Source organism: Salvia hispanica, chromosome 6, assembly GCF_029641045.1.
Source record: "Salvia hispanica isolate PSC_SH4W2 chromosome 6, Shi_PSC_v1, whole genome shotgun sequence".
In the NCBI taxonomy this organism is placed as follows: domain Eukaryota; kingdom Viridiplantae; phylum Streptophyta; class Magnoliopsida; order Lamiales; family Lamiaceae; genus Salvia; species Salvia hispanica.
Window position 1 is genome coordinate 9890837 of NC_142697.1, and position 72089 is coordinate 9962925.

Below are 72089 nucleotides of genomic sequence, written 5' to 3' on the forward strand. Positions count from 1 at the left end.
GTGCTTATTGACCAGGTAAAACTTTAAATACCCTTAGTAATGATGTAAATATTGTGAATATTTAGTAATTTTCGGATCTTAAATATTAATTTGGAGTCAACGTAATATGATTTGTGCTTATTGACCAGGTAAAACATTAAATACCCTTAGTAATGATGTAAATATTGTGAATATTAAGTAATTTTCGGATCTTAAATATTAAATAGCGTCTGAATACCCTCGTACTGACCACGAGGATACCACTTGGGCGAAACTCTGAATTATATTTAAGAGCCATTTATTTTCTTTATTTCTATTTTTAGCTAGTTGAGAGGGAGGTATAGAGAGAAATTTGAATTTTGGGGCGTGTTGCAGCTTTGCAGGCGAGTGCAAAGACTAGGAGGGCGCGTGGAGCAGGGACGTGACAGGAGACGTCCAATCAACTACCCACCCCTCTATAAAACACCCCACCGCCTACTCCCCTTCACTTTACAAACCCTTACCTGCATTCTCTCACCCACAACTACCACCCACTACGAAAACCACCGTGAATCACTACCGGAAAAAGAGAACTGCCACCGACACAGACCATGGCGGAAAGAAAGGCAACCAACAACCCAGCATCTACCACCGGCGAAGACCCGCCAGAAGTCCGAGCGGCAGTCGAATCGCAGCCGCCAAGTCCACAACGATCACAGCCAACGCCGACGACACAAATTCCGGCAATGGTTCCTTTAGACGTACTGGCAGCGTATCTAAAGCAACAAGACCCCAACAAAGATTAGACAGTGACCCTGGCCGGATTTAGCCTGACCGGAGGAATGTCGGCGACACCAAACCCTACCCCAATAGCAACCACAATAACCCCACCCACCACCACCCCAAAAACCTCACATCCGACATCCGAAAAGACCTCCCCAAAAGTAACTGCACAAACAGAACCGCTCGACGTTAGCCCTCTTTCCGCCTATCAAGATCCCAACTGGGGAGAAACAGAGGAAAAGGAGAGTGGAGGGGGAGCAAGCGAGGGCGAGAAGGGTGAAGCAGAGAAGATAATGGCCACTGAAGCCATAACCGATGAAGCAGAGAGGGAGGAGATAGACCTGAACGAAATGGCCAGGAAGCAAGGGTTAATGACGGATGATGAGTTCCAAGCGGTTTTGGGCAAGGGAGATAGGATCGTGGTAAACCCTGAAGGGGTGGCTGAGGTACTGGACCTCGCATCCCAGGCAGTAGGAAAGGGGGAAAAAACCATGGAAGCAGATGAGTCGGAGAGGGTAGTCCAACAATCCGTGGAGGAGACGACAGAAGAACAACCGGAAAAAGCTGAACAAGTTGAGGAGGAGAGGCCAGAGCCAGACACACATCAAGAGGAAACCTCAGTGGTAACTAAACCCAAGCCAGTAAAGAGGAGGCTAGTGTTGAAAAACGACCCCAAGGCAGAAAGGAAGAAACCCCAACGAGTGTCACAGAGATGCTTAGGAAAGTGGAAGTCCAACAAGGCAGGAGCAAACACAGCAGCAGATGCAGTGGAGGTTTCGAGCGAAGACGAGAAGACTACTCCTACAAAACCTGGGGAGGAGCCCTCGAAAACTAGCCAGAAGGACAACCAAATGGCAACAGGGACTGTATCATCAACGCCGACTGACCAGGAGGAGAAGACTGACAAGGTGGCTGAGGGTCTGGACCTCGCATCACAGTCAGTAGGTCGGGAGGAGGCGACAAGAAGTGATACTAGTACCCGTGCGGTGACCGAGCCTACCACCCAGGAAGACGTTTCAACACAAGCAGATGAAGAAGCAGAGGCAATGGAAATTGAGGAAGCCATGTACATCCAAGAGAGGAAGAGAAAAGGGAAGGCCCCTGCCAAGAAGAAACAAGCCGTAAAGAAACAGCGAACTGCCAATGCTAGTATAGTGATCAGAGAGAGGGAGATTAAGCGACAGCGACTACACTTCCAGCGAGGAATCTGACCCAGAGAGTGATATCTCTCTAGAAGGGGAAGAATACCATGAGCAGCAGCTCCCCGACAACCGCCACGAACTAGTCCACCCTCCGGTAGAGAGGATCGTGTACCGACGGTGGAGGGTAGAGCTCATTGATGAGCTTATGGAGGACATGAAGCACTACGACACCAAAATGCTTCAAGACGCATTTGACGACAAGGAAGACAGTAGCAAGCAGGTCAAATGCGGAAAGGTACTCCACATACCCTCTTTGGATGAGTTATCTGCTCGTGATTCCTTCCTGGCCAGTATGGAAGCATTGGGCTTTGAATGGCTGTTAGAAAATAGAGACCCGGAGATATCTGTGAGATTAGCAAAGGAGTTCTTCACCACGTTTAGGTTCCAAGTCACCACGGACCTAGACGAGGTGTCAATTTCCTTCAGAATATTCGGTGGAGAACTGTCCATGAGTCTTATAGAGTGGACTGTTCGACTGGGTATGTGTAGCCTGGAGGAGGCTATAGGACCAGAATGGAGAAGCCGTGAGAGGGGGGTACCGAGGAGACACATAGACTTTGAGCCCCAGGAAGCCTGGGAGGAGTTAACCCACCCCGATGCTGGTCAGTTCGCCTCCACTACATCCAGATCCACCCACTTCAACAATTCCATGCTGAGATTGGTGCAACTCTACTTGGGCTATAACCTACTGGGACAGAGTAATTCAGCTGCCAGGACGTCCATGACTGAATTATACATGGTATGGTGCGCTAATCGCGGTAGGAGGCTGCATTTGGGATTTTGAACAGCCTACCAATGCCACATGATAGCCACCCACCCAGCTAGGAACTTGTCCCTCTGCCACATATTAGGAGCTTTCCTGCGCAACAACATCATCATCAAAGAGGCAGAAGACCTATCTTCGATGTACATGGTCGACGCTCCTGGCCTGTTCGATATACCCTTCTTCGTCCGCACCAACTTGGTATACTACAGAGAAGGAGTGCCCCAATTCTACCCGATGGGAGAAGCTCCTGGTGGAAGGGCACAACAAGGGCAGGAGGGGCAAGCTGGGCAGATCGACCAAGCGCAACGGCTGAGGCAAGAAAATCTGCAGAGGGCAGTAACTGAGCTGGCAGAGGAGAATAGACAATCACGGGAAGAGATGGCGAAGCTGACAACACTAATGGAGAGCATCCTAAGGGTATTGGCAAAAGGAAAGGCAAGCACTGGAGCTGGACCAAGTGGACATAGAGGACAAGAAGAAGAAACCACCGGACATGAGGAAAAAGAAGGTGATGAACAAGAGGAAGAAAATGACAACCAACCGGAACCCACTGAAGATGAACCAAAGGACCCACCTGCACAGACCCCTGCGCCAAGGAGGAGCAGGAGGAACGTCTGATCGACCCCCCCAACTGACCAGTTAGTTTTCTTACTTTTATTAAATAGGTAGAATTATGTGTATTAATTGTGAGCAAACCCCATTCATAACACTTAGCCTATTTTATAGTCTAAGTGTGAGAAGTAAAGGGTTTGCTACTTCGGTGCATGTGTTTTTATTATGTTTTTTGTGTTTTGTCATAAGCATGTTAACTCACACTTAGCCTACTGCGTAGTCTAAGTGTGAGAAGTTTTTAGATATAATATGTGTTTGTTATAAATGTGTGTCTGTCATACTAGCCATTCCCAATTTTCACTTCACAGCCCGTATCTGGGGCAGACACTTATGAAGTGAAAGGGGGGAGCAAATGGCCAGTACGACATGTATATATGTGTTATTTTAGTCAGTGCATGTTTGTTTTTTTATAGGGTTTGTTTAGGTCTAGGAATTATGTGTTATGTTTTTTTAATGAATGGGCTTAAAACTCAACTGCCTCGAACTGACGGTGAGGGGAATTGAGGGAGATAAGGCATGCCGGAAAACAGAAACCACCCCCTCCAGTAACCCCTAGTCAGTATAGATGATGCAAGTATGAAGGAAAAACCCATCCCTTAGGTCAGACACGAAAGCCCTCTTAAAAGGTGAGTTAGAAGCCCCAAAGTGGAACTGCTTTCCACTAAACACTGAAAAAAAATAGAAGAGTGGCTACCACATGATGTCTAGGGTAAAGTGACCGCGTGTAGCAACCCCTGAAGGCGGTAGAAAACCCCCCCTCGTAAATAAAAAAAAAAAAAAAAAAAAAAAAAAAAAAAACCCTACCCTTAGAACCCCATTTCCTAACCTGATCTACACCCCGAAATAACCCATCAGCCACTGGAACTGTGTGCGTGCAAGGCATAAGGCAAGGAGGCAACTGCCCAGGAGGACATACAAAAGGAACCATCTGAAGAAAAGAAAAACAAAGAAAGAGGGAGAAAATCGATCTGAAAAAAAATTCCAGATCCAAAAAAAACAGAAGAAGGTATAAGGGTGGCAAAGCCACAGAAAAAAAAATTGAAGAAAATGGTCGCAGATACTTGACCACAAAAAGAGAAAGGAGTAAGAAGGAATAAGGGTGGCGAAGCCACAAGGACGCTACTGACCAGTTGGAAGCCAATGTCAGAAATTGTCTAGCCGAAGAAGAAGCCCTAACCAGAAGCCCAAATGCACACAGTTCACCCTCATCAAAATAAATAGTTAGTTTTTGAACTTTAGAGCATTCGGGAAAACTACCCCAAACATTACAAACCAATAGCCCCGTTACAAGCCTATAAGACCTACAGGAGCTGCACGTGAAATCTGAGTCCGAAACATCTGTGGTTTAGCATTGAGAGAAAACGGTCCTAACATCCCCTGTGAGGAATGAGTGACTGAGTGAACCAGTGTTTGGCCTAGGATTGGGTGATCCTGACAAGCAGATATACTGACTGGGGAAGAAAAGGGGGGGCGGCGGAAGTTCAAGGCTGCCTAAGGCCGGATTGCACCTGATCTCGAGGGAAAGGGTGGTTGAAAATATAGCCTATTCTATGTGTTTAAGTTAACTATATGTTTTATGTGTTTATGTCGTTGTTGTTTGTATTCTTTTCCTTTGCGTCAGAGTCTTGAGTCTAGTTAGGTAGAGTCGGTCAGGGGGAGTAACCAGGCTCGAATTCGACTTATTTCTTTTTGTTTGTCTTCACGCTTGAGGACAAGCATGTGGTAAGTGTGAGCAGTTTGATAAGTCGTATTCTAAGCCTTGGTTACTGGTCAGTATGTCGTGAAATGCATGTATTATCTGCAAAACAGTTGCTCAAGTGTGCAGGATTAAAGGATCCAAGTCAGTAGGAGACGATTCAGGTGACGCAAGTGAAAAGGGCGCTAGAAGGGTGCAATACTGACCAGGATGCATGCCAGAGAAAAGGCTCGAGATGGAGAAGAAGGATAGCTGGGATGATCATTAACAAGGGCAGAAAAGTCAAAACGTGAAAGAAGTCTACCCTAAAAGCAAGGGCAAGCCTCCCTATAAAAGAAGCCACTTGGAGAGAGAGAAAGGAGTTCGCCTTTAGAGTTGGTTCCTTAGAGTTCGGTTAGGAGCTCTAAGTTCACGGTAAAAAAACACACTTAGTAGAATTCTCTCGAGAAGATCAGTCCTTCAGCATTGTCCAACCTCTCGTTCCTCGCCACAGCCATGGTCACTAGACGTCCAAGAGTCTGCCGGAGAAGTCATCGATCCACCGTTCCAGCCAGTTGCCGTAGTAGTATAGCAGTATCATCGCCCGAAGTGGCAAAACAATCGTTATTTTGCTTTCTAGTTTAATCTTTACCTGTTTTCGTTGTTGGTTTTGTTCCAAACACTCATCGCTGTTGCCTTTTGAAGTACTTTGTGAAGTTCCAACGTTTAAATTATGAAGTTTCTATTTCGTATGTCGCTTTGGTTCGAGTTCGCTTCATTCTGCCTAGGAAAGTTAGATCTAGTTGTTGCTTTTAATTTCTAAGTGTTTTCTTATCTGGAGTTTTCGATCTGAATTTTATAGTTATGTTTTAGTCTAATCTTCGTGCTTGAGTCTTCGTTTTGCATTATAATCACCGCCTTGCATGTTAGTCAGTAGAAGTAAAATTGCAGTTTCACCGTTTATTTTAAGTTTGAGCATTTTAATCAATGGATCTTGAGTTTGAGGATATGAATCTGAGTTTAGTTATGGTATTTGTGTTCATCTGAATTTTTGTCAATGCTTGGTGAAGAAGAAAATGTCAAAATCAACTTTAGTTTGGACCACTTTACTTTTAAGTTACTTTTGCTTTTGTTCCCTATCTTTCAGTTGTACTGTCCAGACATGTCAGAGAGCCACCCAGCCACCAGATATGCCTTGTAGTCCAAATTTCCTCTTTTAGTAACTGTCTACTTTTCATATGCCTCTGAGACACCTTGTCCCCTATTTCCACGAACACCACCACATGCCTGTTATTTTCACACCCACTAGTCAGTAGAGTACCACCTTCATTTCTTGCCTAGGTAAAATCTCAACCCAAGCGTGGTAGTGAAAGTGCCTGTTTTCCTTTCCACTCTTTCGGGTGTTTTGTGGTTTATCGTATGTAATTTTGGAGTGTATCCAACTGATCAGGAAGAGATTCCCGACCCAGCTGAGTCGTTGGTACGATAACCGGGACCTGGCTTCAAACAAGTTTCCTCAACCCACTTCTACTGGCTAGTATAATGGAGGTAAGGGTCGAATCCCACGAGGATGGACACGTTTTGATAACTGTGGTGACTTTCCTGGGTGTTTTGGTTAGCTACCACGCTTGGGTTGAGATTTTACCTAGACAGGAAATAAAGGTGGTACTCTACTGACTAGTAGGCGGGAAAATAACAGACATGTGGGAGTGTTCGTGAAAATAGGGGACAAGGTGTATCAGAGACATATGGAAAGTGGAAAGTTACTAAAAGAGGAAAATTAGACTACAAGGTATATCTGTTGGCTGGGGCTCTTTGACAGGTCTGGATAGTACATCTGAAAAGTAGGGAACAAAAGCAAAAGTAACTTAAAAGTAAAGTGGTCCAAACTAAAGTTGATTTTGACATTTTCTTCCTCACCAAGTATTGACAAAAATCATATGAACACAGACACCATAACTAAAACTTCAGATTCATAAATTCAAACTCAAGATCCATCGATTAAAATGCTTAAACTTAAATTAAACGGTAAAACTATAACTTTACTTCTACTGACTGACATGCAAGGTGGTAATCACGGCGCAGAAAAGAAACTCATGCACAAAAACTTGACTAAACATAGCTACAACTTTTGAATCAACAACTCCCGAAAAGAAAACACTTAGAAATTGAAAGCAATAACTAAATCTAACTTTCCTAGGCAGAATGAAGCAAACTCGAACCAAAGTGACATGCGAAATAGAAACTTCATAACGTAAATGTTGGAAAATAAAAAAGTACTTCAAAAGAGCAACATCGATGAGTGTTTGCAAGTAACTAACGATGAAAACAAGTGAACTTTAAACTAAGAAAGCGATTAAGATTGTTTGTGCCACTCCGGGCGATGATACTACTACACTGCTACGATAACTGGCTGGAACGGCGGACTGATGACTTCTCCGGCAAACTCTTGGACGTCAAGTGACCATGGCTGTGGCGAGGAACGAGAGGTAGGATAATGCTGAAGGACTGATCTTCTAGAGAGAATTCTACTAAGTGTGTTGAGAACGGAGAACTTCGAACCGAACTCTAAGGAACCAACTCTAAAGGGGCGTTGATCGAACTTTTCTTTCTCTCCAAGTGGCTTCTTTTATAGGGAGGCTTGCCCTTGCTTTTAGGGTAGACTTCTCCCGCGTTTTGACCTTTTTGCCCTTGTCAATGATCATCCCAGCTATCCTCCTTCTCCATCTCGAGCCTTTTCTCTGGCATGCATCCTGGTCAGTATCGCACCCTTCTGGCGCCCTTTTCACTTGCGTCACCTGAATCGTCTCCTACTGACTTGGATCATTTAATCCTGCACACTTGAGCAACTGTTTTGCAGATAATACATGCATTTCACGACATATGGACCAGTAACCAAGGCTTAGAATACGACTTATCAAACTGCTCACACTTACCACATGCTTTTCCTCAAGCGTGAAGACAAACAAAAAGAAATAAGTCGAATTCGAGCCTGGTTACTCCCCCTGACCGACTCTACCTAGCTAGACTCAAGACTCTGACGCAAAAGAAAGAAAACAAACGAAGACACAAACACATAACACATATAGTTAACTTAAACACATAGAACAGGCTATATTTTCAACCACCCTTCCCCTCGAGTTTGAGTTCAATCCGGCTGTAAGCAGCCTCGAACTTCTGCCGCCCCCCTTTTCTTCTCCAGTCAGTATATCTGCTTGTCAGGATCACCCAATCCTAGGCCAAACACTCGGTTCACTCAGTCACTCATTCCTCACAGGGGATGTTATGAATGTTTTCTCTCAACGCTAAACCACAGATGTTTCGGACTCAGATCTCACATGCAGCTCCTGAAGGTCTTTAAGGCTTGTAATGGGGCTAGTGGTTTGTAGTGTTTGGGGTAGTTGTCCCTAAGGCTCTAGGGTTCAAAAACTAACTACTTATTTGATGAGGGAGAACTGTGTGCATTCGGGCTTCTGGCTAGGGCTTCTTCTTCGGCTGGACAATTTCTGACATTGGCTTCCAACTGGTCAGTAGCTTCCTTGTGGCTTTGCCACCCTTATTCCTTCTTCCTTCTTCCTCCTTTCTTTTTTTTGGTCAACTATCTGCGACCATTTTCTTCAATTTTCCTTTCTGTGGCTTTGCCACCCTTATTCCTTCTTCTATTTTCTTTTTTGGATCTGGAAATTTCAGATCGATTTTCTCCTACTTTCTTTGTTTTTCTTTTCTTCAGCTGGTTCCTTTTGTATGTCCTCCTGGGCAGTTGCTTCCTTGCCTCATGCCGTGCACGCACACAGTTCCAATGGCTGATGGGTTATTTCGGGGTATAGGTTAGGCTAGAAAATGGGGTTCTAAGGGTAGATTTTTCTTTCCTGTTTTATCTCTCTTCTTTTTTTTTCTTTTTTTTTTTATTTCTTTCAAGGGGGGTTCCTACTGCCTTCAGGGTTTGCTATACGTGGTCACCTTGCCCTAGACATCATGTGGTAGCCTCTCTTCTTTTTTTTTCAGTATTTAGTGGAAAGTAGTTCCACTTTGGGGTTTCTAACTCACCTTTTAAGAGGGCTTTCGTGTCTAACCTAAGGAATGGGTTTTTCCTTCATACTTGCATCATCTATACTGACTAGGGGTTACTGGAGGGGGTGGTTTCTGTTTTTCGGCATGCCTTATCTCCCTCAATTCCCCTCACCGTCAGTTCGAGGCAGTTGAGTTTTAAGCCCATTCATAAAACATAACACATAATTCCTAGACCTAAACAAATCCTAAAAAAAAACTAACATGCACTGACTCAAATAACACATATATACATGTCATACTGGCCATTTGCTCCCCCCTCTCACTTCACAAGTGTCTGCCCCAGATACGGGCTGTGAAGTGAAAATTGGGAATGGCTAGTATGACAGACACACACTTATAACAAACACATATTATATCTAAAAACTTCCCAAACTTAGACTATGCAATAGTCTAAGTGGGAGAGTTTCAGATATATACCTAGATTTATAAACAAAGCAGAGCAAAATATTTACAAACATGAAATATAAACATATAAACTCCTCACACTTAGACTACGCAGTAGGCTAAGTGTGAGGTAACATGCCCACGACAAAACACAAAGAAAAACATAATAAACATACATGCACCAAAGGAGCAAACCCTTTACCCCTCACACTTAGACTATTAAATAGTCTAAGAGTTATGAATGGGGTTTACTCACAATTAAAACACATAATTCTAACTATTTAATAAAAGTATGAAAACACAAACAAAAGAAAAACTTAAATACTAAAAAGAAAACTAACTGGTCAGTTGGGGGTGGTTCGGTCAGATGTTCCTCCTGCTCCTTCTTGGGGCAGGGTTCTGGGGCAGAGCTGCACCAATCGCAGCATGGAATTGTTGAAGTGGGTGGATCTGGATTTTGTGGAGGCGAACTGGCCAGCATTGGGGTGGGTTAGCTCCTCCCAGGCTTCCTGGGGCTCAAATTCTATATGTCGCCTCGGTACCCCCCTCTCACGGCTTCTCCAGTCCTGACCTATAGCCTCCTCTAGGCTACACATACCCAATCGCACAGTCCACTCTATCAGACTCACCGACAGTTCTCCACCGAATATCCTAAAGGAAATTGACACCTCGTCTAGGTCCGTAGTGAGTTGGAACCTAAACTTGGTGAAGAACTCCTTTGCTAATCTCACAGATATCTCTGGGTCCCTATTCTCTAACAGCCATTCAAAACCCAATGCTTCCATACTGGCCAGGAAGGAATCACGAACAGACAACTCATCCAAAGAGGGTATATGGAGTACCTTTCCGCATTTGACTTGCTTGCTACTGTCATCCTTGTCGTCAAATGCATCTTGAAGCTTTTTGGTGTCGTAGTGCTTCATGTCCTCCAAAAGCTTATCAGTGAGCGTTACCCTCCACCGCCGGTACACGATCCTCTCTACCGGAGGATGGACTAGTTCAAGGTGGTTGTCGGGGAGCTGTTGCTCATGATAGTCTTCTCCTTCCAGAGAGATATCACTCTCTGAGTCAGAATCCTCGCTGGAAGTGTAGTCGGTGTGGCTTGATCTCTCTTTCTCTTCCGCCTCTCTGATCACTATGCTTGCATTGGCAGTGCGCTGTTTCTTCATGACTTGTTTCTTCTTGACAGGGGCTTTCCCCTTCCTCTTCCTTTCTTGAATGTACTTGGTTTCTTCGATATCCATTGCCTCTGTGTCTCCGTTGGCTTGTGTTGAAACGTCCTCCTGGGTGGTAGGCTTGGTCACCACGCGGGTACTAGTATCACTTCTTGCTGCCTCCTCCCGACCTACTGACTCTGATGCAAGGTCCAGACCCTCAGCCACCTTGTCCGTATTCTCATTCTGGTCAGTCGGCGTTCTTGATACTGTCCCTGTTGCCATTTGGGTGTCCTCCTGGCTAGCATTCGAGGGCTCCTCCCCAGGTTTTGTAGGAGTAGTCCTCTCGTCATCACTCGAAACCTCCACTGCATCTGCTGCTGTGTTTGCTCCTTCCTTGTTGGACGTCCACTTCCCTAAGCATTGCTGTGACACTCTTTGGGGTTTCTTCCTTTCTGCCTTGGGGTCGATTTTCAACACTAGCCTCCTCTTTACTGGTTTCGGTTTAGTTACCACTGAGGCTTCCTCTTGATGTGTTTCTGGCTCTTGCCTCTCCTCCTCAAGTTGTTCGGCTGTCTTCTCCTCTACTGATTGGTGGACTACCCCTTCCGACCTTTCTGTTTCCTTTGTTACTTCCCCCTTCCCTACTGCCTGGGATGCGAGGTCCAGTACCTCAGCCACCCCTTCAGGGTTTATCACGATCCTATCCCCCTTGCCCAAAACCGCTTGGAATTCATCTTCCGTCATTAACCCTTGCTTCTTGTCCATTGCGTTCAGATCTATCCCCTCCCTCTCTGCTTCATCGATTTTGGCCTCAGTGGCCATTATCTCCTCTGCTTCACCTTTCTCGCTCTCGCTTGCTCTCCCTCCACTCTCCTTGTCTTCTGTTTCTCCCCAGTTGGGATCTTGATAGGCGGAAAGAGGGCTGACGTCCAGCGGCTCTGTTTGTTGGTTTATGGGAGAAGGGTGGGAGGGTTCTGATTGTGCGGCAATTGTTGGGGAAATATTTTTCAGATGTTGGAATTGAGGTTTTTGGGGTGGTGGTGGGTGGGTTTTCTGTGGTTGCAGTTGGGGTAGGGTTTGATGTTGCCGACATTCCTCCGGTTAGGCTAAATCCGGCTAGGGTTGTGGTCCAGTGTCTGTTGGGGTCTTGTTGCCATAGAAACGCCGCCAGTGCGTCTAAAGGAACCATCGCCGGAATTTGTATCGTCGGCGGTGGTTGTGATCGTTGTGGGCTTGGCGGCCGCGACTCGGCTGCTGGCTGGAGTTCTGACGAGGCTTCGCCGGTGGTAGATGCCGGGTTGTTGGTTGCCTTTCTCTTTGCCATGACTGTACCGGTGGTGGTTTGCAGTGGTTTCTGTAGTGGGTGGTGGTTTTCGGAGTGGGGTGGTGGTTGTGGGTGAGAGAATGCAGGTAAGGGTTTGTAAAGTGAAGGGGAGTAGGCGGTGGGGTGTTTTATAATTGGGTGGGTAGTTGAGGGTTTTGACCGGTTGTAGGCGGTCGCTCGGTTGAGACGCTTCGTGTGGAAGGCGGTTGCGAGTGCTGGCAGCTGATTGGACGTTGCTTGTCACATCCTTGCTTCACGCGCCTCCCAGCCTCTGCACTCGCCTGCAAAGCTGCAACACCCCAAAATTCAAACTTTACTCATCTCCCTTTTCTTAATTAGCTATAAATAGAAATAAAGCAAATAAATGGCTCTTTAATATAATTCAGAGTTTCACCCAAGTGGTATTCTCGTGGTCAGTACGAACTCCGAATTAATATTTAAGATCCAAAAAAATCTTTTTGTTGTTTTTCTTTCTTGACTTAAATTAAATTACCAAATATTTACAATATTTACATTATTACTAAGGGTATTTGAAGTTTTACTCGGTCAGTAAGTACAATACATATGACGTTGACCAGGTGGAACTTCAATTCCCTTTCCTACTGGTCATTTAGACGCTCTTAAAGTGTAGTGGAATTTCTTCCACTACACACACCTTTTCATTTTCCCTATACATTTTCAATTTATGTCCATTAACGACAAAAGGTTCAGAGTTAGGGATACTCCCTGAAATCTCGACCGCTCCATTAGCACGTAGTGCAGTGATAATGTAAGGTCCTGCCTATTTGGACTTGAGCTTCCCAGGCATTAGCTTCAATCTTGACTGGAAGAGTAGTACTTTCTGACCAACTTGGAGATCCTTGGTTCTCAAATTTTTGTCGTGCCACATCTTTGTTTTCTCTTTATACCACATGGCTGATTCGAACGACTCCAATCTGAGTTCTTCCAGCTTTTGTAGTTGTAGCTTCCTTTCTTCTTCAAAGGCCTTAGCATCCACATTAACATGTTGTACTGCCCAGTATGCTCGGTGTTCAATTCCCACTGGCAAGTGACACATCTTCCCAAAGATGATGCGATAGGGGGACATCTCTATAGGAGTTTTGTAGGCTGTCCGATATGCCCACCGAGCATCTTCCAACCTCATGCTCCAATCTTTTCTGGAGGGGTTGACTGTCTTCTCTAAAATGCTCTTTATTTCCCTGTTTGAGATCTCTGCTTGCCCGTTGGCTTGAGGGTGGTAAGGACTGGATAGGCGGTGATGAACTCCGTACTTCTTCATCAATGCTTCGACCGTTCGGTTGCAGAAGTGAGTCCCTTGATCAGAGATGATTGCCCTCGGTATCCCAAATCGACTGAATATACGACTCTTGAGGAACTTGGTGACTTCCTTAGTTTCACAAGTGCTTGTGGCCTTGGCTTCTATCCATTTTGATACGTAGTCAACTGCCACCAGGATGTAGGAGTTCCCACAAATATGGGTCGTCCCAGAAATAATACTTTGCTTCGCTCTTGATCTTCATCCTATGAGCCTTTGTCACGTTTGGCACCATTGGCAGTTCTCCTGTTACTAAGTAGTTTGCCAAGTCCGCATACCAGGGTTCCTGCCCTACCTTCTCCTTGCCCTTGGTTGTTGCGTCCTGACCAGTAAGTCTCATCACTTCTTCCCAATCGATCTTTCTTGCGGAGAAAATCACTTCACATAAATGCTCTTCCGGGAATCGATCCCTTACATCTTTACTGTTCCCTTCTTGTATTATTCTGCTCAAGTGGTCCGCTACCTTGTTCTCAACTCCCTTTTTGTCTTCTACCTCCCAGTCGAATTCTTGTAAAAGTAGCACCCATCTGATCAGTCGGGGCTTTGACTCCTTCTTCGCAATGAGATACTTGATCGCCGCATGATCAGTATAGACGATGACTCTGGATCCCAGTAGGTACTGCCTGAACTTCTCGAATGAATAGACAACCGCCAACATCTCCTTCTCGGTGGTGTCATAATTCCTTTGGGCTTGATTCAAGGTTTTTGATGCATAGAATATCACGTACCCATTCCCATCGATCTTCTAACCCAATACGGCCCCCACTGCATAGTCACTAGCATCGCACATCACCTCGAAGGGGTGATCCCAGTCAGGAGCCTGAATGATCGGTGCAGAAATCAATTTTTCCTCCTGGGCAGTAGCTTCCTTGCCTCATGCCGTGCACGCACACAGTTCCAATGGATGATGGGTTATTTCAGGGTATAGGTTAGGCTAGAAAATGGGGTTCTAAGGGTAGGTTTTTCTTTCCTGTTTTATCTCTCTTCTTTTTTTTTCTTTATTTTTTTTTTTATTTCTTTCAAGGGGAGTTCCTACTGCCTTCAGGGTTTGCTATACGCGGTCACCTTGCCTTAGACATCATGTGGTAGGCTCACTTTTTTTTTTTCCAGTATTTAGTGGAAAGTAGTTCCACTTTGAGGTTTCTAACTCACCTTTTAAGAGGGCTTTCGTGTCTAACCTAAGGAATGGGTTTTTCCTTCATACTTGCATCATCTATACTGACTAGGGGTTACTGGAGGGGGTGGTTTCTGTTTTTCGGCATGCCTTATCTCCCTCAATTTCCCTCACCGTCAGTTCGAGGCAGTTGAGTTTTAAGCCCATTCATAAAACATAACACATAATTCCTAGACCTAAACAAACCCTAAAAAAAACTAACATGCACTGACTCAAATAACACATATATACATGTCATACTGGCCATTGTTCCCCCCTCTCACTTCACAAGTGTCTGCCCCAGATACGGGCTGTGAAGTGAAAATTGGGAATGGCTAGTATGACAGACACACACTTATAACAAACACATATTATATCTAAAAACTTCTTGCATAGTCTAAGTGGGAGAGTTTCAGATATATACCTAGATTTATAAACAAAGCAGAGCAAAATATTTACAAACATGAAATATAAACATATAAACTCCTCACACTTAGACTACGCAGTAGGCTAAGTGTGAGGTAACATGCCCACGACAAAACACAAAGAAAAGCATAATAAACATACATGCACCAAAGGAGCAAACCCTTTACTTCTCACACTTAGACTATTAAATAGGCTAAGTGTTATGAATGGGGTTTACTCACAATTAAAACACATAATTCAAACTATTTACTAAAAGTACAAAAACACAAAAAAAAGAAAAACTTAAATATTAAAAAGAAAACTAACTGGTCAGTTGGGGGTCGTTCGGTCAGATGTTTCTCCTGCTCCTTCTTGGGGCAGGGTTCTGTGCAGGTGGGTCCGTTGGTTCTTCTTCAGTAGGTCCGGGTTGGTTGTCATCATCCTCCTGTTGTCCATCGCCGTCTTCTTCCTCAGGTCCGGTGGGTTCTTCTTCCTGTCCTCCATGTGCGCTCGTTTCAGCTCCACTGCTTGCTTTCCCTCTTGCCAACTCCCTTAGGACGCTCTCCATTAGGGCTGTCAGTTTCGCCATCTCTACCCGCGATTGTCTATTCTCCTCAGCCAGCTCAGTCACTGCCCGCTCCAGATTTTCTTGCCTCAGCCTCTGCGCTTGGTCGATCTGGGCAACTTGCACCTCCTGGCCTTGTTATGCCCTTCCTCCACGGGCTTCTCCCATTGGGTAGAACTGTGGTACACCTTCTCTGTAGTATACCAAGTTAGTGCGAACGAAGAAGGGTATATCAAATAGGCCAGGAGCGTCGACCATGTACATTGGAGACAGGTCCTCTGCCTCTGTTATGATGATGTTGTTGCGCACGAAGGCTCCTAGTATGTGGCAGAGCGACAAGTTTCTGGCTGGGTAGGTGGCTATCAGGTGGCATTGGTAGGCTGTCCAAAACCCTAGGTGCAGTTTCCTTCCATGCTTAGCACACCATACCAAGTACAATTCGGTCATGGACGTTCTTGCAGCGGAGTTACTCTGCCCCAGTAGGTTATAGCCTAAGTAGAGCTGCACCAATCGCAGCATGGAATTGTTGAAGTGGGTGGATCTGGATTTTGTGGAGGCGAACTGGCCAGCATTGGGGTGGGTTAGCTCCTCCCAGGCTTCCTGGGGCTCAAATTCTATATGTCGCCTCGGTACCCCCCTCTCACGGCTTCTCCAGTCCTGACCTATAGCCTCCTCTAGGCTACACATACCCAATCGCACAGTCCACTCTATCAGACTCATCGACAGTTCTCCACCGAATATCCTAAAGGAAATTGACACCTCGTCTAGGTCCGTAGCGAGTTGGAACCTAAACGTGGTGAAGAACTCCTTTGCTAATCTCACAGATATCTCTGGGTCCCTACTCTCTACCAGCCATTCAAAACCCAATGCTTCCATACTGGCCAGGAAGGAATCACGAACAGACAATTCATCCAAAGAGGGTATATGGAGTACATTTCCGCATTTGACTTGCTTGCTACTGTCATCCTTGTCGTCAAATGCATCTTGAAGCTTTTTGGTGTCGTAGTGCTTCATGTCGTCCAAAAGCTTATCAGTGAGCGTAACCCTCCACCGCCGGTACACAATCCTCTCTACCGGAGGATGGACTAGTTCAAGGTGGTTGTCGGGGAGCTGTTGCTCATGATAGTCTTCTCCTTCCAGAGAGATATCACTCTCTGAGTCAGAATCCTCGCTGGAAGTGTAGTCGATGTGGCTTGATCTATCTTTCTCTTCCGGCTCTCTAATCACTATGCTTGCATTGGCAGTGCGCTGTTTCTTCATGACTTGTTTCTTCTTGACAGGGGCTTTCCCCTTCCTCTTCCTTTCTTGAATGTACGTGGTTTCTTCGATATCCATTGCCTCTGTGTCTCCGTCGGCTTGTGTTGAAACATCCTCCTGGGTGGTAGGCTTGGTCACCACGCGGGTACTAGTATCACTTCTTGTTGCCTCCTCCCGACCTACTGACTCTGATGCAAGGTCCAGACCCTCAGCCACCTTATCAGTATTCTCATTCTGGTCAGTCGCGTTGTTGATACTGTCCCTGTTGCCATTAGGGTGTCCTCCTGGCTAGCATTCGAGGGCTCCTCCCCAGGTTTTGTAGGAGTAGTCCTCTCGTCATCACTCGAAACCTCCACTGCATCTGCTGCTGTGTTTACTCCTTCCTTGTTGGACGTCCACTTCCCTAAGCATCGCTGTGACACTCTTTGGGGTTTCTGCCTTTCTGCCTTGGGGTCGATTTTCAACACTAGCCTCCTCTTTACTGGTTTCAGTTTAGTTACCACTGAGGCTTCCTCTTGATGTGTTTCTGGCTCTTGCTTCTCCTCCTCAAGTTGTTCGGCTGTTTTCTCCTCTACTGATTGGTGGACTACCCCTTCCGACCTTTCTGTTTCCTTTGTTACTTCCCCCTTCCCTACTGCCTGGGATGCGAGGTCCAGTACCTCAGCCACCCCTTCAGGGTTTATCACGATCCTATCCCCCTTGCCCAAAACCGCTTGGAATTCATCTTCCGTCATTAACCCTTGCTTCTTGTCCATTGCGTTCAGATCTATCCCCTCCCTCTCTGCTTCATCGATTTTGGCCTCAGTGGCCATTAACTCCTCTGCTTCACCTTTCTCGCTCTCGCTTGCTCTCCCTCCACTCTCATTGTCTTCTGTTTCTCCCCAGTTGGGATCTTGATAGGCGGAAAGAGGGCTGACGTCCAGCGGCTCTGTTTGTTGGTTTATGGGAGAAGGGTGGGAGGGTTCTGATTGTGCGGCAATTGTTGGGGAAATATTTTTCGGACGTTGGAATTGAGGTTTTTGGGGTGGTGGTGGGTGGGTTTTCTGTGGTTGCAGTTGGGGTAGGGTTTGATGTCGCCGGCATTCCTCCGGTTAGGCTAAATCCGGCTAGGGTTGTGGTCCAGTCTCTGTTGGGGTCTTGTTGCCTTAGAAACGCCGCCAGTGCGTCTAAAGGAACCATCGCCGGAATTTGTATCGTCGGCGGTGGTTGTGATCGTTGTGGGCTTGGCGGCCGCGACTCGGCTGCTGGCTGGAGTTCTGACGAGGCTTCGCCGGTGGTAGATGCCGGGTTGTTGGTTGCCTTTCTCTTTGCCATGACTGTACCGGTGGTGTTTTGCGGTGGTTTCTGTAGTGGGTGGTGGTTTTCGGAGTGGGGTGGTGGTTGTGGGTGAGAGAATGCAGGTAAGGGTTTGTAAAGTGAAGGGGAGTAGGCGGTGGGGTGTTTTATAGATGGGTGGGTAGTTGAGGGTTTTGACCGGTTGTAGGTGGTCGCTCGGTTGAGACGCTTCGTGTGGAAGGCGGTTGCAAGTGCTGGCAGCTGATTGGACGTTGCTTGTCACGTCCTTGCTTCACGCGCCTCCCAGCCTCTGCACTCGCCTGCAAAGCTGCAACACCTCAAAATTCAAACTTTACTCATCTCCCTTTTCTTAATTAGCTATAAATAGAAATAAAGCAAATAAATGGCTCTTTAATATAATTCATAGATTCACCCAAGTGGTATTCTCGTGGTCAGTACGAACTCCGAATTAATATTTAAGATCCGAAAAAATCTTTTTGTTGTTTTTCTTTCTTGACTTAAATTAAATTACCAAATATTTACAATATTTACATTATTACTAAGGGTATTTGAAGTTTTACTCGGTCAGTAAGTACAATACATATGACGTTGACCAGGTGGAACTTCAATTCCCTTTCCTACTGGTCATTTAGACGCTCTTAAAGTGTAGTGGAATTTCTTCCACTACACACACCTTTTCATTTTCCCTATACATTTTCAATATATGTCCACTAACGACAAAAGGTTCAGAGTTAGGGATACTCCCTGAAATCTCGACCGCTCCATTAGCACGTAGTGCAGTGATAATGTAAGGTCCTGTCTATTTCGACTTGAGCTTCCCAGGCATTAGCTTCAATCTTGACTGGAAGAGTAGTACGTTCTGACCAACTTGGAGATCCTTGGTTCTCAGATTTTTGTCGTGCCACATCTTTGTTTTCTCTTTGTACCACATGGCTGAGTCGAACGACTCCAATCTGAGTTTTTCCAGCTCTTGTAGTTGTAGCTTAATTTCCTTTTCAAAGGCCTTAGCATCCACATTAACATGTTGTACTGCCCAGTATGCTCGGTGTTCAATTCCCACTGGCAAGTGACACATCTTCCCAAAGATGATGCGATAGGGGGACATCTCTATAGGAGTTTTGTAGGCTGTCCGATATGCCCACAGAGCATCTTCCAACCTCGTGCTCCAATCTTTTCTGGAGGGGTTGACTGTCTTCTCTAAAATGCTCTTTATTTCCCTGTTTGAGATCTCTGCTTGCCCGTTGGCTTGAGGGTGGTAAGGACTGGATAGGCGGTGATGAACTCCGTACTTCTTCATCAATGCTTCGACCGTTCGGTTGCAGAAGTGAGTCCCTTGATCGGAGATGATTACCCTCGGTATCCCAAATCGACTGAATATATGACTCTTAAGGAACTTGGTGACTTCCTTAGATTCACAAGTGCTTGTGGCCTTGGCTTCTATCCATTTTGATACGTAGTCAACTGCCACCAGGATGTAGGAGTTCCCATAAGATGAGGGAAAAGGACCCATGAAGTCCATACCCCAGATGTCGAACACCTCACAAACTATTACTGGAACTTGCTGCATTTCATCCCTCGCGGAGATCCCACCGGTCAGTTGGCAACGGTCACAGCCTTTGCAGAACTCGTATGCATCTCTATTCAGGTTTGGCCAGTAGAATCCGCTATCTTACACCTTTCTGGCAGTCTTCCTAGGCCTGAAATGTCCTCCACATGTGAAGGAGTGGCAGTGCGTCAGTACATCCCATTGCCTCCAGTCAGGAACACATCTTCTAATGACCTGGTCTGCTCCTGCCTTCCACAAATATGGGTCGTCCCAGAAATAATACTTTGCTTCGCTCTTGATCTTCATCCTATGAGCCTTTGTCACGTTTGGCACCATTGGCAGTTCTCCTGTTACTAAGTAGTTTGCCAAGTCCGCATACCAGGGTTCCTGCCCTACCTTCTCCTTGCCCTTGGTTGTTGCGTCCTGACCAGTAAGTCTCATCACTTCTTCCCAATCGATCTTTCTTGCGGAGAAAATCACTTCACATAAATGCTCTTCCGGGAATCGATCCCTTACATCTTCACTGTTCCCTTCTTGTATTATTCTACTCAAGTGGTCCGCTACCTTGTTCTCAACTCCCTTTTTGTCTTCTACCTCCCAGTCGAATTCTTGTAAAAGTAGCACCCATCTGATCAGTCGGGGCTTTGACTCCTTCTTCGCAATGAGATACTTGATCGCCGCATGATCAGTATAGACGATGACTCTGGATCCCAGTAGGTACTGCCTGAACTTCTCGAATGAATAGACAATCGCCAACATCTCCTTCTCGGTGGTGTCATAATTCCGTTGGGCTTGATTCAAGGTTTTTGATGCATAGAATATCACATACCTTTTCCCATCGATCTTCTGACCCAATACGGCCCACACTGCATAGTCATTAGCATCGCACATCACCTCGAAGGGGTGATCCTAGTCAGGAGCCTGAATGATCGGTGCAGAAATCAATTTTTCCTTGAGGAGGTTGAAAGCAGCCTTGCAATGCTCATCGAAGACGAACTCCACCTCGTTCTGGAGAAGCCTGGTAAGAGGTTGGGCAATCTTGGCGAAATCATTGATAAATCTTCGATAAAATCCAGCATGGCCAAGGAAACCTCTTATTCCTTTTTGATCAGTAGGGAATGGTAGTTTGGATATGACATCCACTTTAGCTTGATCCACCTGGATCCCCTTTTCTGACACCACCTGTGCTAAAACAATTCCTTCTGTAACCATAAAGTGGCATTTCTCAAAATTTAAGACCAGACTCTTTGCTTGACACCTTTCTAGCACCACATCCAAATGTTGCAAGCACGAGTCGAAAGAGTTTCCATAGACAGTGAAATCATCCATAAAGATCTCTATACAATCTTCAATCAAATCCGAGAATATGCTCATCATGCATCGTTGGAAAGTACCGGGGGCATTGCATAGACCAAATGGCATACGCCTATACGCATAGGTTCCAAACGGGCAAGTGAACGTGGTCTTATCCTGGTCCTCCGGGTCCACATAGATTTGAAAGTAACCACTGTACCCATCCAAAAAGCAGAAGTACTTCCTCCCAGCCAGTCGCTCCAGCATTTGATCGATGAATGGCAGGGGAAAATGGTCCTTCCTGGTTGCATTGTTCAACTTCCGGTAATCTATGCACATTCTCCACCCGGTAACTAGTCTGGTGGGCACTAGCTCATTTCTCTCATTCTTAATCACCTGGATCCCTGACTTCTTGGGGACCATATGGATTGGGCTAACCCATTCACTGTCTGGCACCGAGTATATAATGCCCAATGAGAGCAACTTCAAAATTTCCTTCAGTATCTCTTCTCGCATGTTTGGGTTCACCTTTCTTTGAGAATATCTATGCGCCTTGGCTCCATCCTCTAGCCTAATGTGGTGCATGCAGACGTCCGGGCTTATACCTACCAGGTCCGTAAGGCTCCATCCAATAGCCTTCTTGTGTTTGCCCAGCACAGTGAGTAGTCTTGACTCTTGCTCTTCAGTCAGCCCGCTGTTGATGATTACAGGGAATGAGTCTTCCTCCCCTAGGTAAGCATACTTAAGGTTCGCTGGCAACTTTTTCAACTCCATTTGCAGGGGTAGTGTTTCTGTAGGTAGAGGGTTCTTCTTTGAATCCTCCTCTTGTTCTTGTTCAGCATCTGATTTTTCCTCCATACTGGCCGGTACCACGGCCCCTACGGATCCTGCTAGTTCTGACTTTGGACAGAATTCTGTAATTGCTTCTTCGATCACTTCGTCAGTTAACCCCCGGCTACTGATCAGATCAAACCATGCAGCTGCTTCCACATCAACCTGGGCATACACATCCAAGGCTTGGTGATTTTCCTGCAATAATTCGGTCTCAAGAAATTTTTGGACTATGGGGTCAATTACATCAACATAACATAGATTTTCAGAATCTATTGGTTTTTTCATGGCTTCATTGATGTCAAAGACAAATTTCTCACCATTAAAGTCAATGCATATTGTCCCCTCGGCCATATCCACAATTGTTTTAGCCGTTCTTAAAAATGGTCTTCCTAACAATATCCCGCTAGACTCCCTAGCTTCTGGTTCACTCATTTTAATGACATAAAAATCAGCGGGATAAGTAAAGTTCTGTATCCTGACCAATACATTTTCTAACACGCCCTCAGGATTGATACATGACCTATCAGCCAGTTGGATCCCTAGCATTCGACAATTTTACCCCTTTTAACCAATTATAAATGGATAACGGCATAACATTGATAGATGCTCCTAGATCACACATTGCATGCTCGATTTTCACATCTCCAATTGTTATGGGTAGAGTAAACATACCTGGGTCGACTCTCTTGGGTGATAGCTTCTCCTGTACAATGGCTGACGCTATTCCCTCCACCATGATCTTTCCATCCTCCTGGGCCATCCTGACTATGAACTCCTTTATAAACTTCCCCAGAGGGGGCAGTCTCACGGCTTGGAGGAATGGTATGGTGACATCCAGCTTCCCAAAGATCGACATAAAATCCACCGGGTTTTCTTTCTTCCTCTTCGTCACTAACCGATATGGAAATGATTTTTCTCCCTTAGCCTCTCCAGTCAGTTCTTGTGGAATTCCCTTTGGCTCCTCCTAGGCTTGAGGTTCCGATGTAGGCATCACTCCTCCCGGCTGCTCATTTCCAGGTTGTGTTTCTCCCTCCTTTCCTTCCACGGTAGGCTCCTTGTTTAGAAAAAACGGATCCTCCATCTGAGGCAGAGGCCTCTTGAGCTCTTCCGCTGAGATGGTGTCACTCAGCACCCTTTCTCTATTAGATTCCCCAACAGGGTTCTTGAGCTGAGGTCCATCATAGGTTGTTCCGGACCGCAGTGTAATCTTGCTCACATTTGCCTTTTCCGGTACATGGACTGTAGATGGGAGTTTTCCTGAGTTCCCTTTCATTTCGCCCACCGAGTTAGCGAGCTAGGCCAACTGCCTGTTCATCATATCCATGTTTGCGTTATGCTCCTTCTGGGCACTTTGCATTCCTTGCATTGTTTCATTACTAGACTGCAAGTCATTTTTAATGCTTTGCTGCGAGGCAAGCATCTCCCCCATCATGTCCTCCATAGACCTCCTCGACCTGTTCGGCTGATGGAATTGGTTTGAGCTCTGGTGCTGATTATACTGAGGTGGTGGGTTTGATTGGTAGCCTGAGAAATTTTGTTGGTTTTGGTTCGGTGGGTACTGGTTATACTGGGCAGGAGGGTTATACTGGTCGTGGTTGTGCTGGTACTGACTTTGGTTTTGGTGGTGGGTGTTATGTTGAGGCCCTTTGCTTCCCCTGATGTGGATCCATGTATTTTATGATCCATTTCCCAAGGATTACCCATTTAATGATGCCTGATCTAACTATTTTTGTGAGAATGATTTTCAATTTATTAACACAAGACACAAGATAATAAAGATCCAACCAACAAAAATTGAATCTAAACAAGAATGGATGGAAGATTAGGAATGGAAAGCATGTGTATAAAGATGAGATAAGAGAGCTACAACCATAGGACCTTAATCAAAAAGATGGAGACAACCCTAGGCACCTTTCATTAGCTCTATCACCCCTTGGCTCCACTACTCAATGGATACACTCCATTGATGCATATCTCTACTTGAATCAATCAAAGATGGAAACAAGCAACCTTCAAGGAAGGAATTGGATACAATTCTCAAAGAGGAAACTCTCTAGGGTAGAAACTTTAATTTGGCAAAAACCTAAAGAAAAGAAATGACATCAAGAGGTATTTATACCACCCGGTCGGGCGTTTTTGACATGCCAAAATGCCCAGCCCGGGCGTTTTCCCTGTCCCCGAGCGATTTTCACAAGCGAAACGCCCGGTCGGGCGTTTTTCCCGAATCTCCCGGCCTTCTCTGTGCGACTTCCGTAAAACCGCCATAACTCCTTCATTCGGACTCCGATTGGGATGTGCAAGATACCTACGCGAAGCTGTTTCCAAGACGAAGACAATGGTGGTAGTTTCATAGCTTTCGAATGTCATCTCAATAGGACGATTTCCAGTTGAATCCAACTGTAGTTGAAATCCTTAACGCACGGCTTCCATGATCGTATCATCCTCCCCTTCTTGGAAAGGATTTGTCCTCAAATCCGAGCCGTCTCTATTCATTGCCTCATCGGGAATCCCTCTAGCTTTGTTGGACCATTGGCTTGTCTTCTCTTTCATCCTTGGGCCCCAATCAACCCATGGCTCACGCCGAAATGAAGACCCTTGACGTCTAGCACTCGTGGTCATATCATCCTCCCCTCCTTGGAAAGGATTTGTCCTCAAATCCGGATTTCGTACACCAAAGACGTTGTGTGGGCCTCCAAAATCATGTTCCCTCAAGCTCAAGGCCAAGTGACAATAAACATGAGAGCACAAATTAATGATTCCTTTCTTGTCCAAATCCCTCCCATAAGAAATTAAGACAAAATCATCAAGATACCCTTCATAACAAAACTCAAACAACTTCACAATATAGGTATAAGATATATGTGCAAATAAACATAGGCATTCCTTCACAATGTAGTCCCAAATAAAGCCATTAGATATAAAGTTCTTCACAAATAGACCATAAAACATCCCAACTCCATTGAATGGTTTGATGGACATGCAATAAAAGCAATCAACATGCCAAAACACAAATGCCCCAAGCACCTTGTTTCTATTTGGTTCGATCATCCTCGTACAAATGATGCCCAAATCCTTGAACATCTTCACAAAAGATTTGGCATTCTCAACAAGACTAGGCATATACTCCCTCCATCCCGCGTTACTTGCACTAGTTTCCTTTTTGGGCGTCCCAAGTTATTTGCACTCTTTCCTTTTTTAACAAAAGACAAAACATCTAATCACTCTTTTTTTATTCTATCATTTACTTTACTCTCTCTTATTTTTCCTACTTTTTTCATCTCTCCTATTTATTTAATATAATTTCTTAACCTCTGTGCCCAAAAGTAAACGTGCGACTAAGCCGGGACGGAGGGAGTACAAGAAAGGGTCCTCATAGTGTGTATATTCAAAGGTAACCGAATAAGGTCTATTCACAAGATTCCTATTCTCAAGGTTAAACAACAAAAGACCATAAGGAACCATTGATACATCATTCTTGCTCAAATGAGAGCTACTCCACAAATTGACAAGCCCATATTTAACACATAGAGTAGGTTCATCACAACACACATCAAGTTTGCAAGAAGGATTATCATTTAACAAACAAAGTTCATCAATATGGATTTCATCCCATTGCCCCATCAATTTCAAGAGATTATCAAACATAAGGGAGCAATGTGTCCATAAACCTTCATGCACGACATGGAGACAAGACACAACACCATGCATATGATACTTGTAAAAAACTACATCAAGTATCATGAGAAATGTTTCCAAATTAGCCCCACACAATTGCTCTAGCAATTTTAAAACAATACCACAAACATGAGAACGATGCAATTTTATGCCATTAGTCACAACATCATCCTCAAGAGACATATGAGTGGAAAAATCCTTCACAAAACGGCCATAGAATACTCCAATCCCATTGAAGGGTTTAACCACTTTGCAATGAAGACATAGCAACCACCAAGTTCTAAAGCCATTATCCATGTTACTCTTCTTGGTCTTAGTATCCTCATCCACATACACATGAAGCTCAAAATTACCAACAAATGAAAGTTTAGGCATCTTAGCATGCAAGGAAGTCACTCCAACATTCAAGGTAGAAGCCACAAGAGAAATGTCATGTCTCTCAATGCTTGATTTTACCAAGAAAGGATCAATATATGGTGCAAAGGTAGATTTAGCATTCAAAGTTTCAAGCTCATGAGACCACTTTTTACACAAGACATCAATAACAAATTTATCAACACAAAGGGGCTTCTCTAATGTAATCTCATTCAATGAAACATCACAAGGAGATAAGGATAGTGCACTTGAACCTTGGGCAAGGAGTTCATCCACTTGTCTTCGTTCCTCTTGTTCCTTCTCCGGGTGAGTAGTTTCCAAGCCATGTACAACATGATGCCTCACTTCCATGCCTTCAATTAAATTTCCTACAAATTCATGAACACAAAAAGACATAGAAGAAGTGTTAGTGGGTAAGGGTTTAGTTTCCTCACCAAGGGCAAGAGGCAAAGGATCATTTGGTGCCCACCCAAGGTTGACCTTAGAATCTAACAAGCACCCCTTACTCACTTGTGCTTGTGGTTTTTCTCTCATTTGATATTTTTCTTTTCTCTCACCCCCACCACTCTCTCTTGACTTTTGCACCTCACACTCTTGTCTTTTATCACGCTCTCTTGGCTTTTTAGACTCACATTCACTCTCAAGCCTTTTCTCTCTCTCTCATTCTTTTTTTCTACTAATTTGGATTAAACTCTTCGAAGAGGAGACATTTCCATATACATCAAGAGACTTATGTGATAAATGGAAAGAAGGGGGTGTAACCAAATTACTTGATGAGTTACCTCTTTGGTTTGTGTCAACACCACCATGTGGGTAGGTAGGCCTCAATCGAGCTCTATACGAGACTTCTTCTTTAATTGTCCTCTCAAACCCCTTAGAGCATCGATAACGCGCCTGGGCCGGGCCGCAAATCGCGAGTCTCGGCCCGAGAACAGCGTTGGAGGGGAGAGCGGCACGGCTCGGGACGGTCCCGAGGACGCAGTTGCGTCCCTGGGCCGTTCCCGGGGTCCGGCCCGGCTCGACTTTACACGGCGTGGGACGTGCCGCAATACGGCCTGGCCGGCGTTGGAGGTGAGCTATTTCCGTCCCGGGCCCCAATTTCAGGAGGAAGAAGAGGGAGGAAGAGGAGGAAGAGGGCAATGGAGCCTCTCAATTTCTGATTTTTTTTGCATTTGGAATAGAAAGAAGAGGGATAGGGCGGGGAAGAAGAAGGGGGCGACGAGCCTCAATTTTTGATTTTCTTTGCATTTTTTTTTTTTTGCATTTTGAAGAAGAAGAGGGGCGAGAGGAAGATGAATAATAGCACCCTGTCTGTTGGCACCTTTCGCAACACTGACAAAACTCGAAGGCATCTCAAAGGGTAATTCCAGTCTAGCGCCCTGATTATTGGTGCTGACACGAGTTTGTCCTTAAGCAATTGAAAAGCCTGCTTGCATCCTTCGTCAAAGACGAAATCCACATCGTTATGCAACAGATGGGTGAGCGGTTGCGCGATTTTCACGAAATCTCTAATAAACCTCCTATAAAATCCCGCGTGACCCAGGAAGCCTCTAAATTCTTTTTGGTTTGTGGGGTAAGGTAACTTCGATATCACATCCACCTTTGCCTTGTCCACTTGTATCCCTCTTTCAGAAACCACGTGACCTTGGACAATACCTTCAGACACCATGAAGTGGCATTTTTCGAAATTCAGGACCAGGTGCTTCTCCTGGCATCTTCTCAATACTAAGTCAAGGCTGACCAAACAAGTGTCGAATGAATTCTCATATACGGTAAAGTCATCCATGAATATCTCAATGCATACCTCAAGCAAATCCGAAAAGATACTCATCATACACCGCTGGAACGTTCCTGGTGCGTTACACAACCCAAACGACATTCTTCGGTATGCATACGTACCGAAATGGCACGTGAATGTGGTCTTCCCCTGATCCTCTAGGTCTACGTAAATCTGGAAATAACCGCTGTATCCATCAAGGAAACAAAAATACTGTTTGCCAGCCAACCTTTCTAACATCTGTTCAATGAAGGGTAGAGGGAAGTGATCCTTATTCGTGGATTCATTCAGCTTCCTATAGTCGATGCACATCCTCCATCCATTCACAAGCCTAGTGGGCACCAATTGGTTCTTTTCATTCTTGACAACCTGTATTCCTGACTTTTTGGGCACCATATGGACTGGACTGACCCACTCACTGTCCGGAATGGAGTAGATGATCCCTAGAGAGAGCAATTTCAACACCTCCTTTAGAACTTCCTCTCGCATGTTCGGATTCAGTTTCTGTTGTGCGTCTTGGTGAGCTTTCACACCCTCTTCTAAATGGATGTGGTGCATACAAAGATCAGGGCTGATTCCTACTAAATCAGAGAGGGTCCACCCTATTGCTTCCTTGTTCCGCCTGATTACTTCCAACAATTCCTTCTCCTGCTCCTTGGTCAAGTTACTGTTGACTATCACTGGGAATGTCTCGTTTTCTTCCAAGTAAGCATATTTGAGGCCTGGTGGGAGTGTCTTCAGTTCCTTCTTTGTGTCATTCATCTCCTGGGGCAAGGGATTTTTTTTTGCAATATCGGGTAATGTCTCCTTCCCAGACCCAGGAGAATTCTCCAGGCTAGCCACATGGGCTGATCCCATTGATCTAGCTGACTCGGGATTTTTGCAAAACTCCATGATGGCTTCTGTTAGCTCCTCATCTGTCAATTCCATTGTGTTCATTGCTGCACACCACCCTACAACTTCTCGGTCGATTACATGGCTCAACTCCGAGTTGTCAATTTGTTCATGTATCAATTCCGTCTCAAGATATTCTTGGACCAGGGGGTTAATAACATCTATAGCATACAAATTCTCAACATCTAATGGCCTTTTCATTCCCTCATCTATGCTAAATGTATATATTTCCCCATTATAATCCAGGCAAATCGTTCCATCAAAGACATCGATAATGGTCTTAGCGGTACGTAAGAACAGTCTCCCTAAGAGCACGCCAGCAGACTCAGAATGGATCAGCTGCTCGAGGTAAAGATCTCTCTAAATCTCCCTTCTGGATGTCATCCTGAATATGAACTTCTCTGGGTCTAGAGTTGTCCTTGTGAAACACTTGGCTCTCCTTCCCCTTACTTACCTGTGCTGGTGTGTCTTCATCGATCTCCAGCGTCGGTCCTTCATAACCCTGCCCGGATCTCAAGGTGATCTGACTAATGTTTGCTCGTTCAGGTGGCTTGACTGTAGCGGGAAGTTTTCCTTCATTTCCCCGCATCTCATTCAAAGAAACCGCAATTTGAGACAGCTGCTTTGCCATCCTGTCCATGGCTGCTTTGTGGTCCAACTACGCGTCTTGCAGCTTGTGCTCCACGTCATTGTTTGAATGCAGGTTATTCTGCATGAACTGCTGCGAATTCACTAGGTCGTGGACCATGTCATCCAGACTCCTTTGTGGTTTGAAGTTGGATTGACTCGGATTCGACCCTTGACCCTGGTTCTGCCCTTGGTTCTGTCGATAATTCCCTTGGTGGTTATTGTACTGGTTGCTAGATCCTTGATTCCCTTGGTGGTTAGGTTGGAAATTCTGGTAATTTCCTTGGTTATTCCTCTGGTGTGGTGGCACATAGGAGCTCCCTGGATTGTTCTGATATCTGTTTCCCCAATTAGTATGATCCTGAGTCCTGTATCTCAATTGCTGCTGCCCCTCCTGATTCCCTCCTGACCAATTGGACTGCCTCTTTGGAGGGTGTGAATAATTTGTGATCTGTAGTGGAGGCGGTTGGCTTGGATCGTTGTCAGTCCATCTAAAATTAGGGTGAGTTCTCCATGAGCGTCCCTTTGCTTCCCTGATTCCAACTTCCATCCGGATTCCAGCTCGCCATCGAATTCGCCTGGACTTGGTACTCTCCTTCACAGTATTGACCGTAATAAGGTTGAAGTTGCCTTTCCTCTAGACCCGGGGATTTCTCACTTTCTTGTGGGCCATGAGGGTTGCACTTCTCAATTGCATTTAAAAGTGCTTTCTCCAACTTATCTATGATAGGCCTCCACTTTCTTATCGTCTTGCTCTGTCACTGCATTGGCCGATCCCCTTCTCATAATGCTCCGAGGGTTATCATAGGCCTTCTTCGCCTCGATCAATCTCCCCATGGATTCTCTGGCTTCACTTGCTTTATTCTTAGTAAAATTTCCCCCGCTCGAGGAATTCATCAAATCTTTTGATTCAGGGTTCGCTCCTTCGTAAAACAGATAGTAAATCTCTGCCACGATCATCCTGTGGTTCGGACAAGCATCCAACAATCCCTTGAACCGGGACCAGTAAGAACTCAGAGACTCATCATACTCTTGCTTGCACTCCTGGATTTCCTTCTTCAGAGCGTTCATCTTGTTTGATTGGAAAAAATAATCCAGAAATTCTAACTTGAAATCCCTCCAGGTTCGGATCGAGTCCGGAGGTAACCTTAACAGCCATGTGTTGGCTTCTCCCTTCAAAGCAAACGGAATTGCTCTCAAGCGATAATCCTCCTCAGTCGTATCGTTAGGCCTTTTTTGAATACCACACAGTTTTCCGAATTCGTTCAAGAACTCATACGGTCATTCGTTTCTTCGTCCAGAGAACGTCGGTAAGATCCCTAGAACGTTGGTCTTAATGTCGATGGATCTCTGCCTCTGGTTGGTAATAATGGCTTGGGCTGGCTCACCGTCTAGATGCGCAGTCAGCGAGCCAATCTCTGGATCTGGATCTGCCACGTTCGCCATATCCATGTCTTCCTCTCCCTCGGTTTCGGAATCCTCTGTTTCTGTAGACGACTTCGGGTCCTCTTCTCCCGACGTGTTCCACTCCTTCTCACTTTCTGATTCGAATGGGAATGGATCTATTGTTCTCAACCCAGATCTGGTGGTGACAGTAGACGTAGACTCCTTGACCTGCCACTTGTATCGGGTATTTCCTGATCCAGATGAATTGACCCAACTTCCGAAATGGGAGCCCCCGTTCATAAACTGGAAACAACAACAACGAAACAAAAAGAAACTAAACTATATACACCAAAAATCATCTAAACACAATTGAAACAAACGCCATCCATCCCCGGCAACGGCGCCATTTGAAACTGTAGATATTTTTAGCTGCGTGCACAAAATGGAATATCAAGCTTCTTGGGTCCAAAGAATCCACAAGATCACAAGGTCTAGGAACTCGCGGAACGCTGAAAGATCTCGGTCGTTGGACACACAGTATATCACTTCAAAACCCTCAACCCTCGTATAGTAGAATTAGTATAGGGAAGTAGGGATCGATCCCACGAGGACAGATGCGAAATCATGCATTTAAAGGGCTTTAGGGTGGTAAGGTTACTGCCACGCAAATTGGGGTTGAGGAACTTAAACTAGACAGAGGAAAATGAATATAACTATCTCTAGATCTAAGAACAGGAAAACAACCACGTAACAAAGATTGGCATTATATCATCACTATCTTCAAACCAACTTCCTAGATCTAGTAATGTCACTACCTAATCTAGCTAGACAGACTCGATGCATGCAGTGGGAACCATTTTCCCAAAATAAAAGTGTACGACCAAAAGCTGCAAAATAACCAATTCTAAGCCTAACTACCTACAAACGCAAGCACAATCGGAATTTAACTGAAACATGATGAAAACAGAACAATGATAGTAACTTAACGGCGACCAACAGATCGGACGTCAGAAAATGCCGAGGAACAAAATAAAACTCAGATCTCCATCTCCTAGATGAAGTAAAACAGAAACGAAAGCGGAAGTTCAAAATCCATGCACAATTCAATTCCCCTGTTCAGATCCACACTTCGGATGCTAAATCCACTCCGGATCCAAACACCCGAGACAAACTCCGTTCGAAATCATATCCATAACTACAGATTCACCAAATTCTTCACAGATCAACAACAACAACCACAGATCAACTCATATTTCCTAGATCAAGTACGCAAAACATCCAACACAGAGAATAACAATCAACCTTCGAAACAAAACTCCTCAAAACATAGAATCAACATAAATCAACACAGAATCAACACCTTCATAACAGGAAATAAAATTCATAGATAAACAGCAAGTAGTAAACGGACAAATCGACTTCGAAACGGCGAAGTTCGACAGAAATCAAAACATAAACGCTGGAAAGTAAATGATTGTATCTTCGCCCTCCTTGAGGACGGTGTTGCACAAATTTCCCGAAGATTAGACCAGTATTCTACCCCATAATTCCCATTTCCCAAGTGTGTGTGTGTGTGTGAGTTGAGAGCTATCGTCTATATCATGTGTGTTGCATGCTCCTCCTTATATAGGCGTGAAAGTGGGTTGTCTTCTTTGCCCTCAGCTTTGGACTCCCCTTTCCTAGCCATTTTCTTCCTCGATTCTGCTCACTTTTCGCCTCCTCCCTTCGCTAGTCCACTTCCTTCAATTCTTTCTGGACCTGGCGAATTTCCTTCACACACCTGGCTTAAACAATGTGTTAGACCCAGTAAATGGTGATTTTCATCATATAACCGATGCATGAAATTAGTCTTATCAATACTCCGAAAGGCTTGAGACTTAGCCACTCGATTCTGAGTACCAAAAAGATTAGTCAAATTTTGCATTATCTCGGCGGCAGTTTCCATGGCAGGATGCTGATGCTTGAGTACTGATGACATAGAAGCCAACATATAGCACTTAGCCATCTCATTTTCCTTATGCCACCGCCTATGCGCATTCTGAACTCCCACCGCAGCGTTAGCCGCCGGTACTGGGGGGCGTGGAGTAGTGAGCACAAACTTGTACTCTTCAACTGTGAGAACGATGTCCAAATTTTGTTTCCATTCTATGTAATTTTGGCCCCCGAATTTGTTTTCTTTAAGTATTGAAGAGAGGGGATTGAATGACATTTTGACGATTTAATTGCACTGCAAAACAGAAGATTTACTATTTGTCATAAACTTATGTAAGAAGTGTGATTAGATTAACTATAAAACTTTTCAAAATCTTACAACTGCAAAATTAAAATTTTGTACCCTCCATAAGAGGTCAATACGCATTAAAATTTTACATATTACTGGTCACAAACACAGATGAATAGTCCAAAGACCACATAATGGCATGGCCGCCTAATGATGCCTAAACACGACCACCAGATTTAGCATTACAGAGTCTTAATTCTACGACACACTCCCATAACAATGCTCATGTGCCGCTAACAAGATCAAGCTATCTCAGAAATTCTGCATGAACCCCTGAATTTCGCAATTTCTTAGGATTATTGTCCCCACATAATAGGTGGCGATAATATTGGAAATCACATTCTAGTTCACACTATCTATATATGAGAAGTCCACCCTCATGAACTTACTAATTTCTTAGGATTATTGTCCCCACATAATGGGTGGTGATAATATTAGAAATAAGCTTCACAAATTGCAGATCAATCGATGGAGACCATATACAAACTTTAAGTTCATAATTATCGCTAAGATATTTGGATTATGGTTTTTCTTAATTATCCTTAGCCTTAAGGCAGATAAAGGCTTAATTAAATTCTGTTGGTATTTAATTGACTGGATAATTAAATCTTTCGTACTCTTTTATAATCTTATTTTAGGAAATTAATAATTCTAAAATTTTATTCTTATTTATGTCTACTATAAGAAATATCTAAAATAAATAAATTATTTAAATCTTAATAAGACACAAATAATTAAATTCGTATTATTCCATGTTCAAGATTAGGAAGAGTATTTTATTATTTAATGAATTCCTATACATCTATCCTAATTAGGATATCTAGATATATACTCCCTCCGTCCCAGATAATTTGGGACACTTTGACCTTGCATGGGTTTTAAGAAATCTAATGGAAAGTGAGTTGAAAAGGTTGGTGGAATGTGGGTCCTACTTTTAAAGTATTAGTTTTATAATAAAATGTGAGTATGAATAAGTTAATAGAATATGGGGTCCATTACCAAAAATGGTAAAAGTGAAATGAGACAAATTATGTGGGACGGCCCGAAATGAAATAATGGGTTGAATTATCTGGGACGGAGGGAGTAATATTCAAGAAACTATTTAATTATTCTCATCTATATCATCTAGGATTAAATATAAATATTTATGAAATAGAAAATAATCAAAATATTCCTAAAATCTAGGGAAATCTTCCCAAAATATTTTATTTCCATTAAATAATATTATTTTAATGATATCTTTTAATTATGGAATTAAATAATCATGAAAATATTCCTTCATCGTTATCTCATCGTACGAGGTTTGCACGCACGATGAACAACAAAATTCCGGCGAGTTGGTCGCTGGAATCCGGCAGCCCAGCGTCTCGACCAGCAGCGCATGAAACGCGCGTTAGCTCTCGTCCTCCCGACGCGTCCTCGGGCTCGGTTTCTCGACACCATGGGTGGCGCTGCGTCTCGTCCAGCACCGTGCAAGGTTGTGATGCTGCTCTCGGTCGTCACACGCCTGATCTCTGTTGTCCAGCATCGCCGGCTCTTACTGGCTTGGCCAACGAACACACGTTACGGTGTATCTCTCGGCCAGGCATGCCAAAAACGCGAATTCCGCCTAGGGTTAGGGTTCGGCGGCTGGCGTCTTGGTGGTTCTCGGATGAACCACCACGCCTCGACGTTCAATCGTCAAGCTCGCAACCGGCCGCCGTCTAGGGTTTTCCGTCTCGGCCGGCGGCGCGCACGAGCCCATGCTCGTCTACGCATCGCCCCATCACCATCGACCCTCGGCACCCACTACTTCGACAACCCTAATCTCCGATCAAGCGTTGCGCGTCGTGTGATCAAAAAATTCAAGTTCTTTGGTTCGATTGTTCTTGAGTTCATCATGCATAAAAAATATAACGAAATGCAAGAACATGCATACATGAATTTCGCGAAATTTAAATCCAAATAATCAGAGCCAAAACTGGCTTTGATACCAATTGAAGGGGTTGGCAGCGGAAGCGTACATAAATCAATTACATAATAATCCTGATCTATTTAGCATATTATTTAGCTACTATAGAACAAAATAAAACTAAGGGAACTTCTACCATAAGGAAGGAGACAACACCTCTTTAGTTGGGAGACCAAAGACTTACCCAAAAAGGGCAGTCCAGCCTGCAATCTGTCACGCCAATGCAGCACCTGTTTTCTCACCAACCACAACAAACAAGTATCAATTAATATCCATGTACTAAGTACTCAAATAAAGCCATCTCTCAAGTATATCCTACTGCAGAATCATAGTCAAAGGGGATTCTCTGTAAGATGGGAACAAAATAGTGTAACAACCCTAATTAATCCCCCATAGTACCTCAAGATTTCAGCCTATAAAAAGCCCCCTCCACACCACACACCAACTCCTTGCACACACACTTCAAAATTCAGCAAAAACAGAGAGTTAGAGGGCAGAGCAAGTAGTGAGCAGCAGCAAGTCAGCCACTCCTTCGATTTCCAGAGGTAATACACCTCCACCCTTCCTCCCAATCATTTTTCATGCCATCATATAGAGTCACCACAACTTAGGAATCACAATCAATATAACACAAGCACGATAGGCTGCCCTTATGCTATAGTTCAGTAGCAAGTTTCTTTTTTTTTTAAAGAGTTAAGCTCTTTCCAGTGAGCAACCAAATAAATCCCAACAAGTTCAAGGAATCCCCATTAATCACATAACAATCTAACATAGTTACTACTCCAAGAACTCAACATAAAAGCCACTAAGAGGTAGGGACAAGAGAAGGCTTAGCTTAATCGTAGAGTTGACCGGCAACGGCGGGACTCCGAGGAGCTCTGCGGAACAGCTGCAAGCCACAGCCGAGAGAGGGAGAAGGAGGCGATGCCTCCTCTCTGCTGCCGGAATCGCCGAGGATGGAGCGCTGGGCAGAAGGGGTGAAACGGAGAGAAGCGAAGTCTTCTCCTCTCCGATGGCGGCTCGACAGCTCCGACAGAGGCTCGCTTACGAGCCCAGAGGTCGGCGATGGGTAGGTAGCAGCGGCGAGGTTTCAATTGGTGTCGAGGCGGGGCGGATGGCGGCGATACCGCCGAGGAAGAAAGAGAGGGAGATGAAGCAGAGGCGGCGGCTATGGCGCTCCGGCGACAGGTGAGCGGCGATTTCCGCCGAGGAAGAAAGGAAGAGAGGGAGATGGAGCAGAGGCGGCGACTATGGCGCTCCGGCGACAGGAAGCGACGATTCCGTCGAGAGGGAGAGAAGAGAGAGTTTTTGGATTAGGGTTGGTGTGTTTGAATTGGGAATTTTGTTTGTGTATAGGGGAGAGACCGATGGGTATGGGGGAGTTGTTTGTTTGGGGCCTCTTTCTTTTTATTTGTTTTGGGCCTTGACCAATCAAGTAATGTTTTGGCCCACTAATTAAATTAAAGTAGGTATGAGGGATCTAATTAAATCATGGGTCTTACTATGTTGTGGATTTAATAATTAATAGTCCGCATTTTATCTCCACGAGGATAAGTCGTTTCTCTTCCGGAATCTTAGTACGAGTGCTCAAATAATTAATTTTAAGAGACTACAATACGCTAACGATGAATAGACCTCGAGCTTATTCTAGTATGCTTAAATAAATGGCATGGGAGGTAGCACCCTCTAGTTAAGTGAATAATTTTTCTAATTTAATTAAATCTACTGATTTAATTAATATGCAAGAATTTTAGGACTCTTCTAGAAAATTTAGAGAAAGAATAAAATGATCATCGCACCTAGGATGCATTCATGTTTAAGCTTAATGGATATCTCAAAATCTAATTAAGTATCTTTTTATTTCCTAAAGGGACGTCTTCGAACGTCATCTAAAACCAAGTTAAGGAAATTTCGGAAGGAGCTTTAGCTTTTGAGGTGGGCATTTCTTTCAAAATGTGATTTCAGTATGAAAATGTGAATCTTTGCTCAAGTATATTGTCATGCCATGTTTTGTTTTATGATTACCTATCTGCTTGGCTATGCCAATTCAAGTTAAATCGAATTCGGGTCCCAGTAGGGCTGCAAACCCTACTCGGACTAGTGTACACATAAGGGGACCGTGAGCTAACAAAAGGGGTTGGCCGGTCCAGTGACCGTCGTGGAATGTGGCCACATTCCCGGTTCACACAAGGTTCAGATATGGTATATCTATGTTACGTGATTGCGCAATCAAAATCTTTACTAAAGGAAAAGTATTTTAGTGACTCGGGTCTTTTAAGTAAAACCCCGTGATCACTCAACTGTGGCATTGACAATTAAATATAGAACTATTTTTGGCAATGTGCCCACTGAGTATATCAAATACTCAGCCCTGCATGTTATTTTCAAATGTGCAGGTTAAACGTGGACGAGCAGGCGAAGGTGTTGGGACAAACTTTTTAAATAAGTAGTAGGTAGCCCAAAGTAGCATGTCTTCATACGTGCTATTTTGTCTTGGACTCTTCCGCTGCAAACCTAGAATTATGTACTAGTAAGCTTTGAACTTAGTCTTGTTACTCTGATCACGTTTTGACTATGTACCCATATGCCTTTGATACTTTTGATTTGAGTGATTTCATCCTTTTTATGTTGTCCCTTGATGATTGAGAATTGTTTAGTCACGAAATAGCTACGCTCACTAGCACTAGGGAGTTGTGGTCGTGACATGTATCATGCTCACAACTTGAATTCATACACGTTTTAGCATAATTGAAATCCTAAAACATGTTCCTACGGAGTTAGTGAATTTACCTTTCTGATTCTCCAAAGAATCGAAGATGCCTCGCGCCTTCTCCACGTGAAGATCTTTATTACTAGACCACAGATCTTCTGACTGGTTCCTGGACAGTACGTTGATATCAGTGTGGGCTGATCTCACCAAAGTACAAGGACTCGAATAATGGAGGACAGAAAAACTGCTCACGGAGGGAGCTAGAGGACGAAAATTTCGTCCTCTCCTACACACTGAAGGGGGCGAAATTTTAGTCTCTAAAATTGTGTGTATTTTGTCTCTTTTATTCTCCTATTTATATTAAGTCACAAATTGGGCCCAGTCAGGGATCTATGGAAGGCTTTGGATATGAGCTCCCCCAATTAGCTTTTCTCAAATTAAATTGAATCCACAATTTAATACAAGTTTATATTGGAATATTATGAACAGCCACTATAGAAGTAATATTGCACTCCCCATCCAAATCCGAGATTACAAGTAATTCGGGTTTCCAATATTTATTATTCTTTATTTCCCGCGCTTAAGATAGAAACGTTCATTAATTAATTAGTGTCTGCTATGAACTTAATTAATTAACATATTTACTCCAAGAGTGGACTCAACAAGAAACACTTAGCTAGGTTCCGAATAATAAATTCCTCGTTTCGAGCTCCTCTTATGAACGTTATCAAACGTGACTCAACTCGCGCACCATTCAATATAATAGCAATCCTAGCACTTCAAGATATTAATCTACACTACCCAATATGCCAGGATTCTTGGGTTACGAAAAATCCGCACCTAGTGGCAAGTCAAAGTAGTGCTCAATCAATATCGTATGCTCAATGCTAACGTAGACTGATTAAGAAACAAATTATCAAGACCTCGTCTTTCAATAGATAGCATAAAGGCTTGTCTTGCTGTTAGATCCAATTCAATGATATACCACACCAACGTCATCTTATTTCATTAAGGCTTAGAAATAATCAGACTGGCATTGCAACCTTTCACGATAGGTAGTCTAGGCCATCTAGGTTGTGAAATTCTTATTTTCTTTGTTCAGAACTGACCGTGTTACCTTACAGTGGACGACGCCCACAACTGGTCTACTAAAATAAGGACTTAGACTTTGTTACGTTGATTATACATTTAAATATGCAATAAACATTCGTTAAATGTAAAACATAACAACATTACGACAAAAATAATCTATTACATTAATTGGAAAATAAATTATAGAGTTTTGCAGTATCCAATCATTCAAAATGTGATTTCTAGTATACAAACTTTAACAAATATATATCCAGTATTTACGGTTAGTTTTTCACCAAATTGCCAAATCTCCCATCTCTAAGGTTTTAATGAAGTAATCCAATATTTCAACATTACATTAACTCTGATCACATTTTTAAATTACTTATGTTTAACGAATTATTCAACCAATAATTTTCTGACGGTCATTGATGAGCCATATACGTTTAAGTTCACAATCTAAATTCCAAAAATTGAAAAAAATAGAAATGAGAAAAAGTTGGTAAGGGTAATAGATAATAATGAAAGGTCTTATTAGTTCCTTTGCAATTTAGGATGTCGACCAGAAAATATTCACTGGTCTAGACCTCTACATGACAATATAAGGTGGCATGCCTAATTAATATAAGACATATAATACTTCTCTATTTTAACAGCTTATATACCTTTATTTTGTCCATTTTGAATTATTCACAAAAATTATTTACTTATAGTTTTGGTAAAATATGCAGATCCATCAGTTTATCCGAAGGCGAAGCGAAACCACCCATGGGGAGGCCGGGGGAGGGGGGCCATCATGGCATGGTCCCCCTACCGATTTGACGATTATGTATATGTGTTATAGTTATAATTAATATTTATGGCACAATTGACATTTTCGCAAAATAAAAAATTTTAGGTGCTGAATTTGATTATTCCTTGCCGTGTAAATTTCTCTCAGTTTCACTCTTTTTAATATTCGTAGTGTATGCTTACATTGTATTATTTTATCTCATTCTTAGTTTTTTGAATTTACTCAATAATATATGTCACTTTCTCATAATTTACATATGTTTCTCTTTACTTGGTCTACTAATTTTGATTGTTTTAAATTATACTATCTTCTCAGATTCTTATATATTTCTTTTGGAATGTATACCATTATTTATATCTATTGACTATTTTTTCAAAATAAACTTTCTCATTTTTATTTTTTTTAATTTACATCATTAGTTATGTCCATTCACCTTTTTAAATTTTTTTTTTTTTAAATATACTACTACTACTATGTTCTTTGTTACTATAAAGAAAATATAGTATTCTTTGTCACATTTGTTTTTTACACTGTTAGTTTTTCGACATTGACGTTACTTCAAAAATAATTCTTGAAAAAGACACTGACGTTATTGCACTTTATCTGTTTATAGTTTTTATCATATCCTCTCCCCGTTCCTTGTTAATAGAGACATTTCTTTTCGGCACGGAATTTAAGAATAGCATGTTAAATGAATGGTGAAAAAAGTAAAAGAGAGTAAAGTAAGAGAGACGAAGAGAGAATAAAGTAAAAAGAAAAATTACTTTTTCTAAAACTAGAAATGACTCAATTAACATGTAACTTCACAAAATAGAAAAATAACTCTATTAACATGAGGAATAATACCCTGATTCAATTTTTCTTATTATCTCTCTCATCTCTCGTACAAATCCTACTACAAATGTTACTATTACTTTCAGCAACGACTGCACACAAAACACCCACAATTTTTTTTTAAAATAGTATTTTGGCCCCCCAATGTATTCGCTTGGCCACTGACTTTTTCCACTCCATTTTACTTTTTTTTTCTGACTAATAATATTTCAATAATTTCTTTTTTTTTACTTTACAATTCTTTATACTCCCTCCATTTTTAAAGAACATGAATATTTTGTTGTCACGAATTTTAATGCATAACTAAAAAAGTAAGAGAGAGATAAAAAAGGAAAAAGTTTAGTATTGTCTGTGAAAATTGAATCACATCTTATTAGAGAAAAATGAATTTCTAAAATTAGAAAATTCATACTTTTAGGGATTGATTAAAAATAAAATAGTTCATATGTTTTGGAACGGAAAAAATAGTAAAATTTGTGGGGTCTACTTTAAAAACTACTCCCTCCGTCTCATTAAAGATGACCCACTTTCATTTTTAGTTTGTCCCAACCAAGATGATCGATTACTTAAAATGGAAACCCCTTTATCTCTATTTTATCTATTCTCTCTTACTTTACTCTCTCCATTTAACACATAAAATAAAGTTGCATAAAATCCCGTGCCGCCAAAGAAATGGGTCATCTTCTTTAAAATGGAGGGAGTAGTTATTGATAGACGATAAAGGACGAAGGAAGTAGAGTACATCCAAACAATAATAAATAAGAAAATTATTCCCTGATATACTAGAACTTAGTGGTATTGCTAGTTTCTACTGTAAAGGGTGAATGACTGTACATAATTTTTTAATACACAACATTTTTCTTGCTAGAAGCCTATAAGTTAAAAACATATGAGGAATTTTTGGAAAAGAAAAGAAAAACAACTATAACTCTAAACATGTCAAAAGATGGAGTGTAGTATATATCTAAGTTATGAATATGATTGAGTAATTTATAAGGAAATAAATGAACTTTTCAAAGTGGCATGCCCAATGCCCACTATAGTAGAGTACTGCATAATGCAAGTAACGTGAAGTGCACTAATTATGTATGACACTCAGAAAATAATTATTGAAATTTTCAACAAATTAATTCCTCAATTTCTAGTTAATTGGTCATTTTACCATTTCATGAATTTTCAAGTTAATTAAGTTATTTTTTTAAAAAAATAACTTTTTTCTATTTTATAGTCTCTTTATTTCTCTTATTTTATTATCTCTTCTATTTTATTCACTTTAAAATACTCCCTCCGTCCCATATTACTTGAAGTGTTTCTTTTCGGGACATGATTTAAGAAAGTTGTGTTTAGTGAGTTAAATAAAGTAAAATAAAGTAGAAATGAGAATAAAGTAAGAGAGAGAAGAGAAAGTAAATAAAGTAGAAATGAGAATAAAGTAAGAGAGAGAAGAGAAAGTAAAGTAAAAGCAAGAATAAAGTAGGTGTGCTTAGATGTTTTATTTTTAGCCAAAAAACGAAATGACTCAAATAATTTGGAACAACCCAAAATAAAATACGACTCAAGTAACTTGGATGAACTCAATATTGACAATTGAAAATGTACAATTTTTTAGGGGTAAAATGTAGGTTATCTATTGAATAGCTATACATGTAAAAATGATCTTCAGTATAAAAAAAAAAGTTTGAATTTTATTAGAGTAGGAAAATACACTAACTTTATAGAAACAAATGGTCTGAGTTTTCGTGAAATATTAAAAATATGGTCTGAATAAGGATGGATAGGTACAGTGTGTCTTACCGAAAGCATCATACCGCATACCTTATCAGAAATTTAGTATGCTAAAAAATCATATCTTTACCTCACCAAAATTTTCGGTATAACTTATTTTTGGTATGGTGAATATTCATACCAATACCGTACCTCATTTTCGATATACCGTACTTTGCGGTATGCCTGACTTTCAACATACATGAAAATAGAATATTTGATATTTAGAAATTATTTATATAATTATATTTATATTTCATAATGGATTTTATAATTTAAAAATATATCAGTATATTTATGTATAATTATATTTATATTAAATGGTATATACCTTAATTTACGGTATATATCGAATTTCGATATACCGCGGTGTATGAAAATTCATACCGTTACTTTACTGAAATCTTTCGGTAAGGTATCATACTGTACCGAAAATTATAGTAAACCAAAAAACCGGTATTTTCGGTATGATAAGGACGGTATTCTTTTTTCCCATTCCTAAGCCTGAACTTTAAAATGATCCATATGTGAGTATCCAGACCTAGAAAAATTAAAGCATATTTGTGTCTCACCATCCTTTCCACAAAGAACTTGCAATACGCAATGACTGTGTCTATGTGTTGGATTAACGATAGAACAAATAGTATTTGGAGCGAAAGATTTTGGATTTGAGTTTACTTTATGCTATCTTTTTTTGATAAAATTCCAAAATGTTCAAACCAGCGAAAGTGACGAGCAAACAGTCGAGGACAACAAAGAAGAAAACTTCCAAACTTCTAGGCCTAAGCACCATCAACTAGCCAACCAAAAGCAAAAAAATTAAAAATAATGGCAAAGTCGAAGGAAGAAAAAGGACCACATGATATTAACCCAAGTACCACATAAGACATGATCGAGGCAAGCACAAATTAAACGCCTAACAAGAACCATAAGCTTCACGTGAGGACATATTACCATTGAGATTGGATTAAGTATAATAAGTATTATGTTTTGCTCACATATTATACGCGTTTGGATGAATTTACCATTTTCAAATAGGTTCAAGTATTCAAGACTATTTTGAAAATTTTGAATTCGGACTATTTTTACATTTTTATGGAAAATAGGTCATTTTTTGTATTTTCAAAATTCAAATTATTTTAGGAGATGATACCAAAGTTTGGGTCAACAAATGTGACAGTCGACCCCTTTCGCTCCTCGTCTCCCTCTTCTTGAAAGTTGTGTGTGTCGTTGCGAACTGCTAAAGTTGGATAGTCAACCTGATCAAGCCAGACTATTTCTGCCTGTTTCACCTACAAAATTGCGGGTGAGTGGATCCGGTAAAGGTTCAGGCTGATCAAGCTGAGTGGCTCCGACTTGAGTGAGAAGAATTGAGAGGCTGAAGGGAATACGACATCAAAAACCTTAACCCACTAATACTATTAATTAGTATAAGGAAGTAAGGATCGATCCCACAGAGATGATGCGTTTCGAATTGCTTGTGTGATACGGCTTGGGGCTTGGCTGCTGCCACGCTTTACTTTAGGAGTGAGTTAAGTATCTACTGGTGCGGAACAACTAAACTACCTAACTGATCAACTCAGAAAAAATTACTATAAAAAGAGAAACAGAATAAACGGGGTTGTCAGGCCCCTGCAGAAATCTACGACAAGCAAAATAACTTTAACAGAATCGTCTTCCTCAACAGATCAACGTAAAGAAAACAGAGCAGCAACAGATTTGAAAATCTGAGGAAGAAGAAACAAAACAAAACACATAAAACTTAAAATTACTCCTACGATCTAAGCTACGACAACGTAAAAACAAGAACTACGGCTAAAACATGCAAAGACAAAAAGAAAACACGTAGATCTAAACAGAAAACAGAGGCTCAAATAGAGAACAACAAATCTAAGCTAAGACTCAACAAAAAACACACAATAGAAAGCAGATCTAAGCATTAAAACATAAAACAAGCACGAGACGAAGGAAACGAAAATAGAAACTAGATTAAACTAGAACAAAACATTACATGGAAATAAAACAGAAACTAAGCTAAGAAAGCAGGAAATTGTTTCATCACCGCTTCTCGGAGTGGAATTACAAAACAGAAACTGAAATTGTACGAGAACAGCAAAGAAAACAGCTAACTACCAGCTATTCTAGACGGGACCAAGTGTGTGCAGGAGATTGAAATGCAAAGAATTGAAAAGAACTTCGATTTCAGCTCTGGAAGAGAGCTAGAAATCCTACCTATTCGAAAGAGAACCCCCCTAAACTACTCAGCAAGAAATGAAATGTGGGGGAACTCCCTTCTCTTAATGTGCAAGGCTCCTTTATATAGGGAGGCGTATGGCTCTGATCCCTAGGGTACCACCCCTCTGAAATGACGCTTTTTCCCTTCACACCTTAGAGTGGAGTTCATAGTCTTCTCTCCAGCACAAGGTCTGGCTGGCTCCGGTTAGATAATGACTTGATCAGTTCAAAAGCTGCCTCTTTTCCCAACTTTTGCTTTCGCCCTCTAGAATAATGTGATCTTCGGTTTCCGGCAAAATTTACACACATCTGGATCAGAAAGGGTCGTTAGTTTGATGATTTCAGTGCGGTTTTGCTATAAAACTCATGCATGAAACGAGCCTCATCAAACTGCTCACACTTAACCCATACTTGCCCTCAGGTATGAAAGAAAAGAAAAAGAAAAGAGGCACGGTTCAATGCATGATTTTTATTGGAAAAAATCAAACAAAGAACAAACAAAAATCTAGAAAAGAAGGTAAATAAAGAAATGACTAAAAACATTAGCACATAAAAAGAAATAAGAAAAAAACGACTTATTTTGATTGGCAATCGTCCCCACAAGATTAAGGTCAATCCAATCGTCTACAGTCTCAGATTCCTTTCCCTCTCCTATTCTACCTAGTCATGCTTGTCCGTTTGTCAAGATATCTTCTATCACCCTAACTGTTGGATTCACTCGGTCACTCAATCCTCACCAGAATTGTTAGGACCATTTCTCTCATAATTTTGTCATACCATTGATGCTAGGGTTCTATTGACAGGAGCTAACTCCTTAAGGTCTTTTATTTAGGTTGTAACGAGGACAAGGGTTTTAGTGTATGTAGGTGAGAATCCTAGGGTTCTAAGTTCATGCTGGCTGGTACAAGAATGAAGGACATGTGAACTTAGAGAAGAACCAGGACAACCTCCCTATGTACAGACTGAACACTTTTTTGTCTAACTACCCTTAGCCATTTTGGCCTTATTTCCTAACACTTTTTCTTAGGGTCAGGTTACAATGCTTCCTGCCCTATTTCTTTTCTTTTGTTTTTCAATTTTCTTTTTGTGGGTCAGGTTATAAGAGTTCCAGCCCTTTTCTATCAATCTTTCTTTCTAATTTTTTTCCTTGGGATCAGGTTACAACATTTTCTGCCCATTTTCTTTTTTCTTTTTCTAACTTTTTTTCTTGGATCAGGTTACAAGGTTTCCTGCCCATTTTCTTTCTACCTCATTTCATACTCCCCTGTTTTGCACGCCCAGACTTTATCCCCAATGGTGAGCTGCCCCAACCCACCCCCTTGTTCACATGACATGGAGGCTTAGGGATTCAAAAGAAAGGGATGATCATTTATAAAGCTCAAGTTGCAACTAGGGGGTGCCCTTACAATGAGGCAGGTTCATATGGTTCGAAAGAAAATTGGCCCAACTGGTTATTCCTATTGTCTTTAGTAACTTCTGTCATTTCCCCCTAAGCATCAATGGCAGCCTCTCTATTCTTATCAGTAGAAAGTGTTCTACTTTAGCTTATAACCCACATTTTAGAGGGCTTCACATAGGGTTGGATTGAAGCTATTTTTATCGTTTTTACATCTTCCAAGCAGAGTTTGCTTATTAAAGAAGAGAATCTCACAAATCAACATGCATCCTCTCTTCAATCACTCTCACTAAGGGAAACTTGTCTATTCTCCTAAACCAGTTCTTTATTTAAAACACAAAGAGCATAAGGAAACAAGATCACTGAAAAGGGAAACCACTTATCAAAACAAAACAAACTTCTCACACTTAGACCAAGTATTGGGTTAAGTGGGAGAAAACAAAACAACCATGAGCATGCTCCCAAAAGACAAAACAGAAAAAGAAACAAACTTCTCACACTTAGACCAGACACTGGGCTAAGTGGAAGAAGATAACACACTGGACGAAAAACGTGCTTAACAACATATGAACAAAGTAAACCAACAAACTTCTCACACTTAGACCACACAGTGGGCTAAGTGTGAGAGTACTGGACATACTAGACATGTCATTACAATCTTACAAATACTCAGCATAAACATGCGATGAAGATTCAAATAGCACAGAACTTCAGATAAGATAAGTGATGTTAAAAATTGCGGCAAGCTAAATTGAACCCAAAAGCAAAGTTTACTTGGTTCAACCTCTTCAGTTCCTGTCCTAGCTCCCTTGAGAGCCAGACTGTTAAGCCTTCTTAATCCGCTTAGCCGTGGAAGAAGTTGGTATGTCGGATGGTGTCCGGGTGGTAGTAACCCCTCTCTTCAATGTCCTGTCTGGGGCTGTTTGTAGGCTGGTCTCCTGGGACTTATCATTCTTAGATTCAGAGGCTGCGGATAAGAGTCGGAGTGTGATCTGATTATTCTGCTCCGCCAGATTCGTCATCCTCTCGACCAAGGAGAGTGCTTGGCTCATGTTCTCATTTTGGAGAGTGAGGAACTCTTGCTGCTTCGAGCTGGTTTCCCCAAACTTCTGCATCATAAATTCAATAATCCTTTTCCATTTCTCTTCCTGACCCCGGGAGTTCTGTTCGCTTGACTCAGGCAGCGGCTCAGGAACTTCTGACTTTTCAGGGGCAGGAGATGGTTCGTCCGTGGAAGTCTCCACTTCTGCAGCTTCCTTGGTCCCACTTCCAATTTTGCCTGCTTCATCCTCATCCTTCGCCTTGGCTTGTGCAGGTCTGTAGAATACTAGACCTCCCTCCGTTCTTTCGACAAGGCCAATACTGATAAGGAACTCCCTGTCAAACCACTCTGGTTCCTCACATAAAGGCATAGATTACCTTGGGATTAAAATCTCTGGTCGCACGTTCCTGAGCAGATAAGCTCCCACAAGGTGGCATGCATACAAGCGGCGAGCAGGGTGATGGGCGATTTTGTGGCATGAATCCGCCAGCCAATACCCGACATGCACCTTGATATTCTTGACCATACACCACAAAAATAAAGTTCGATTGTGGTGGTTGTGGTGTTTTCGTGGCCTAGGAGGTTACTAGTGAGAAAAATATGCGCCATCTGCAGAACTGGATCCGCTATCTCTTCCCTTTTCGACTCGCTTGTTTTAAACGGCTTCGCTCCGTCCTTCCTTATCATCTTCCATGCCTTTTCAGTGTTGAACTCCTTTGTCTTGCTTGGCTGACCAATTTCCCTCTGAGACCCCTCTTTCGTTCATTTCAGTGCTTAACAACCCTAACCTCAACGACCACTCCTTGAGACTCATGGCCATTTCTTGATTAAAAACCCGATTTCGCTGGCTTGGAATCGGAAATTCTGCCGTCGCAGTTTCTTGCAGCTTGGGATCTTCAAATCATATCATCCTATCCAGTAGATTTTGATCGATGTTGACGTCCACCCATTCAAACGCTCCTAAATATTGATCTTCCTCCTGAGTTAGTGGAGCGGGATGGGTTTTGGTTTCCCTGATCACTATGCCCAATGATATTGGGTTCGACTTCTTGCTCTCGACTGGAGTCGCCACACTCTTTCCTTTCCTTCTCTCGGCGGCTTCTCTTTTCGCGGCGGTCAATACTGCCGCCTCTTCCTGCATGCTTCTCAATTCTTCTCTATTCAATTCCCTTTGTGTACGGAGATTCCTTCTCCTCGCTCTCTCGGTTTAGTGTGCTTTTCTCATCGTCCGATTCCAGTTCATCCACGTTAACTACCCTCTCGCATCTCCCCACCTGACTTTTTCTCCACCGATTCTTGAGTTCTTTCAACTCCTCCGTCAACATTCAATCCCTCTTTCAATTTATCAGTTATTTCGGGTGTATCATACAGGGGGGATCTGACGCTATGAAGAAATCGTTATGTTAGGGGGCTGTGTCTCCGGCTCCTCCACGGGTGTCTCGTCGGGAACTGTGGCGTCGAGACCTTCCTCTGCCTTGAATTTTTCTGCCAATTGCGCGAAGACCTCACTCATCTGATTCTCTGGAACGAACTTCCCCACCGTGTCTCCAATGATTTTTACATATCTAATGCCTACAGATGTCTCCGTTGGTTGGGAGGCACTCGAACCTGGTGATAATATCGACTAAGTGGGTGGTAGCGTCATGATGTCGAAGGTTTTTGTTTGAGTTGAGCATGTTCGTCGCCCGGTAGATCATTTCTGAGAATAGCTCGTGGGTGATTTGTCCATTGTTGGTGGGATTTGTGGTACCTGACCTGAGAGTAAAGGATTCGTGAGTTGTGGGAGAATAGAGAAAGTTAGGGATTCTGCTGAAAAACTGAAATTAGAGAGAGAGAAATCTCGATTAAATGAAGGTAAGAGAAAGGGGAGGGAACAATCTCAATGACGTCAGCGGCCGTTCAACTTCTTCGCCAAATTTGAATTTCAAATTTTTTCACTTTTCCCCCTCTTTTTACCTTTCTTAGTTAAAAACAAAATAGAGTATTTCTTTCTTCTCATTTCCTTCAGGGAAACCTTATTATCATTATTTCTTTATTCCTAATCTTATTGTCTAGAGTTATTATTTTTTTCTGTGGATAACGAAGAAAGAGCTGTGGGAAAAGATACTCCCTGAATTTAGTAGTCTCTGACCCAAATGCCTCTTATGCAGTTGGCTGGATCAAGTGGATCCAGGTTGCCCCTTTAGCTTGATCAGTTTGGGTTTCAGTAGATTTCCCTCAGAATGATTATCACTTGGGAATTCTTAATCGGTTTCTCTTACGTCCACCGAGTTTTCTGGGGGTTGCCTTCAGCTTGATATCCCGTCTTTTCCTATGATGTCGGTACGTCCCTAGAACCTTCTTGTTCTCTCTAGGATGTACCCCAGAGTGAGGAGGTTTGCCCATTCTTTCCGGCTCTGGCCATGGCTATAGCTGCACCCAGTATATTGCCCTCTACTCTTCTCATCTTTCTACCTTTTTCAGTTCATACTTTGTTCTTTCTTTACTTAACTTACTTATCATAATTTTTGTTAAATCGCGTGACAAAAAGAAATGTCACCACTATTATATAACGGAGGGAGTATATTATGTAAATAAAAAAACTGTCGAGTGACAAAAAGAAATGTCACCACTGCTATGTAATATTATGTAAATAAAAAACTGCCGGGTACTTATTGATTAGTTATATTTGAAGTTGCCACTTCACATGTACTAACTAATTATACCAATTATTTATTTGCTACCAGCACACGAACAATGACTAATGGGTCTTATGACAAGTTATACATTACTTTAGATGTTGTTAATAATTGTACACCATCAAATATACCAGGCAAATATAGACATACTAAACTGCAAAGGTAAATATACATACACCCATATTTTATCCATTGTTAATTCCAATTCTTAGAGAAAAAGAGTTGGTTGATTCCTCATATATTCCAATGTTTGGCAAATTTTGTCAATTGATTATCTTTCTTCTGGACGATTTACTGACCGTGTTTTTGACCCATTTTCCGCGTTATAAATTTTAATACCCAAACGAAAATTATGCTTCTGCTTTGAATTATATCTGCTCGCAAAAACATATGTCAGAGAAGCCTTAATTGTTTATTACTGTATTTGACTAGTAAAATTATATACATGTCATGACACACAAATTAAGACTATCCAACCACTGCTCACCAAAAAAAAATAGTCCACTAATTTTGTTAAATTTTTCTATGCAATGAGATGGATCAAATTTCTTAGTAACAATATTCTAATCATTTTTCTTTTCTCTTCTTTCCTATCTATCGTTCTTATTTGCATTAAAATATTAAAATATGCATCATTTTAAAATTATCTATTTTATCAAATAAAGGAAGTACTTCCACCGAGGCTAGAATTCTCTGTTGTGCAATTTTGTACTAGGAAATGTTGTTCCTAATACAGCAATGAAAAAAAAACTATGTAGTATTTAATTCTTTCATTTTTCTATTTGTATATATTCTTTTTTTTTTTTAAGTATTAGGAACAACAAATTTTGCAGTATTACTTGTCATTTGTTTCATATTTGGTCCGCCCGCAAATATTTGTCATATTTACTATATTAACTATTTTTGGTAATGAATTAAACATTCTATTAACTCATTTCACTTGTATTGTATTATTCTCGTGGGAAGAAAAAGTTATTGGAGTGTGTGTCCCACTTTTATATACCCTCTTCGTCCCACTCTAAAATGACACTTTTCTAAATATACTAACATCACTCTCTCTACTTTTTTCCTCTCTCTTGTTTTATTCTCCACTTTACTCACAAAACAACAGTACATAATCCCGTGCCGAATTAGAAATACTCCATTTAAATTGGAACGGAGGGAGTATTAGTTTTAATATAAAATATGGGTGGAATGTAAGATCCATTACCAAAATTAGTAAAAAGTAAATGAGACACTTAATTGTAGACAGAGAGGAAGTATAAAAATAATACTCCCTCAGTATCACAATAAGAGTCACGTTTTGCAATTTCGATATGTCCTATAATAAGAGTCATATTTCACTTTTACCACAAATAGTAAGTAAGTCCACATTCCACTAACTGACTTCACTCACATTTTATTATAAAACCAACATAAAAATATGAGTTTATATTCTACTAACTTTTCCAACTTACTATTCTTCACATTTCTTAAAATCCATACCCAAACATGACTTTTATTATGAAATGAAAAAAATATATAAATATTGGACTCATATTCTTCCATAATTTTCCATCACTTTTCTTTTTACATTTGTTAAAACCAAATAAGGTTAAGTAGAGTTATTATAAATCTAACAAGGGATAAAGGGAGTACTCCTATAACTTAAGTTGAACAATTACGTGTAAAATAATGAGGAGGCGTCCGTGGCAAGAAATACCTCATTTCCTTTTGTCTTCCAACACTCATCTTCCTTTTCAACATAACATATATACATGTGCAGTATGCACATAACTCATATATACATCATACACACTCGCGAGAGCACGTTCCTTTTTCATAACTAACTCTCATCTCTTCAATTCATATATTATCAACTCAAATCCGATCCTCGTTTTCCTCAGAGGTAACTCAAATTTTCGGTTGTTATTTCTCGATTCACGGCTATTTCACCTCGTTGAACATGCTGAGATACTTAATTTCTTTGGCCGATCATCATTCTTTTCTTTCACGCGATCTCATCTTAGATGCTTCCGTCATAACATAACTATAATTACTTTATTTTTATTCACGTTTTCTATGTATTGATGTTCGGTTTAAATTGCGTGTCGATTGGAGCAACTCTGCATCTTTTAATATTCATAAATTTGGGGATTTGTTTGAAGAAGAAGAAGAAGAATGTAATGATTTTTGCTTTCTGACTGTTTCAGAACCATCCGTGATTAAAGATGATTGGAGAATTCGTCAACAGTTGCTTAATGTTAGTTTCTTTTTTTCTCTTTATTCTCTCTGTTTCCCCCCTTTTCTTTATGCAATTTTACCCTTTTCATTCAAATCTTTTGAATTTGATCAATAATTGGAAATAATTTCAGATTGGTTCTAGGATATGCATATCCTGCTTTCCAATGTTTCAAGACGGTAGAGAAAAACAGAGTTGAAATTCCGGAGCTGCGGTTTTGGTGTCAATATTGGTAAGCTTTTTTGATAATTTTGATTCGCATAATTATTGGTCATAATATTAATTAATAATGAGTTAGGAAGCTTTGGTCCAATCACATACTTGTGAACAATAAGAATGTTTATTTGATTGTGTGTATTGGTCAACTTATTATGTGAATATTATCGGTTGATGGGGATGAACATCAAAAGTGAAACAAGACAAGCTTTGGTCTAATTAGTTTAAGCACTTTTAATCACCATTATCTTTTCATGATAATGACTCCTTCTTTATGTCCCCATTTTTGGAATTATTAGTTTGGAGCAAGAATTGACTCACTTTACAACCAAACCATTGTGCAGGCTGATATGAACATATTTCTCATATTTCATTACTTAGTCTATTAATTTATCATATTTTTTTACCATATATTGCTTTCTTATTATTAAGTTAGGGCTAGTCGGAGACATTGTATTCTTTTCATTTTCAATAAAATACAATTATCCTTATTTTATTATAACGCGTTTATTTCAATTATGTATTGTTCTTAGTTTGATCGACGGGTAAGCTTCTGCGACTGCCTTTTATCTCTTCGATGATTGCAATCGCAATGCCAAAATCTTGTTAAGGGAAATTATCCCTCAACACAGTCACATCAGTTTTTATATATAAATCATTTGATATTATCACAATGTATGTTTTCCTGCCAGGATACTTGTTGCTATTATCACAATTCTAGAGAGAATTGGGGATGTATTTATTTCATGGTGCGATCTCAACCACAACTACCTTTTAAATTCTTTAGCACGCTTACAAGTAAATAGAAAATCACTGAAATTCAAGTAACAAAACTATTTTCTTCATAGGTTGCCAATGTATGGAGAGATGAAATTGGCGCTCTTCATCTATCTATGGTATCCCAAAACTAAGGTAAGAATCCTTCATAATTTTTACTACTCCACTACTTTAATTATGAGAAAAATGATTGGTGTTAAATTTAATTGTTGTTGATGTTATTATAGGGTTCGGGATACGTATACAAAACCTTGTTGCGACCATACGTATCAAGGCACGAGACAGATATCGATAGAAGTTTAATAGAATTCCGAGAGAGAGCATGGAACTTAGCAATCTACTATTGGCAAAACTGCACTGAGCTTGGTTCCACCAAAATCCTCCAATTTCTTCAATTTGTGTCTTCACAAGCTGGAAGGAGTGAGGTATGTATATACAATGTGCAACTATTTATGATCAAATTTAGATCAAATAGATTTGCATAGTTAAGATCATGACGTTCTTCGCTTAATTGCAGAATCAGGGGAACCAACGACGTCCTAGCACCACTCCTGAACCCAGCGCACCGCCGGTGGGTTTCATGAGAAAGAGCAAGCGGGGCCCACCACCTCCTCCATCGGGAGGGTCCACCTCGTATTTCAGCCAGGCGCCCGTGTCGGAGTCGATCAAAGTGGAGCTGCACAATGAGCACTTTATTAGGCCTGAGGATGTGATTGTTTCTAATTTGGACATTGGTGGTGGGTCTAAAGAGAAATTTGGTTTGGACAAGGATGTTAAGACGACTAGGCATAGGCTTAGGCGATTCATAGATGGCAATTAGGATTTTAGTTAAATTGATGGCTATGTTGTAAAATATGTGAGATAACATGTGCTGCACAGTTTATTTATTCATTTTTTTTAACATTATAGAGGTTGCAGTTATTCGAGGTTTGCATTGCAATTGCGATTGCGAAGCATTGAGTTTCTGAGTTAGGAATCAGATATTGCAAGTTATAATGTACCCAACAAGTCAGATTGTAACACTAGTGAAAATCTATGTAATTTGAATGGTGGATATAAATTAATGTTACACATTGTACAAGATGCATAATTTCACATAAATGCGCAGTATATGTCAGGAGGGGCGGGAAGATATGGTATATCGGAGATCGTAGTTAAGTCATACGTTATAGGAGTAGAAACGAAAATCTATGTTTGGTATGGTTGTTAGACTTGGGGTTTTGTTTTGGTCAAACATAATCTTTTTGGAGCACAATGATATAGTATTAAATTAAACATGGCCCAATAATAGAGACGGGCCAACAATTGTATTGCACATAGAGCCCAAACACCCACTTACACAGTCCCGATTTCATTATTTTGGGTTATATGTGCACATAGGCTCGTTCAGCTAGAGCGACCAATGACATTGCGACGTAGACACCTGTTCAGGTGCGTCTTGATTTCAAACATCGGTCGAAGCCACTGATACATAAATGGGTTTTGTTGGAAAAAAATCACGCGAGATCACGCAAGATCAGGAGCACAATATATGGAATCAAATCATACCATAGATAGAACGCAAATACATGTAAATTAGGTTTACCATGTATAGAGATAACCTAGTCTATATAAGCTCTAATCCTTGTAAATTTTTCAGTGAATTAGAATGAATCATTCTACCGATTTCTAACATGGTCTCAGAGCAGTAACGATCTTGGCTCAGAAAAATTTCATCATAGCCGATATACCAATTCCCGACCTTTTTTAGCCAAAATCAAACCAGCAAACTGACAAAACCCTACACAGAAGTATGTCAGATACAGAGGAAGATACCAAACCAAATCCAGAACAAAAAAAAGCTTGAGAAACAGCAAGGGCATCACCATAGCATTCAAGTTGAATGGAAAGAACTACCCCTCAAAGTTGATCAACGTGAAGATCGGAGGCCGAGGGACGTATTCTTTCATAAAAAACGAACCTCCGGAATTAGGGAGCAAAGGGTTAGATGAGTGGGAGGAGAACGACCTGGTGGTGTTCTTCTGGACCGTCGACAATATCGAGAACGACATTATCGCTAATTTTGCCCATCACCAAACATCAAAAAGCATTGTGGGATAGCCTCGTTGTGACATTCGAGAGCAAGGCGGACAAATGTCTCATCTACGATCTGGAAGATAAAGTAATCAAAATCAGACAAGGAAACCTTGATTTAGAGACATATTACCGAAAACTCCACGGGCTATAGGTGGAGATTGATCGCTGCCAAAAGCAGCCTGTGACTTGCTGCGACAAAGGAGAGGATCAATACAGATTACATTCAAACGAGAAGAGATTAATCAAGTTCTTGATGGGACTGAACCAGGAGTATGATGTAATCCGGCGAGAGATCTTGAAGGAGGAGTCATACCCATCAGTAGTGGCAGCCTACGGGTAGGTGAAGACGGAGGCGGCTCGACGTTGAATCATGCCACCAACATCCGCCACACCCACCGTAGACACCGACGGCAGCAACGCCGATTCATCAGTTGGGGATATCAGACACGAATTTGCTGCATAGAGCAATCATCGACCACCGCAATAGAATGGACCATCGCCGCGCCCCACCGCCACCAACAACCAACTGGGAGACCGCCCTGATACATCAAAATTGTGGTGTTCCCACTGTGGAAAACAAAAACACACATGGGACACTTGCTTTAAGTGATTGGGGTACCCAGATTGGTGGGACGACCGATGGAAGGCGAGGGCCGCACAAGCTCAGGTGAAATTTGCCGCTGGAGTAAGCGGCGACGGACAACTGCGACAAGGAGATGGCGGAAACCCCAGGGCAACGGTCGGGGTCGGATCGGGAAACCACCAGGATTGTTAGCCTAGCGGCGGCGGCGTGCGGGGTGTCAGAAATTTCACCGGGCGAACGGAGTTCGGAACAACGGTGCCGCTCCAAAGAGGTAAAGGGTTTGGTTTAAAACCAAACCCTAGAAAGTCTCAGAAATTGCAATTATACCCCCATCAGTTTGATAATTTGGAAAATAGACCCCATTGCTTAATTAAATGTAGGGCTGGGGAATTATACCGGAATACCGGACTTACCGTACCGAAAATACCAATTTTTTGGTATAGCGTAGTTTTCAGTACGGTATGATACTGTCCCGAATTTTTCGGTACGATAACAGTATTAGATTTCCTATACCTCGGTATACTGGTATACCGAACCATTGATATATACCGAATCTTCAGTATACCGTGGTATACCAGTATACCGATTAATTATATATATATATATATATATATAGGGGTGCACTATGGTGCCACCATAGATAGGATAACACCATACCACCAATATAGTCCGTTAGATCTCATCTATGGACGCCTAGGATTAAGTTTCGTGAAAAAACACGGGTTTACAGTCTACTGTATTAGATATTGAAGTCGTGGAAAACTGCAATATTGTTGTGGTAAGACTGCAATATTCAATGAACAACACTGCAATCTGGTAACGTAAATTTAGAAATTTCCAATTTTACCCCTCCGTGTTTTTACACGTGACAACATGACAAACACACGATTTTCAGATCCAATGACCTAAAATGGTGGTATGGTGTTACAATAAAGAGTGTTGTCATCTTAATACATCCCTATATATATATATATATATATATATATATATATAGAGTTGTGATCAATGTCGAACCCTTCTTAAAGACCAAACTAGAGACCAAATTTGGGCCACTCATTTTTCTTTATCTTATGGTTATGATTAATTTAGAATTAATTTAATATTTTATTAAATAAAAACGTTTTTAATTTTTTTTTAAAATTTTTTAAAATTTTTTTTTTAATTTTTTTTAGAATTGTTTTTATTATTATTTTTTATTCGCTAAAAACTTGCTGGAGTAAATAGTGAACTATATTCACTACATAATCAACTAAATGAATGTATGTTATGAAGTAATTTTTTGCATTCATTATATACTGAATTTACTTCAACTGAAAGATAATTATCTCATAACACATTATGAAGTAATAAAATAATAAAATGAAGTAATAAACTAATGAAATGAAGTAGTAAACTAATGAAATGAAGTAATAACATAACTGAATGAAGTAATAAACTAACGGAATGAAGTAATAGCATGACTGAATGAAGTAATAAACTAACGGAATGAAGTAATAACCCTAAACCCAACTGAAAGATAATTATGTCATAACACATTATGAAGTAATAAACTAATGGATTGAAGTAATAGCATGACTGAATGAAGTAATAAACTAATAGAATGAAGTAATAGCATGAATAAATGAAGTAATAAACTAACGGGATGAAGTAATAGCACGACTGAATGAAGTAATTAGTTCATAACATACATTCATTTAGATCATTATGTAGTGAATATAGTTCATTATTTACTCCAACAAGTTTTTATCGAATAAAAAAAAAATCTAAAAACAAATATTAAAAAAAATAAATTAAAATTTTTTTTTTTTAAAAATTTAAAAAAAACTTAATTTTTTTTAAAAATTTTTAAAAAAAATTAAAAAAGTTTTTATTTAATAAAATATTATATTAATTGTAAATTAATCATAACCATAAGATTGAGAAAAATGAGTGGCCCTAATGTGGTCTCTAGTTCGGTCTTTAAGGGTGGATTTGTGGTTAATATGACTCTATATATATATATATATATAAATAAAAACTTTTTTTTATTTTTAGATTTTTTTAATTTTTTTAAAGTTTTTTTTTTAACTTTTTTTTTAAAAAAAATTTAAATTTTTTTTTTCAATTTTGTTTTAAATTTTTTTTACTTTTAATTTATTTATTTTTTATTCTATAAAAACTTGTTGGAGTAAATAATGAACTATATTCACTACATAACGAACTAAATGAATGTATGTTATGAACTTATTACTTCATTCAGTCGTGCTATTACTTCATTCCGTTAGTTTATTACTTCATTTATTCATGCTATTACTTCATTCTATTAGTTTATTAATTCATTCCGTTAGTTTATTACTTCATTCAGTCATGCTATTACATCATTCTATTAGTTTATTACTTCATTCAGTCATGCTATTACTTCATTCCATTAGTTTATTACTTCATAATGTGTTATGACATAATTATCTTTCAGTTGGATTTATGGTTATTACTTCATTCAGTCATGTTATTACTTCATTCCTTTAGTTTATTACTGCATTCAGTCATGTTATTGTTATGAGCTTATTACTTCATTCAGTCGTGCTATTACTTCATTCCGTTAGTTTATTACTTCATTTATTCATGCTATTACTTCATTCTGTTAGTTTATTACATCATTCCGTTAGTTTATTACTTCATTCAGTCATGTTATTACTTCATTCTATTAGTTTATTACTTCATTCTATTAGTTTATTACTTCATAATGTGTTATGACATAATTATCTTTCAGTTGGGTTTAGGGTTATTACTTCATTCCGTTAGTTTATTACTTCATTCAGTCATGCTATTACTTCATTCCGTTAGTTTATTACTTCATTCAGTTATGTTATTACTTCATTTCATTAGTTTACTACTTCATTTCATTAGTTTATTACTTCATTTTATTATTTTATTACCTCATAATGTGTTATGACATACTCCCTCCGTCCCCGATTAAAAGTCACTTTTTTCCATTTCGGTCCGTCCCCGATTAAGAGTCACACTTCCTACTTACTATATTTGGACATCAACAATACCCTTATTGTGGGCAGAATTTACACAAAATGCCATTATTTCCAATTAAAAAAAAACAAATTGATGCTAGAATGGCATCGGTCAACTCTCATTTCTCTCTCTCAAATACTCTCATTCACTCTCATCCACACTCACTCTCGATTCCTCCGCCTCCCCCCTCCGCCTCACCGCCTCCCTCTGAATCGATGGACATTGTCGTCCCTGAAACACCAGATTGGGTAGACGACGAAGAAATACCTCGTCCGTCCGTGGTTCACGGTGTTCCACCGTTCATAGGCGACGACGGGGCTGAAGGTCCGACACCCCCCGACTGGTTCTTTTACGGATCTGACCTTGAAGCTCCGTCCAAGGGTTTCAACGGATCTGAAACTGATTTTCCGTCCAAGGCCCTCGACCGATCTAAAAATGTTTCTCCGTCTAAGGGTTTCGACAGATCTGAACCTGAAGATCCATCGGATGGCTTCTATGTTTCTGACACTGAAGATCTGTCTGAGGGCTTCTATGGTTCTGAAACTCTACCTCCGTCCCCCTTAATTGACGGTTCTAAAACTCTACCGCCGACCCCGTTACTCGACGGATCTGAAATTCAAGCTCCGGCTGTAGTGTTTGACGATTCTGAAACTCAGCCTCCGTCGCCGCCGTTTGACTGGACGGAGTCCAAGCCGCCTTCACATGCTGTTAATTGGTGGGAAAGTGAACCACCTTCCATTGGTTTGGATGAGCTCGATGAAGGCGTTGGCCCTGCTGTGACACCGGCGGTGGAGGTGGAGCCAAAAATGGAGTATAGCGACAATGAAAAAGCAATGCTACTCATCATGTTTCCTTGCCTCAAAGATCTCATTTAACTTGTGAGTCTATTTCTTATTCAAAGCCACCCCCTTTTTAGGGATTGGAGGCTTCTGATTTTTGGAAAATGCAGCCTATTTGTGATGTTTATGTGATATTGAGGCAGTGACAATTGATGCTGAATGTTTATGTGAGTCTACTTCTTATTCAAAGCCACCCCCTTTTTAGGGATTGGAGGCTTCTGATTTTTGGAAAATGCAGCCTATTTGTGATGTTTATGTGATATTGAGGCAGTGACAATTGATGCTGAATGTTTATGTGAGTCTACTTCTTATTCAAAGCCACCCCCTTTTTAGTGATTGGAGGCTTCTGATTTTTGGAAAATGCAGCCTATTTGTGATGTTTATGTGATATTGAGACAGTGACAATTGATGCTGAATGTTTATGTGAGTCTACTTATTCAAAGCCACCCCCTTTTTAGGGATTGGAGGCTTCTGATTTTTGGAAAATGCAGCCTATTTGTGATGTTTATGTGAGTCTACTTCTTATTCAAAGCCACCCCCTTTTTAGGGATTGGAGGCTTCTGATTTTTGGAAAATGCAGCCTATTTGTGATGTTTATGTGATATTGATGCAATGACAATTGATGATGAATGTGATGAGAATGTTTATGTGAGTTTGAAGGCTTCTGATTTTTGAAAAATGTTGTGTTGCCCCTATGCCTTGTGTTGTTGCCCTGTGATGAAGCTTTTCTGAGGGAAAGCTCAGCCACCCCTGTTTATGGTTTGGAGGCTGTGTAATCTGTGGTCCCTATGCCTTGTGTTGTTTCCATATGCCATGTGATGAAGTTATTTTGTGGGAAATGCAAAAAAAAAGTCACCCCCTTGAAGGGTTTGGAAGCTGATTTCATGTGATAATACAAAAACTATTCACTGATTACAAAGTAGGATGTACAGTGATAATGTTTACACAAAATGCAGCCTAGTTAGCTTACTAAGCCACCCCCTATGAAGGGTTTGGAGGCTGATGCCATGTGATGAAGCTTTTCTGATGGCAATAACAAAAAATGCATCCTATGCACAAAAAAAAGAGTTTACATCTTAAACACAAACATATGTTGGTGCTTATACTGTAAACTCTATCCCCTAATATGATGTCTAGTACCCTAAAGCATTGTTAAGAGGCCCTATGTCATATGTGTCTCCAGTATTGTTCTCAGGCAGCTGTAGGTACTCCAAACTCTCTCTGACCAAACCCTCTTCAACATGAAGTTGAAGAGGTAGCCCCACTGTTCTGTGCAACCTGTCCTTGTTTAAGTGAGGGATCTTGTAGCTATTGTTCCCCTGCACTTGTAATATTGCTGTGAAGCAGCTCTGCAATGTGATGAACACTCTATTAAGAGTTTGTGGTGAGAGTTCTTCAAATGAGGTAAACACATTTCTCATCAAGTCATCTACATCGGTGGCTATTTTGTCATCTTGAAGTGATTGTATTGCCCTAAAATACCCAAGGTCTAATACATTTGTGTCTGGGGAGTTGGCTGGTTGACTAATTAGATGGAATTCAAACCCATCAGTACTAGTAATCTCCTCAAACTGTTGGTCAGCAGCTCTTAGGTGAGGTTTGACATTATCTTGCTGGATGTAAATCTTCTTGCTTGCATTGGCTGGCCATTTGGCCTTGATTGTTGGTACAATCTGTGAATGATGTGTGTGTATGACTAAGTGATGACATAAAAAATGTCTGATAGCTTTAATGACAGAAAAAATGGCATACCTGGTTTATGAGACATGCTGTCATGACTTCCTTATTCACTGATTGAATTGGCTTTGTCTCTAGTGTCCCTTTTGGCCTGTTCTTTGAACTTCTTTTAGTTGGTACTTGCTCTGTGAATGAGAATAATCCTATTTTACCATCAAATATGATTTCCCCATCACTGCCAATAAGTGGCCTACACACAGCAGCCATGAACATCACTTTAGTGATGAATCTCTTGGACTTATAGGACCTATAAGGCTCATCCTCATCCGGCAAAAGGTAGTATCTGTCTGATGTCTTGGTCATGTAGAACCATTTCTCATCAATATGAACAATATTGTGCAATGAATGGTAAAGAAGTTTACCTTCAGCCAATGTTGGCTGAACATGAGCAAGACACCATTTCATCCTTGCAATTTTGTTGGCTTCAGTCAGTGTAGGCTTGACAGCATTTGTACGAGGTCTCAGCTCATTATTCTTAATAAATCTACCAATTGCTGTCTTGCTTACCTCCATCTTAGAAGCAACCTTTCATATTGTTGATCTCTCAAGCATGGACAATTTTCTATACTTTTCTATATCCAGCATGAGTTTATCTTTGTGTTGATAACCTGTTGCTTTGCCTTTCATCATAACAGGTTCCCCTCTGTCCATTTGCTGCTTGCTGATATTCCAAATTCTCATTGCTGTCCTTGTATGGATGTTAAATCTTTTGCCTGCCTCTGTAAATGAACCTCTTGGCAGCACTCCAGCTTGACTTTGCTGTAGAAGAAACTGTGCAATGAGGTTTTTTTCTTGGCTGTTCAATGCTAATGACATCCGCTGCCTTCCACCTTGCCCCTGCTGCTCCTGCTCATGGTCCAACTCTTGGACCACCTCCTGCTCCATATGCCCAGTGATGAAGATTTTCTGAGGGTATTTCACTTAAATAGGTTTCCTTTTTTTTTTTTTTTTTGGTTGGTGGAAGTGAATGGAGTAGAAATGAATGTAATTATAGGAGTAGTTGGAGTTTGAAATCCACTGTAATTTTCGCTCCTTGTATGAACAAATTCCCTCCATGGAATTGGAGGCTTTCCCTCCTTATTTTTTGAAATTTGAATGGCAGCTTTGTTCTCTCAATTGTGCTGGTAGTGTAGTTCTGATTTTTTTAAGAGCAGATTTTACTAACAATTTTAATTACTCAAATGTATTCAAATTTATTTAATCACAACACCACAATTTATTTGCACATTGAATGGTTGTTTTTTTGGAGTATTTATTACACACATAAGTCAAAGAGGTCCCACATTCCACTACCTACCTCCATTTATTACACATTCAAACACTTCCTTAAAACCCGTGCCCGGTCAAACCATGACTGCTAATGGGGGACGGAGGGAGTAATTATCTTTCAGTTGAAGTAAATTCAGAATATAATGAATGCAAAAAATTACTTCATAACATATATTCATTTAGTTTATTATGTAGTGAATATAGTTCATTATTTACTCCAGCAAGTTTTTATTGAATAAAAAAAATTTCTTAAAATTTTTTTTTTAAATTTTTAAAAAAAATTTAAAAAAAATTAAAAAAGTAAATACATTAAAAATATTTTTATTTAATAAAATATTAAATTGATTCAAAATTAATCATAATCATAATATAAAGAAAAATTCGAATTTGTGATCCCTATTTTCTGAAATCTCAAAAGTCGCTGAAATCTCTAAAGTCTCTCAAATCTCAAAAGTCCCTCAAAACTCAAAAGTCTCTAAAAAGTAAAAACCTCAAATCCTCGATCTATTATCGCTGCATGAATCACTGAATCATCAAATCTCCACCGGCACACCACATCTTCGTCGCCTAGGTGTAACCTCTGCTCCGCCGCACCACCACGAGGTCAGCGTCTTGCTTGCCAATTCTGTCGGTGTCCGCAAGCTCGCCGCTCAGCTCCACCGCAAGCTCATCGCTCATCGATCCATTATTCATTACTTCATTTATAGTGCTTTATTAGATACTGCATGTTTAATGAAAAGGGATTCATTGCTGTTTCTTTAGGGTTGCTATTTTGGAGATTATGAAATTAAAATTCTAGTATTAAATATTAACTACCATATTTTCATTTATCTATGAATTTTCTTCAATTATCTTAGCAATTTAATAAATAACTTATTGAATCTTGATGTGAAATGGACAATGCATGGTCACGAGTCATGACTCACTCTTGGTGTTTTTCAAAATTTAAATATCAATTATAGTCTTTCATATTTGGTAAATTGCTTAAAATAATAACCAACACTTTTTTACATGCTTCAAAGAGAGAGAGACATGTTTATGAGCAACACCAAAATCAAATAGTACCAATGGATGTGCTCTTGAGCAGCTCATGAATGGAGGTGGGAGTTGTGACAACAACTAGAACAAAGATAGGAACGAGAAAACTCAGCGTTCTTCCTATCACAGATTTTGCTGAGTTATCGATTAATTAATTAATTAATGGGGTAGCTTAATTATTAAAGAGGGTTTGGTTTATACGTGGTAGTGACTAGTGAGTGCTCCTTTTACTGCTACTGAAAAATTAAGCAGCATGCATATTTATTGATTGTAAGATTAACTGTAATGTTATTTTTCAAAATGGAATCAAAGTCTTTGCATGCTCTTTCTAATCCACCTATTCATGAACCACCAGATGGTGGTACTAATCGAAAGCGAGCAATAGAAGATTCGACAGAAAAGCCTCCCTTAGCTCCTAAAAATAAGAAGCGTAGCCTATACTGGGATCATTGCGAAAAGAGAGTAGAGAAATTAAAGAATGGCAGTGAACAAATAACTGGGATATGCAATTACTGCAAGGTTGAAATACCATGTTTGGGTGGAAGTACAAGTGGATTGATAAATTATTTAGTGAAGAGATGCACATTATCTCCACCGTATGAGAATCATGGTTGCGAGAAAGGTCAAACGTTGTTGATGAATGAGACCATGGGACAAGGAAGTCAGTTGGTTGCATACAATTTTATTTAGAAAAGGTGTCTCCGGGCCATTGAAGTGTCTTTCTGGGCCATTGAAGGGAAGGGATTTGTTGCTCTCCTGCACGAACTAGAACCAAGATTTCGAATTCCTGATCGAAAAAAGGTTGTAGGTATGGTTTATGATTTATACTTGGAGCATAAGAAGGAAATTAAGAATGTGATTAGTGTACAAAGAATGAGCATTACTACAGATACTTGGACATCGATCCAGAATATAAACTGTATGGTTATCACTGTGCATTTTCTAGATAGTGATTGGAAGTTGCATAAGAGAATACAAAAATCACTAGTCATGGAGGGGAAGAAATAGGCAAGGTGATTGAGTTTTGCTTAAGAGAGTGGGGGATAGAAAAAATATTCTCAATTGTAGTTGATAATGCATCTTCTAATGATAGTGCAATTGACTATTTGAAAAGGAGAATGAGAATAGAAAAAACATTGCTTTTTAATGGAAAGTATTTTCATTTGAGATGCGCATTTCATATACTTAACTTGATTGTAAAGGATGGATTGAAAGAGCTCAAGTCTTCAATTAAGGCTATTAGGAATGCTATTAGGAATGCAGTTGTCTTCCTACATTCATCCCCTTCTAGATTGAACAAATTTAGGGAGTTTGCTGTACTCGCCAAGTTTCCAAGTACATCAACTGTACCCAAGGATGTGAAACCTAGGTGGAATTCAACCCATAAGATGGTTGATGTTGCACTAAAGTTTAGAAGGGTGTTTGAGATGATGTATGAAGAATGACACCCTTTTGCAGCATACTTCCATGATAAAGATGAAAAGGGTAGTAAAAGAATGGGGCCTCCTCTTAAAGATGATTGGGATAATCCATCTGCATTTGTACATTTTCTCAGGAATTTTTATATTGCGACGTTAGAGTTACCTGCATCAAAAATCCCTACATATCATTTGATTGCAGTTTCGATGTTCACTATACAAATTGAGATTGAAAAGAAGTGCAGTGATTATTTAGATCCGATTCTGTTAGATATTGCAAAAACAATGAAGGTGAAGTTTGAAAAATATTGGCAGGATTGGAATAAGATGAATCCACTGATTTTTATTGCTAGTGTTATGGATCCGAGCAACAAGCTTAAAATGCTTATGGTAAGCGTCAAGAAATTGAGAGGCAAGAAATTGAGAGACAATGATCAAGAGCTTCAAGAGTTATGTGATCGTTTTAAAAATGATTTGGTCTGTTTGTGGGGAGAGTATAAGGGAGTAAATGATACCTCCTCCTCTAAGACTCAGAATCTGTACCTACAAGATGTGGACAATGATGAAGACAATATCAGTCAAGGTGGACTGCATCTCTTTGATGAAATTTACAATGGAGTGCAAGAAGAAGTTTCTCAAGACCAACTTAAACAGATATCTAACGAAGTGGATAAGTATCTAGCTGATGAGATGGAGTAGCGTGATCCTTCTTTTGATCTTTTGGATTGGTGGAAAGGAAGTGGAACTAGATATCCAATCCTATCACTCATTGCAAAAGATATCTTTGCAATTCCAAGCTCCACAGTTGCTAGTGAATCTGCTTTTAGCTTAGGTAAGAGAGTTGTGGATCCTTTTAGGACCACCTGGAGTGATGGAATCGGCAGCGGAAGCGGTGTTGAACTTGATTATCCTAAGTTTACAATTATTAATCACACCAATAAATCACATAATAATCAGATCTATTTAGCAGATTATATAGACAAAATCTATTCGCGTAATTATCACATGTATCATGCTCATAACTTGAATTAATCATGCTTTAAGAATATTGAAACCTAAAACATGCTTTTCTACGGAGCAGAAAAATACCCAATTAATTCTCCAAAGAATTGAAGATGGCTAGCTCCTTCTCCACGTGATGCTTTGAATACTAGACCACAAATCTTCTCTCTGGTTCCCGAACTGTATTCCAATATCAGTGTGTGCTGATCTTACTAGAATACTAGTACTTAAATAAAGAAGACAGAAGAAATCCCTTTGGGAATAGGAGTGGAATTCGAAAATTCCAACAGCTGGGGAGGCTAAAATTTTCAAAAATTACAAATAATGAAATTGTATTTGTTTTTCTGTCTCCTTTATTCTCCTATTTATATTAAGTTCCTTTTGGGCCCAGACAGGGATCTATGGAAGGTTTTGGATATGGGCTCATCCAATTTACTTTGTACTAATTAAATTGAACTCACAATTTAATATAAGTTATAATTGGAATATTACGAGCAGCCACTACAGAAGTAATATTGAACTCTCCCCATCCAAATCCGAAATTACAAGTAATCCGGGTTTCCGTTTAACTTTCATTTCCCGCGCTTAAGATTAAAATGTCCATTAATTAATTAATGTCTGCTATTGACTTAATTAATTAACTTCTTATTAATTCCAAGAGTGGACTTAGCATGAAACGCTTATTTATTATTCATAGAGTAATCAAACTCCAACTAGCTAGGTTCCGAATAATAAAACCTTGTTTCGCGCTCCTCCTGAGGACATTATCAAACAAGACTCAGCTCCCGCACAATTCAATATAATAGCAATCCTAGCACCGCTAGATATTGATCACCACTACCCAATATATCAGGATAATTGGGTTGCGAAAAACCCGCACCATTCGATAAGTCAAAGTAATGCATAATCAATACCGTATGCTCAATGCTAACCTACATTGATTAAGAAACAAATATTTATCAAGACCTCGCCTTTCAGAAGATAGCCTAAGGACAAGTCTTGCTGTTAGATCCGTTTAGTGCTATACCACACCAATGTCATCTTATTTCAGTAAGGCTTAGAAATATGCGGACTGACATTGCAACCTTTCTCGATGGATAGTCAAATTCCATCTAGGTTGTGAAATTCATCTTTTTCTTTGTTTAGAACTGACCGTGTTACCTTAAAGTGGACGAAGCCCACAACCGGTCTACTAAAACAAAGACTTAGACTTTGTTAAGTTAACTTATACATTTAAACATGTATTAACATCCATTAAATGTAAAACATAACAACATTATGACAAAAATAATTTGTTTTATTCATTGGAAAATAAAATAAGAGTTTTACAGTATTCAATCACTCGAAACGTGATTTCTAGTATACAAACTCTAACATGGAGTCCAAAGATGGTAGAGGCGTTGGTGTGCACGAATGATTGGCTCAATGCATATAAGTTCAGTTTATATAAGGATCCAATTGGTTATGACCTTGATTTCTATAGAGAAATTGAAGAAATTGATGATACACACCATTTCATACTTGTTAATTGAGTTCTTTTTAGTATTTTGTTTATGTGACATAATTATTGAAGATACACAACATTTCATCTTTATCATTTCATACTTGTTAATGAGTTCTTTTCAGTATTTTGTTTATGTGACATAATTATTGAAGATACACACTATTTCATTCTTGTTAATGAGTTCTTTTCATTATTTTATTTATGTGATATAATTAATCTTTGTTTCTTGTTCTTAGCAGGTTGGATCCTTCATTTTCAGTACTAACTATAAGTAATGTTTTTTGTCAAATTCACCAACGAGGTTGCAAGAAATAAAGATAATGTGCTCATGATTTTATAATTTGTTTTTGATTTGGTTGTTGAAGTTTTATTAATTTGAATGGTAGAATGAATGTAAGAAGAAGATTTGATTGTGATGGGTTTTGTTATTTTGGACTTTTTAAAGTAGTTAAACACCAGAATTCTTTTTTGAAATACGGTATAACGGTATGCCATACCGCAAAACACGGTAAAACGGTATGTCGTATCGCAGTTTGGTGTACCACAAAAGTACTGTATACCGAAATGCGGTATGGTATACCGAAAACACGATACGGTAACGGTATCAGAAACTATCATACCGAATTTCCGGTACACGGAACTCCGTATACCGGAAATTCGGTATGGTATCGGTATGATGTTTTGTCATACGGAACTTTCGGTACGGTATACGGTAAGACACTCAAAGTACGTTATACCGTACTGAACCACCCCTAATTAAATACACCCCTGACTCTCTAAAATATGAAATTGACCCCACTTATGTGTCTGAAAATTCTTTTGCACCCATATACAATATTTCCACTGCATTTCATGTCCAAAATATTTATGATACACATACGAGAGGGTGGATATTTGATTGTGGTTCGACTGATACTATGACTTCGGAAAAGAGTGATTTTGTTGATTTTAATGATGAAGTTACTAAGACATATATTCGGACTGCTAATGGGGAATTAATTACTGTTGTCGGTTCCGGGACTATTGAGATATCTCCTACACTTCGTCTTAAGAATTGTCTATATGTTTCCACATTATCTCTTCTAATGCATCCGGATTTCTGTATCTTGCAGGATATTCAGACGATGAGGATTCTTGGGCGTGGCACTTAGAAGCATGTACTCTACTACGTGGACGAGATATCTCAAACAGGTAGTGCGATGCTGGCTCACGGATCCACGAAACAAGAAACTTGGCTCTAGCACCAAAGGCGAGGACACCCCTCTCCTAGTTATTTTAAACTTCTTTACCCGAACATTTCTATTCCTGCTGATTTTGCTTGTGAAACTTGTGTTTTGGCCAAGAGCCATTGACGATCGTTTAAACCTACAAATACTAGAATGAATTCCATGTTTTCTTTAGTACATTTTGATGTGTAGGGGTCTTCCCCAATTGTTGGTGGAAATGGGTTTAGATATTTTGCGATATTTGTTAATGATTGCACTAGAATGACATGGATTTATTTTTTGAAACATAAGTCTTAAGTATTCGATAAATTCGTCTCCTTTTCTCAAATTAATCCAAACACATTTTCATACTACCATTAAAACCCTTAGGTCCGACAATGGGAGGGAATTTGTTAACAGTGCCATGACCCAATTCTGCAAAGAAAAAGGAATAATCCACCAAACTTCTTGTGCCTATACAGTTGAACAAAACAGGGTTTCCGAGAGAAAAAACTGAACCATACATGGAATGACTCGAGCTCTAATGATTGAATCCAAAGTCTCGAAACATTTCTGGCCCGAAGCTATTGCTACCTCTATCTACCTTATAAACCGCCTACCTACTAAAATCCTTCGCATGAAAACCCCGCTTAATACCCTATCCAAATTAGCCAAGATTCCAGACCACCTAAATCTCTCACCCAAAGTCTTTGAATGTACTATTTACGTTCATATCCCAAAACATGAAAGATCCAAACTATCACCTTGTGCTACCAAATGTGTCTTCGTGGGGTACGGGCTGAACCAAAAGGGTTACCGATGTTATGATCCTCTGACCAAAAAAGTCACTACCACTATGAATTGAAATTTTTTGGAGACCGAATTCTTTTACCACCAATCTCACCTTAGTAGTCAGGGGGAGAGTGATCCAGGTAGTACAGTGGACTATCTAAGTTAGGTTGTGCCAGTTCAAAACTCTTTGATTGAGGATCCACCAGAACCAGCTGTCACTACCGTCGAGCAGGTCTCACCACAAGAGTCGGCTCATCCACCTCAGAATTCTCCTCCGACGATATCCGAAGTAATTCCTGAACCCGATCCCAGCTCTATATCGGTTTCTACTGACTCTGTAAACACAGAACCTCGAGAGGAGGAAAATGTTATTGATGGAGACACAGGACGGTATACACTTCCCTATCGGAATACAAGGGGAGTACCACCGAAACGATACTCCCCAGAAAAGATTTCCAAGAAGAGTCGCTATGGGGTGGCAAATTTTGTGCAAGGGAATCTACCCAAAATGGCCCGAGCATTTGAGGCTGCATTGTATGACGAGGAAGAGATTCCACAGTCAGCCAAGGAAGCTATGAAGATTAAGCACTGGAGAGAAGGTATGTTTACTGAGATGAAGGCATTAATGAAGAAGTGAGGACTACTGGGTGAAAGGGAAGCTACCCGAAGGAGTGAGGACTGTTTGGTGCAGATGGGTGTTTACTATTAAGAGAAGGTCAGATGGTACTATAGAAAGATACAAAGCCTGACTTGTGGCAAATGGGTACACCCAGACATATGGCATAGACTATGATGAGACCTTCTCTCCATTGGCAAAGATCAACACCGTGAGAGTTTTGATCTCGATTGCCGCAAATAAGGATTGGCCGCTTCATCAGTTTGATGTGACCAATGCCTTTCTTCAAGGAGAGTTGCCAAAGCCAGTTTATATGGAACCTCCACCTGGGTTCATGGAAGAATTTCAAGATGGGGAAATCTGCCAACTAAAGAAGACATTGTACAGGCTAATGCAGTCTCCACGTGCATGGTTCGCAAGGTTCACCGAAGTGATGAAGAAATATGGGTACAAACAAAACATCTCCGACCACACTCTGTTCTTAAAGAAGAAAGGTGGTAAGATCACATGCCTCATTATATATGTCGACGACATGATCATTACCGGAGATGATACAGGGGAGATAGCTGAGCTAAAGAAGAACTTGTTTCAAGAATTTGAGATGAAAGACTTGGGTCGTTTGAAGTATTTTCTGGGAATAGAAGTCCTATAAATCAGAAGAAGTATGTGTTGGACTTGCTATTAGAGACTAGTTGGGAAACTGATCTACCTTTCCCACACAAGGCCGGAAATTGCCTATGATGTAGGAGTGGTGAGTCAATTTATGCATACACCTCAAGAAGAACACTGGGAGGCAGTTATGAGAATTGTTCGGTACTGATAAGTCGTATTCTAGGCCTTGGTTACTGGTCAGTATGATGAGCTTAACGTGCATATTTTGCAAGAAAAGTGTGTAAGTGTGCAGGAAAAAGGAGCAATTTAACAAGAAAGGAATCAGGAAATTCAAGTGAAAAAGGACGCTAAAAGGGTGCAATACTCACCAGGATGCATGCCCAAAGGCTCAAGATGGAAAGAAGAGGAAAGCTGGTAGACGACCAACTATCTGATGGGAGCAAAAGCGACAATTTGCAGGAAGAACAACCCTACTTTTTAGGACAAGCCTCCCTATAAATTGAAGGTCACATGAGAAGGATGATTGATCCTTAAGTGCATGCTCCATAATCTACAATCTACCTACCAACACACAACAATCTCACCTAGAAACCGCTCTCAAAAGTCTTAGCTCCGAGAAGGAGGCCAGCTCTTCAACTCTCGTTCCTCGTCACCAGTCATCATAACTTGAAGTCGATCGAGTTCCATCGGAGATCATCCACCATCTACTCTTCTAGCCGCTTAGTCGCCAGAAATTGTTTCATCGCCAAATGGCAAAAAAAATCTTTACTTGCTTTTTTAGTTTAATTTCGCATTTCGTTTTTAGCTTGTTGGATCTTTTTAGAACTTAAATCTTTAGCTGCTTTTGAAGTCTTTTGTTGCGATCCAAACATTTGCTATGGAAGTTGTTTTTCTTTCGTTTTCTTTGATTGTCGTTGCATTTCATTCTGCCTAGTTTAGATTTCTGTTGTTTACGCCTATTTTCTAAGCATTGAAGCATGTTTTCCTTTGATCAAGTTAGATCTGAGTTTGTAGGCTAGAAATTCGAGTTTTCCTTGTTTCAATCTAAGGTTTAATGCATGAGTTTTTCACTTTACGTTGTTGTCGTCACCTTGCATGTTAGTCAGTAGGATAAATCTGTTTTATTAGCTGTTAATCTTCGAGTTTAAGTCTTTTAAATTATGGATCTGATGTGTAAAGTTGTAAATCTGAGTTTATCAATGGAGTTTGTGTTCATCTGAATTTTATGCATACTTGTTGAAGAAGAAAACATCACAATCCACCTTTTCTAGGACCACTTTACTTTTCAGCCACCTTTTGCTTTTGTCCTTTCACTTTTGTCAGATTTTCTGCAGATATGTCAGCGCGCCATCCAGTTCGTTAAGATATTCACCCCAGCTTTTGTTTAACCACTTTTAGTAAACTCTCACTTTCACATGCACTCCAGCAGAATATATTTCCTCTCTCATATGTACTTACCTAGATATCAGATAACTTTACTAGTCAGTAGAGTCTAAGTCCACCTTTAGTTTTCGTCTAGGTAGAATCTCAACCCAAGCGTGGTAGCTAACCAACCATTCCAGAGTGTCACCAGAATCCAGAGCTAAAACCACCGTTCCTCGTGGGATTCGACCCTTACTCTCACTATACTAGTGAGTAGAAATAGGTTGAGGAAATTTCTTGATACCAGGTTTTTAGGTCTTCGATCCAGCGACACGACTAGGTTAGGAGTCACCTCCTGATCAGTTGAATACAACATAACCCGAGACCTAACACACCCTTTCCAGTACATCAAAATGGCGCTGTTGCCAGAGAATGATGGCGTTCGTTGTTGCATTTGTGTGTGATATTTTGGTGTATATATTGTTCATCATTTTTCGTTTTCTTTTTTTTCCAGTTTATGAGAAGAGGCTCGAACTTTGAGCAGTGGAAACCTAAAATACTTCCTTGAGGGTCAAGACTCGTCACTACCCGTTTTGGCCTGTCGACAGCACTGTTGACTTCGGCACGAGCAACGACGAAGAGAAGGAGGATGTTCATAACCAAACCCCGGAGTTTCTACCCTAACCAGCAAGAGTACCAGAGAGAATGGCTGAGCAGATAGACGACGATCCCGA

General features: G+C 40.6%; 4 protein-coding genes and 1 pseudogene across 4 annotated transcripts; 3 read left to right on the forward strand and 2 right to left on the reverse strand.

Annotated features, from left to right (window-relative positions):
- The first annotated feature begins 1232 nt into the window (after positions 1-1232).
- On the forward strand, positions 1233-1952 carry LOC125220322 (uncharacterized). The gene has a single exon (XM_048122481.2). It carries the CDS (start codon positions 1233-1235, stop codon positions 1950-1952), a length of 720 nt encoding a protein of 239 aa, XP_047978438.2.
- A 4824-nt stretch (positions 1953-6776) lies between these two features.
- Positions 6777-30396, reverse strand: LOC148923187 (uncharacterized). The gene is made up of 4 exons (XM_089061421.1): positions 30271-30396; positions 24933-26303; positions 24267-24698; positions 6777-6833 (listed from the first exon to the last, which is right to left on the reverse strand). The coding sequence occupies exons 1-4, from the start codon at positions 30394-30396 to the stop codon at positions 6777-6779; spliced, it is 1986 nt and encodes a 661-aa protein (XP_088917547.1).
- A 20419-nt stretch (positions 30397-50815) lies between these two features.
- LOC125204418 (putative HVA22-like protein g) lies at positions 50816-53380 on the forward strand. The gene is made up of 7 exons (XM_048103078.2): positions 50816-50973; positions 51278-51327; positions 51440-51538; positions 52215-52271; positions 52371-52434; positions 52527-52724; positions 52817-53380. The coding sequence occupies exons 2-7, from the start codon at positions 51296-51298 to the stop codon at positions 53117-53119; spliced, it is 753 nt and encodes a 250-aa protein (XP_047959035.1). The 5' UTR covers positions 50816-50973; positions 51278-51295; the 3' UTR covers positions 53120-53380.
- Positions 53381-59933: 6553 nt separating this feature from the next.
- LOC148923188 (uncharacterized) lies at positions 59934-61050 on the reverse strand. Its single transcript, XM_089061422.1, has 2 exons — positions 60553-61050; positions 59934-60473 (listed from the first exon to the last, which is right to left on the reverse strand). Exons 1-2 carry the CDS (start codon positions 61048-61050, stop codon positions 59934-59936), a joined length of 1038 nt encoding a protein of 345 aa, XP_088917548.1.
- Positions 61051-63654: 2604 nt separating this feature from the next.
- Positions 63655-70033, forward strand: LOC148923189 (zinc finger BED domain-containing protein RICESLEEPER 2-like; annotated as a pseudogene).
- Positions 70034-72089: the final 2056 nt, after the last annotated feature.

What these genes read in the sequence shown, in the direction of transcription:
- LOC125220322 (XM_048122481.2), top strand. Translation starts at nt 1,233, where the DNA reads ATGGAAGCAGATGAGTCGGAGAGGGTAGTCCAACAATCCGTGGAGGAG.
- LOC148923187 (XM_089061421.1), bottom strand. Translation starts at nt 30,396, where the DNA reads ATGGATATGGCGAACGTGGCAGATCCAGATCCAGAGATTGGCTCGCTG. An exon ending in CCATCGACATTAAGACCAAC is followed by an intron (nt 26,304 to 30,270) that starts GTTCTAGGGATC and finishes AAAGAATGAGAG; the next exon opens with AGAGAGAAAAGGCTTGAGAG. An exon ending in ACTCCCTCCGTCCCGGCTTA is followed by an intron (nt 24,699 to 24,932) that starts GTCGCACGTTTA and finishes AGTCTTGTTGAG; the next exon opens with AATGCCAAATCTTTTGTGAA.
- LOC125204418 (XM_048103078.2), top strand. Translation starts at nt 51,296, where the DNA reads ATGATTGGAGAATTCGTCAACAGTTGCTTAAT. An exon ending in TATGGTATCCCAAAACTAAG is followed by an intron (nt 52,435 to 52,526) that starts GTAAGAATCCTT and finishes ATGTTATTATAG; the next exon opens with GGTTCGGGATACGTATACAA. An exon ending in CACAAGCTGGAAGGAGTGAG is followed by an intron (nt 52,725 to 52,816) that starts GTATGTATATAC and finishes GCTTAATTGCAG; the next exon opens with AATCAGGGGAACCAACGACG.
- LOC148923188 (XM_089061422.1), bottom strand. Translation starts at nt 61,050, where the DNA reads ATGGAGGTAAGCAAGACAGCAATTGGTAGATTTATTAAGAATAATGAG. An exon ending in CAGCATGTCTCATAAACCAG is followed by an intron (nt 60,474 to 60,552) that starts GTATGCCATTTT and finishes CATCATTCACAG; the next exon opens with ATTGTACCAACAATCAAGGC.